Consider the following 72,089-nt stretch of genomic DNA (forward strand, 5'->3'; position numbering starts at 1 on the left):
GTAAGGGGAGAAAAATATTATTTTTTTAAAAAAAAAGAAAATTTAAAGGGAGTTACTTTATATATCTAATATAAGGTTTGGTTTTACTTTAATTAGTAATTATTCATTGTTAATAAAAACTAAATTTTCTTGGGTTATTATTAATATAGTGAAAAATCATATACAATACTTTTTACTTAACAGTATTCATATTACTTTATACTTTTATAGATACTATCTTTAAGAATGTTTAATAAAATTCTGTTATAATCTTATCTAAGAATTTTATTAAAAGTATAAAGTTAACCAATTTATGCAAGTTTTTTTTAAGGAGTTACTTATAATTTTATTCCTTTTGTATAAATAGAATTTTTTACTGAAACTTACTATTGTTATTAGTTAGAAAAGTTTGTCTTTAGAAATAGATATTATCTTTAAACTATAAGTTAGTTACAGATTTTTGCAATAATAAATCATTGTTCAAAGATCAAAGCTAAAGTTAACGAATTTTTTTAATAAAACATGTTAATTTAAATTTTAACTATATTTTTTTTTAATTTTTTTTATATAAAGGGAATTATTCGTAGAGAATAATAAACTAAAATTTCGAACTAAAAATCCATTACATTCATTTATATACTCTCAACTCTGTTGCACTGTATGCCTCCGCCCTCAACCCGCTCGTCTTTCACTGGTATACAAACTTCCGTATAATAATTTATTTTTAACAAATTTAATATCTAATATAGTGCGATACAAAAAGTTATTTTCATTAAACCTACTTAAAATTTTTTTAAATCATTTAATGTAAAAAATTTTACTATAACGGTTTTAAGCAAACCCGTTAAATGATAAAACCAGCGTAATTTTAATGTTTGTTATAAATCACTAAAATATGTTTAAAAAGGACTTAAAGTGAAGTAGCCCTTAAAATCACATTACGTCGCGGTATTTTTCATTGTTTATTTACAACACTGGATTCCTTCAGGTGTTATTTACAATTATTTGCTATTTAAGAGAAAGTGCGGAGATGTTACGTGACTTTCTCGACGTGTTTTATGTTATTAAGGGGGAAAGGAAGCGCACTGCCACGAGTAGTAGTGCACCAAAGAATGAAGCAGAAACAAAATAATAGTAACCATAATAATACATAATATTAGCACAGTTAAATTTTTTGGTCAATTATATAATTACTATTTTAGCTATATTTTGTTGGCAGGAGATATAGTGGTTGAATGTTTTTTTTATACAACTTTTCTTAACAAAGCTTTTGTACTATAACAAAATAAAATTTTAAACTATTCAACATTTTTTAAAGCAATTTTTTTTTATATCTTATACATAAACATATTTTATTTTTTGCTATAATACTATTTTGTCTTTGTATGATCTTCCGAATCGTCAGTAATACTCTTAACCGTTAAAATTACAATGATTACACTTATATGGTATTTTTACTCTCCTTACTTTTTTATAATATAAATACCTTAACGTTGTACAGAACAAATTAAATTCTATCTGCATATATTAATCCCAATCGCTTTGAGAATATAGTACAGTTTTTGACAATATATAATCTTTTACACAATTACCTACATAATTTTTAATGCAATATTATTTCGTTTTCATTATAAATTTATGTTTATTTATTAACAACAATATTACTGTTAATAAATATCTAAATAGCGTCAGCGTGATACTAAAATACTTAAATTTTTATGGGTTCATACTTTTTATCAATAAAATAATTAACCAATAAAATTAAACCAAACGAAAAAATAATTGGCAGATAAAAATTACTATAAAATAATTGCTATTAAAGAATATCCCTCTTTTTTTGTTTATTAATTTATTTACTTTATTTATAGTTTATTTAAAGTTGTTTATATATTTATACAGTATTCTTGCTTGAGCCTATCTATTAGCTCTCCCTTTCAATCTTCGTGTTCACTGGAAAACTGTTTGTCTGACTATTTTAATCCCGAACTTGTTCATGATGTTTTCTGCGAGAACTGTTCAGTAAATATATTTAACGTTTTTTTAAAAAAAATATTTATGTTATCTTATTATTTTATTTATTAAAACAAGGAAAAATTAAATTGTTTCAATTATTTTGCTTAATTTTTTTTTTTTATATTTCTTTTTATAGAAAAATTTTATTTATATTTGTTTATTAAAAAAATTGGCAGAAAAGAAAAATTTTTTTATTATCATATCTATTTTACATTTTTCATTATTAACTGAAAAAGTTTAGCAGAAAAGGAAGAACTTTACACGTCAAGCACAACAGCCTGTCAGTGCTTCCAAAAGTGATACCCTAAAGCATTTTCATATAACATTCTTTTTTAATATTAAATTTATAAATATATATAATATATTTATATATAATTTTAGTTAATTTCTTAATAAATAAATATTCATATAAATATGTGTAATAATTATTTATTATTATTATTATAGATTCTATGTTTACATATTGGAAGAACTATTTGGTCTAAACATTACAACAAAGTTTATAAATCTCACTGTGTAATAAAATTTGACGAGTTTCTTGATATGAAAAACTACACTGGAATATTCGGTTCTTTATTATTATTATTATTATTATTATTATTATTATTATTATTATTATTATTATTATTATTATTATTATTATTATTATTATTATTATTATTACTATTATTATTATTATTACTATTATTATTATTACTATTATTATTATTACTATTATTATTATTATTATTATTACAGTTATCATTTTTTCTTGTATTATTAGTTTACTAAATATATTTATGTACGCACAATCTAATATACTCTATAATATAAATAAACTATTATAATTGTTTTTATTATAATGTTAATATTTATAAAATTTAAATTTACCTTGTATTTTTATAATATACACTCAATGCATTTAAATACAAAATAAATTATTATTACCGTGAAACATTCATTTTATTAATTATGCATTAATATAGTTTTATAATTTTTATTTTAAATTTCTATTATTTATAATAACTACATTATTTATTATTAATAATTTAACTATTTATATCATAATTATATTAATCTTTAATTTATTTTAAATTTTTGTATAATTATTACACTAATACTATAAAAGTTGCTTTCTCTAAATTTTTTTATTTATTTAAATAAATTTTTACACCATTTACTTATTTATATATATATTCCAAATTATTATTTTCGTAAATTTTTTTTTAATATTTTAATAATTCAATCTTTTTCATACTATTGACTATATTTTATTATAACATTTTGTTATTTATAATACTTATAACGTCTATACATTCTTGCTTTTATTATTTATTATTATATTTTATTAACCTCTAAATATTTACTACAAAAAAAAATTTATATATTATTATTATAGAATCTAATAATAATAAAGTAGCTTTTTTACTAATTATTATAAAGTTATATGTATTCCATAACTTTTTTATATTAGAATTCACTATTATAAAACTTTATTTTCTTAAATATATATTTATTTATAGATCGGCAAAAGCTTTATAACAATAATAATAATAAACTTTTTCTGTACGAATTGAAATCACTTATTGTTCACCACGGCGATCTTACTGGCCACTTTACAACGTATTTTTTTTTAAAAAATTGATAATCATTTTTTATAATATTTATAAAATAATATAAATATCAAGCTTTAATAAAGTTATAGTGCAGTTTATAATTTTCTTAAAATTATTATTAAACATTAAGTAAAACAATATAGTTTATTAATTTCCATCAAAACTTCTTAAGTGCGAGTCCGTAATAATATTTAATTATAAAAAATAGAAAGTTAATCAAAATATTAATTAAAAAACTTTAATAGAATATTATCTAAATTTTAATATATTACAAAAATAATTCATTCTCGTGTACGAAATATATTATATATTAATAAATATTTTTAAGTTCAAGCTTTAAGAAGAGTTAGAAAGTTTTATAATTTTTGGTAAAAATAAAAATTATTTCTTATATAAAATGATTTAAAGAAAACATCGAAAATTATTAATATTTTTGATAATAAAAATTTTACTAATAACTTTTACAATTAGTTATTATAAAGTTTTTTTCGTTCTTTAAAACTATAAGTAATCTATAATAATAAAATAATGCAATACTCGAACTTCTATAGAAGTTATAAATTGCTCTAGAATTTTCCTTTTTTCAATAATTTTATATTTATAGAAATTTTTATTTTACAAAAAATATAAATTAAGAAAAAAACTTTTATAGTTATTCTAAAAAAATCATTAAAAAAAAATACTATTGATTCTTATTATGTTTTATAAACTAGCATTATGTTAAGTTAAAATCATTAATCTATAATAATAATGAAATTTTTAAAAACAAAATAACTTTGAAAATTTTTTTATCAATTTAATTATAAACTATAAAAAATATTAAAACTTTTAATTTTAAATTAAAAAAAATTATAATTTTAAAAAAAATAAACTATTTATTATTATTAATATATTAAAGTTTTATTTTCAATAACAGAAAAATTAAAAATGTTTTAATAAATTTTTTAATTTAAATTCAGTTATAGAAAACTACAACCGAAATTCTGGTGCTGCGCGGACGATTCGAAAGTTTTTAAAGTTTCAAGAGAAGAAGTGTTGTCTGCAAATCCGTATTTGCTGTTTTATGAGAAATTAAATTAATAGAAAATTTACATAAAATTTTTTATATACTATATAAAAAAAATTTAAAATGAAGTGTATTCAAAATTAAAAAAAATTAATAGGAAAATTGATATATAAAAATATTAATCCTAAAAAACTTTTTTAAAATTTATAAAAATTTAGTTTTAATTTTTATTTAAGTATTTTTTTATAAATTTTGTTTATTGTTCTTTACAAATTTTTTTTTAGCTCCAAAAATTTTGTTTACAAACTCAAATAAGCTAATAATTCAATAAATTAATAAAAAAAATCAAATCTTAATTATTATATATTTTTTAAAAAAGCTTCAACAATTTTGTAAGCAAACTCAAACAAAAATAATAAAACAATATTTTAATAATAAAAATTCGAACTAAAAAACTATACAATAATTTAATAAAAAGGTTAAGCTTAAGAAAAAATTATAATAGTATCAAACAAAATAATAAAACAGTAATTTAATAGAAAAATTAAATCTTAATTATTATTTGTTTAAAAAAAAGCTTTAATATTTTAAACAAACAATATTTTAATCATAAAAATCAGATCTAAATAATTTTGTAGAGATTTATTACTACCAAAACCAAAAAATTAATAATAACTTATTAGATAAGTTAAAATTAAATCAAACTTTCGAAACTTTGGAAGCAAACTCAAAGAAAAATAATCGAATAATAATTTAATAAGAATCAGAACTAAATTATTATCTAAAAGTTTATTAAAAGATTTAAGCTTAAGAAAAAATTATACTAAAATCGAACAAAAATATTAAAACAATAAAAATAAATTATAATTTATATATATTTTTAAAAAACCTATATGAAATTTGGTAAGTAAATTTATTAATAATAAAACAAGAAAATTAAAAAAAAAAATCTAAATTATTATATGATAATTTATTTAAAAAATTTAAAGACTTTGTGAGCAAACTCAAACAATAGTATCTAAACAATAAATTAATAAAAAAATTGGAATTTAAAATTATATAAAAATTTATTAAAGCTTAGCCTTAAAAAAAAATATTATAAAGTCAAACAAAAATAATAAAACAACGATATATTAAAAAAATATATATTAAAATAATTATATATTTTAAAAAGGTTTCTTAAAAATTCGTAAGCAAACTCGAACAAATATAATAAAAAAATAAAGTAATAAAAAGTTGTAGATCTAAATTATTATATCAAATTACTAAAAAGCTTTAAATAATGTTATACCATAGTCAAACAAAAATAATAAAACTATAATAATAAAAGATAACTTACTTTTTGTCTATAAAGTTATTAGAACATTTTATATTATAACTTGATTATAAAAATAAATAAATATACAACTTTAAATATAAAAATACTATTAAAAAAAATTAGTAAATACGAGTTGCTATTCGAAATGAAGGTCTATTAAAAAATTCTGAAATATCCTATAATTTTCATTTTTTGGTATAAATCTGATAATTAAAAAAAAAATTAGGACATTATTTATCAGTAAAATAAATATAAAGGATAAAGGTTTCTTAATTATTAAAAATTATACATTTCGTATAAATTTTTCAATTTAAAATTTAAAAATAAGAACCCTCTACAAGAACTCTCTACAAGATTTCTATATTAATAGTAATAGTTACAGTAATTGTATAAATTACTTTTTTTAAGAAAGTTAAAGAACGAAATTCTTTACTTTTTAGTGGAATGATATATAGAATAAAGATTTCTAAATTAATAAAATTTATAACGTTTGTAAAATTTTTTAAATTTTATAAGAACCAAAATTTTTTACTTAATTATGGGATTTATAATAAATTAAAAAAATTTTCTGGAAGTTATTTTTTACTCAGGAAGAAATGAATATAAAAAGTAAAGATTTAACTTGTTACATTTTAAAGCATTTTAAAGGGTCAAAAAAAAATTGAATTTTTACTTAGGGGCGGGATCTCTTTAGTTTAATGAGTGGATGTACAGAATAAAAATGTTTAATTATTAAAATCTCAGAGCTTTCGCGTAAGTATATTATCATGTAACAAATTATTAAAACGAAACTTTAGCTAGTAGGCGAAATGTATATATAGAATAGAGATAAAATTTATCAAAATATAAGCTTTTGCATAATTTATTCAAGAGAATACAAAATAAACTACTTATAGGTGGACATTCACAGACAGATTTAGTTTATATATTATAAAACATTGTAAAGAGCTCCTTTCTTCCCGATGTTTAAAAAGTATTAAACATCGATATTCACATTGAATTAAAAATAACTAATTATTAAGCTACAGAACACATTCTTTTTTTTTCCATAAGAAATGTCAAGAAGTGTTTAATATAATTCACAATTCTATTTATATTTAATAATTATAGCCCGCAAAAAAAACTTTACCAAATTCTATAAATTATTAAATATCGTAATTTATAGTTAGCGCGACATGAAAAAATTCAAGAGTCTCTTTAAACATTTCTCTCCCCTCCCCATTTTCCCTTGCAACTTATATAGGAAACTTTTCACAATTCTTTAAAGTTTTTTTATTATAATAATTGCAGTCTACTTTAAGATATGATCTAGATTTAAACTTCTATTGAGTAACTTCCAGCAGTTTTCCAGCAATATGGGCCGCTAATTATTTAAACTTCATAAAAAATCGTTAAGCAAAATTACAAGCACTGACTATACTTGAGAGAACTATTATTTAAAGAATATCATAAAAGTGTAAGGCTGTTTCCATAAAAACCTTACCTCTTCTAAACAGACAACAAGCACTGAAAAAAGTAATGTAACATATATTTAAACGTAAATGCGCATGACTGTTTCAAAGAGTCAGTGGTTCCTATGTTTTGGACAGTTAATAAGAAAATAAAAAATTTTCATTAATGGGAAAGCATTTATTTAATAATAAATCTACACAATAAGGTGTGTGGCTGTTCTTTAAAAAAAATATCCTTTTTGCACAGACAATAAGCAAATTTACTTACACAGAACAAATTTAAAAGCCTTTATTATAAAAATAACGAGGAAGTGCACAGTTGTTTTAAGATATAACTTAGCCCCCTTAACGATCGATAAGCAAATTCACGTACACTGAAAAAATTTAGGAAGTTTTATTAAAATTAAAAAGAAGTGCGCGACCGCTTAATTAAAAAGAGAGAGAGAGAGAAAAGAGTGCGACACTCCTGTTTACTTGCTGGTATAACAATAATTTATTCTTTTCTTTATATCAAAATGTCTATAAATATTTCTTTGTGCGTGAAGATTGGTTAATAATGTCTTCACTATAAAACTTTTGGTGGGTGTTTGCAATTTAAAGCATATTAAATCCTTCGTAGCCACTTCTATAATAATATAGTTTAGTATAATAGTTTTAAAGTAAAAATTAAAAAAAAGGTAGCTCTGCCTTCCTGGGGAGATTTAACTCGAACTTATTTTGTTATATTCCATATACTTTAGAAATTCAGGTTAGTCCTCAACCGTATTCTTTAGTACACTTTTATCACATTTCATTATTATGAATTCTTTGTGGTGTATAAATACAGTCTTAAAACAATAATGCGTACGTAAAGGAGAAGGAGCCATGCTCCGATATGATATGATCCTGTTATAGTACATAGAAGCTTAATTACAAACATGCAATTGAGTAAAATTTGTGCTAATATATATAATTTATTTTTGTTTAAGTATGACCATATGCATTAAACAATTGACTCGATAAAATAATAAACGTATATAGCTGTATTAGCCAAGAAGTCTGATTAAAACAGAATACAAAAACATAATATGCAAAGACAAAACCACAAACACACAAAACATAAGAAACAAATACAAATACAGAAAAAAAACTAAAACCTTGAACTTAAAAAAAAATTTTCAGTTAAAAATGATGAATGAAAGTTAACCAACAACACTTGAAAATTTCAACTAATAATAAATTTATAAAATTTAATGAAAAATAATAAAAAACCAATCATACAACAATTTTACACTAATAAATACATTTTATTTTGTAAAACGGTAGGGAATAAGGTACTTATACATATAACGAACTAACTTTATTCTTTTGTAAAAGGTATATAATTCATATTTTATAATTTACATATTATATATAATAACTTTTTACATAACGTTATTATTCCTCAATAGTATTCATACATTATATTATAATTACTCAATATTATATATATTTATACTCCTTTTGATTTAATATTATGCAATTTTGACAGTCACTTTATTTCTGAATTCCGCTAATAAATAAGCTTTTTTTTAAGAACTCGGCCAATTAACTATTTTCATCTTTTAATACATTTTTTAACTATTAATTCGTGCAAGCCAATCTGTCTCTAAAATTCAACTAATTTTTTTTCTATTGTGTTTTGTTTATAAATAAATATATATATTACTTGTTTAATTATGCGTGACAGTAAATCTACGCAGTGGAGAAGCTAATCTTTTCTGCTTAGTTTCTTGGGTGGATTCTAAATCGGTCTACTAAAAAAGGGTAATTTAAGTTTGTTTAATAAATTTATATTTAATGATTCCTTTGGAAATACACTTTTTTAAAGATTCTCATATAAGACAATACTAATTTGATAAAGATTTTTTATTCCCCCCCCCCCCTTTTTTTTTTGTGCGCGCCTCGGTTTTGTGGGCAGTTCGTTTTGTGGCCTAATTTTGAATTATTACTGTTCTACTCTAAAGGGATAAAACTTTAAAGACAAAGCTTAGAACGAAATAGAGGAATTATAACTCAAATTTAACACTTTTAATTAGGTTAAAGAGCAACAGTTTTCATATAAACAGTTAAAAAAGATATTCATAACACATCCCTCCTTTGTCTTCATTTCTTTACTTATTTTACACTAAACAGTTTTGGACGAAAATTGTACCCTTTTTTCAGTTAAATCATATTAAGTTATATTTATTAAGGGCAACGCTTTTGACGAAAAGAAATATAACTATTAAATAATAACTTTATCAAGCTACCTCTGCAAACAACCTCTAAAGCATGTTTTCGTAATAAACTAGAAACTTAATAACGATACATTTGCCATCTTGGCAAAGTCTTACATTAATTTAAAAATTCTATACTTGGTTTTTTTTACAAGTTTTTTGTTAAACATTCTTTTTTCACATTATAATCGGCTACTTTTTCTTACATACCAATACTAATAGACATATATATAATGTTTTAATAAATAATGCTTATACGTGTAGTTAGCAACTTAGCAATCATTTTCCTAATTCTTGTTTTGTTTTATTTTTCTGTTTTGGTTTAAGCTTCAACCGGTTATTATGCCCTGCAGACAAAAGTGGAAAGCTTTAAGTTATAAAGCTCGTAACAGGAGAAAAAGCTTTTCTTTATTTTTTTTTAGGCATCGGCATACAATGGCTGATCTTCGCCAGAGACTTAAGCTGCTTAAACTCTGTACGGGTTGGTGCACGTGTGCCTACCAGTGTACGCTCTCTGCAAAATTATGATTGTCATGAAAAACTGAAAAAGCGGTAAATATTGGGCCCGGACTCCCACCATTAAGTTTAATGTGATGGAAGAGCTAGGACCCCCCATCAGGAGGGGCGGTCCCAAGTTACAAGCTCCAAGGCCCCTCCTAGAGCCACCATCAAGCAACAATGCTAGCCAGGCCTCCCCGACTATGAGTTCCTCACCCCAGTAGGGAGGAGCCCCTTGACCCTTAAACGGGCAAAATTCTGGGCTTCAAAAAGATTTGTTTTACGTTCACTGGTAAATAAATTTGCCACTTTATTTTGTTGGTCGCTGCCTAATCCGTTAAAACATGGTACTCAAACTCATCAAAGATTGTTTCAGAGACCGGGCTCGTCGATAGGGCCAATTTCCCTAGACCTACTCTTGCAACTTGAACCTAGGCGACAAGTGGCAATCAGTTACTGGTAACCTATAAGGGGTTAAGATACGAGTTTCTGAAAGCTTCTGCCATAAATGTAAAATTTGATTACGGAAAGGTCACACAAAAATTGTCGAACGCGCAGCCCTCATTATGAACTTTATAATGACTGTAATTGTAAAGATAAACTTACTAACGCTTACTTTTATAATTAACCTAATAGTAGCTCTGCTTGTTTTAAAGAACTAGCTCTCCCATGCAGGAACAAGACTTATCGTTATTAATGTAGTGGATAGTGGTGCGAGTTTTCAGTGATTTAATAACAGCCGACGAAAGCGTTGTATACGCGATCTATAAAGGTGTTGTTAAATATTCTCGAAGTAGGCCTATTTTTGCAAAGACCTTAAAGCTAATTTTTTGTCAATTAATAAGCTTAAGGGAAATGGGTATCTTGTTCAAATCTAACAGCGATAAAATGGTTTAATGAGTGGAAATTAATTTAAATATTCCTTTCTCTCTTAATACATATGTGTGGACAGTTGCTGCTTTTGCTGTTGTTGCATTGTCTAAGGAAAGCTTGGGTATTAGGCATCGTAGACTAGGCCATATTTCTGAGAAAGTCGTTTTTATAATGGCCGGAAATAAATGGGTTGACAACCTTAACATAATTCAAAGTCAATCTAGTGGTTCTATCGGTGAAAATTGTTAACTGGGAGAGTATAAAAGGAAAAAATTTTTCAAAAAGACCAAGCATAAAGCTACTAGAGTGTTAAAATTAATAAGGTGATATCTCGGGTCCACCAAACCAGCTACGTTGAAAAGTTATACATATACTATATGTTTTATTGTATACAATGGTTATAGAGCTTGGTATTTGATGAAATATAGAAGTGTAGCTCCCCATATAATTATAAAATTTGTAAAAGTTCTCGTAAAACCAGTAAGAAATAGCCTTAAACCTTCACAGTGCCTAAATTTCTTAATAAATTGATGAGTAGAGGAGTCACAGTAACTTACACGTCACCATACTCTTCACAAGGAAATGGAGTCGCTAAAAGAGGCAACCAAACATCATTTTACATGGTAAAAGCCTAGCTGTTCGACTCTGGTACCCAAGCTATTGTGGGGTGAAGCTCTTCTACGCTCTCTTTATATTCTTAATAATATTAAGTCATCTATGCCGCCACAGTAAGCTGCACGCGAACTATTGACGGTGCGAAGACCAGACATAAAAAAGTTTTGCATTTTTGGGTTCAAAATCTTTTATTATAATAATTTTGTTAAGTCCAAGCTTGATGAATGAGTTAAAGTTGGTTACTTTGTGGGTTTCTACTCATCTCAATACTGTTACAGAATTTTTAATCCAACTTTATTTAAGATCGTAAACAGCAGAGATGTTCTTTTTGACGAAAGGACAGTTTTTAAAGATAATTCTGTTAATGGGTCGGACATATACGATCCTCTGTATTAAGCTGGCAGGCTCCTAGCACAGCCAACACAGGTAGAGAGGTTAAGTCGATGTAACTGCTTCAAAAACAAAAACTTGACCCCTGCAATAACCATTTATTATGTGCTCACCCTTCTCTCAGCACTATAGACACCCGAAATTACATTAAAGATGGATTCAATATTGGTAAACGCACCAGAGCTGGTGAGGATCGTGCACCAACTAAACCTTCTATATCTTTTGGCACCGCCCTGTTAACTCCAGCCCCAACACCTAGTGCGTGCGACCTTGCAATCGCCAAGGGCCCTTATAGAAGCAATAAATAGCGACTACAAGTTATAGTGGTTGCATGCTATTAATAAGGAATTTTTTTATGATTCCAAAAATTGCACCTGGATGCCAGCCGTATTACTAAAAGGTAAAAGAAGAGTGGGTTGCAAGCGGGTTTTTAAGTTGAAAGCAACTTTAACAGCAGTGTCAATAAATATTAAGCCTGAAAATGGTGCTAAAGGTTTTACTCTAGATATGGAAAAGATTATTTAGAAACCTTTAGCTCTGTTGCGGAGTTAAAAGCTGGGTGACTTTTCATCTGGTTTGTTGCTTCTATGGCGATTGAGATACTACAGTTTGACGCAGACGGTGCACTCCCTATTCCTACATTAAAGGAAGAAATTTATATGAAAGCCCCGCAAGGGGCAGAAGTTGACAAAAATTAAATTTTGTTAGATTGCTTAAATCTTTTCCCGGGTTAAAACAAGTCCACATGAAATGGATTGTAACCATATACAACGACTTGGTTCAGTTTGACTTTTGTCAATGTCACAACAATTCTTGTTTATACGTTATAAAAAGACACGGAAGGCGTATTTTGCTTATATTTTGTGTTGATGACTGTTGAGTTACCTGTAAGAACAAAGCCCGTAGCACAAAGTAATATCTTAAGGATGCTTCAAACACGACAACATCTTAGGTTTTAGGAATGAACGTAGTTCAAAATGACGATGTAATTATTTTTAATCAAAAAAAATATTTTAATGCCGTCATAACAATATTTAACAAGAAATGACGCAAAACCTTAAAAACAATACCTTAACCGAAGAAAACATGTCAAGTGAAGCACTAGCCTACCTGCCAAACAGAGAGCTAATTAACTCTTTACTCAGCTACTGTAACTAAAACCTATTATATCTCTAGCAGTTGGAAAATTAGCTAGAAAGCCCAGCAGCTCTTCTAAGTCTTATTGGTTGTCAGCCAGAAACATAGTGAGTCATTTAATTGAGACCAAGTATTATAGTTATATTATAAGAAGCTGGATACTTTAACCTAGAAGGATACAACGATAGTGATTATGGTATTTGAAAGCAAACTGTCGCAGCACCACGGGTTGCCTCTTTCCGCTTAATGATGCGCCGATGACCTGGAACCAGTTTTACAGAAAAATACAGCTCTGTCTACAGTGGAAGCAAAGCTCATGGTCACCTGTGAAACCACTAAAGAGACCATACTGGTGGAAGCCCTCTTTAAAAAGGTCTTAGACTTAAATGACGTTGTGCCAATCTTAGCGGACAGTAACCTGAGCAATTCGGGTTTGCAATAACCCAGAGCCTCATGAAAAAACGAAACACTGTCATCCGTGAAATTCATCCCAGGAAAGCTTAAAACTAAGACCATCTAGCTTACCTATGTTCTAACAAAATATAACCTCCCCTAAAGTAATTTTCTTCACGCAAGCTTTCACTTGTGTATCTAAATTGTACTATGAAAGTTAGGTGTGTATGTTAGATAATAATTAACATAGAAAAATAATTGCTACAAAAAAACTTTCATAATGATGATTAATCTTGTGTCCTGATACAGGCACAATACTAGTATATGAATTTCTCGTGAAGCTCAAATAAATTCATATATCATCTTTTGCTTCTTCCTTTTGCTAGCGTGTTTTTTCTTACTTTATCTTGAGGCCGTTTAGTTGATGTATTTTCAAATTATTTTACACTTTCCAAACATAATAAGTTAAGATAACTATGATTTTAGCGGATATGCCCCTACAACGGCTGTTTAGTAGAATCTTGCTCCCCTAGAGATTTCTTCCGGACAGGGACCACCCTTTTTTATTAAATACTCTTGACAGAATTTCTTTGATTTCTTTCCTTAATATGATCTTCTTTTAGTCTCCTATGCTTTTCTAGCTCTATAGTCTGCGTTACCCTCATGAATAACTCTTTTATATTTGTCCCTTTATAAGCTCTACCCTCCTAGAAACTATCAAAGATGACTACTTTATTTAATTACTAAGTTGGCGAACACTTACCAGATATTCTTGTGCAGTTGAAAAGTATTTAGCTATTCCGTTTTGAAACTTCCCGTGCACAAGGCTGACAATGAAGGTTTATGCGCATAGTAGAATGACTACTTTAACGCTGTCAAAGGTTCGGAAAAATGATTCATTTAAACATTAATTCCTCTACTAATTCTTAACAACTAAACCTTCCTCTTTAAAAATATAACACATTTTGGAGAAATCAAGAAGTTAATAGGGTAATTATCAGAGAAGACACCAAAGAGGAAAAACTGATTTGTTATGGTATTTTTCGTAAGTTGTGACTTATGTGCTCTGATAATCTGGAAAAGTACGTATATCTCTTGTTTGATAATTGAACTCGCCCTTGTTCTAGCTTTTTTTTTTTTCAACTTTTAATTCACGTGTTCTATAACTTTCTATTACTCTAAGTATAAGTTTGGCTAGTGGTCTTAGTGCTACTGCTACCAAAATTGGCTGGTTCAACCTTGCAGGAAAGTGGATTACTATTTATTGGGAAAACTTCAATGCTACCCAATGCTCATAGGTGGCTGTACTAAATTTTAGGGTGAATTAATAACAATTGCTGCTCTCAACCCCTCTTTCGTAGTATATACGCTATCGTTCAATATTGTTTCTTTTTTCCTTAAATTTTTTCGTCAAAATTCTATAACGCTTAAATTAATAAATGGTTATATTGATTCCCTAACATATGTATAATTTTCGGTCAAGATCTCTTCAATGTAGTTGTATCAGAGGAATTGCTCTCTTACTTCAAGCTTTATCGCTTATTAAAGTTTGGTTATTGATTAAACGATTTTGCACCCCCCCACCCCCAACCACCCCCCACCCCCTCCCCTCACCCAATATTTCGCACCACTCTAAGAATTGCATAATATAGAGAAATTAGAACTCTGGAGAAATACTAGAGGGCGCTACCTTAGTAATCCGACTCGTTCTATAAGAAGTAGCTAATCCCAATAACAGCCAATAGACGGTGCCTTTCAACCACATGTAAGGGAAAAGCTTCGTTTTCATGTAAAAAAATTAAGTGAAATGAAAGGTTTTAATAATACAGTAAAAGTTGAACTGCTAACACTTATGCCCCTCAAATTCAATTTACTAATTTTTGTCCCAACACGGGTAGAAATTCTAAGAAGGTTCCGCGTAAAGATAACGACCCGAGTGGCAGAGTGCAGCCAAGGAAAGCAACAGTCATAAGGCATACAAGCATAATAGAACCTGAAAGCATAATACTTGCCTAGAAGATGTAGTATAAACCTCTTCTTATGGGCAAGTAAGTTTAAGTTAAAAACAAGGAAGCGGTTAAGAGGTGTAAGTAACTAACTACGCTAAAAGCTAGTTCTATATCTCCTACATATCTTTCTGCTAAAAATATGTAAATAGTTAGCCGGACAAGCAAGCATGAAGCCAAGGCAGTAACAATACAAATCGTGAATAACTTAGATTAGCAGGAAAACTAAATCTAATAATACTCAACAAAGAACAATCCTAATTAGTTAGATTAGTTTTTACCTGGTTTGTTTTAACATTGGTTGAAGTTGAACCGATAAATCTGTTTGAAGCTTAAGGTTTAACTTTAATGGAAATTTATAAAGTAGAACCAAAAAAACTCGTAAAGTAGTTAGGTTTCTCCCTTTCACGGTCGACCTCTTTTGTAACTTACAATGAATGAATAGTAAAGGCCGAGGTCGTTGAAGAAATTTGATTGCAAGTTGCCCAAAGGGGCTGATAGGGACAAACATACTACTTTTTTTTTACCGTTATACTTCAGTAGAGCACATTAATTTGCCAGGCATTCTAAAATGTTAGTTAGTTATAATATTTAAAAACCTCAATGATACCTGGCCAATAAAGGTAAAAAACTCTATCTCTTTAAAGGTAAACAACAGAAGCCAAATAGTTTTGTTCTCTTACTTTTAAAATCATTAGAAATCTAGACTTTTTACCGCCTTGTAGTAATCAAGTGGTGGATTTAGGTTAGTAACAATTGGTTTAGATTAAAAGTTCACTAACATCGGTGAATTAGCCACCCTGTTCTCTCGACCTTAGTGGTTCAAGCAACTGGCTAACTGCTTTAAATAAAAACTAACAAATACATAATTGAGAAGGACTTAGGATTGGTGCAAGACATGTACATAACTAATGGCTTTCAAAGAATGATATATAATGATCTGAATTCAAGCTGATACCTGTCGACCTCTACCAAGGTTCAGCTAACTCAAGAGAGAATTAAAACATGGAAAAGTAGTGTGAAGTACATGTGAATGAAATAGATTATGTGACCGACTGTTGTTGTAGTACCATCGTGCATCTTCTCCTGCGACTCATAACATAATGATCTTGACTTTAGCTAACATATAAGGACTTTATAAAGAATCAGCTTTATGGGTAAGCATCCTTTAACTTTGGCTAGTTACCGGAGTACCGGGTTAGGGTATCAACTTTAAATAACTTCAAGTAACTTCAACTTTACCATTGGATCCTAATTAACCATCAGGATAGCCCACACTTCTAGATAAAATTTCAAACTCACTACAAGTAATCTCTAACGACTAAAATCGTTTATCTTCTTATTTAGTGGTTAAAATTATCTAGGTATACCATAAAAACTGTTCGATAGGCTTTTTATTTCCTACCTATTTTTTAAGCTACAACAACATTATTTTTTCAACCAAACTTATTTGTATTATTTGTATAAACAGTTTAGCTTTTTCACAAATTAAATTACTGTAAAATGATTTAAAATGCGAAACTTTGACTATTAAGGGAAGAGTTTATCAAACAAAAGGGTTAAACATTAAGAAATTAATCTGGAATTGCGGTTTCGAAACTTCACGATTATATATAACATATCGAGCAGAGTTAAGCAGTCTATGCAATGGGAATTATAAGCTGCAGTCAAAAGTTGTATGTGTTAACACCTGACTCGATTTCTACTAGCACATAACGAAGTTAAAGAAATAATAAAGAATCTTCTCTTAATAGCGAGTAAAAAAAAAAGCGGAAAAAAATGAAAGAAACACACCAGCTTTTTAAAAATATAAAATATTTGTTTTTACTTGTTATCTTAAAGAAGCTGACAAGCTGACTGCAGGGTTTCAGAGTTTGGTAATAATCTTTATCTTACTAAATTGGGCGTCTATGTTTTGAGGTTTTTTTTTTGTAACATCAAACACGACTATTTACTTTTGATTTTAAAGCACAATGTTAAATGCAAAGGTAAAAATTAGTGCTCTTATTAGCGTTTATTGAAAGATAAAAAACTATACTGTACTGTAATTTATATCTTGTATGGTTATAGTTAATAAAAGATTATAAAAAAATTTTCTAAATGAAGTTGTACAGATATAATCGCATGAAGCTTCTAAAGATGGTAGTAGCGTTACTTTATAAGGTGTACTGAGAATACATTTCATTTTATAGCCCGTTTAAAAACTAAAAATGCGGGAATGAGAGGAAGAGTAAGGTATGGGTTTAAAACTTTAACACGAAACTAGCTCCGCGGAGCGCCGTATTCGCTTTCGGGTATAGCTTTTTTTAAAATTACTAAAAGACAAAAGGATCTTTTTGAATAGGTATTATATTTTCGAATTTAGCTTCCTCATAGCTGCTATAAAATGAAGTTAGTGTCGTCTGCCTCAAACTAGATTAGTTATAATATATTAATAAGATTATGAAAAAATGTAACTTTTTTTAAAATGGACTTCTCATATTTATATAAAAGCTGTTAATTCGGTTATAGTTATTTAATATTGTTACTGTTTGCACTCGAACAAAAGAAGTACTGCACCTTCACAATGATTTGCAGGGAATCTAAATGAGTAACTTTTTAAATATATTATAATAAAAAAATTAATATAGGACGTAAAAATTATTAACCCATCTAAGAAAAAAATTTAAAACTTACATGAAATGTAAAATTAATTAATAAATAATACTTCACCTAAAAAATTAAGCGTAAAATAAAGGAAATAAAACTTAATTATAGTTTTATTAATGTAATTATAAGAAATAAACATTTTTAATTTAAAAGGGAAGGGTATATAACTAAGTTATATGATAAGTGTCGTTAATTACTAAAAAAAAAAGTACTAAAAAAATTTATATTTCGGTAAGAAACTTACAAAGTGACAAATATGTCTTCTTCTATTTTATGTTTCACAAATAATTGTAACGGCGTTATAAACTAATTAAAAATTATTAATAAAAGTAATTTTTAAAATCGTTAATATGTAGATAAATTATTACTTTTAAATCTACTCCAATACATTTTTGTAACAACTCGCAAGTAATTTGAGAACAATATATGAAGCCTTTACTCCAGTTCTTTGTAATTCCTGCATAATGATCCGAATGGAAGTGCGTAAGAAAATAAATATATTTTTTTTTGGATTTCCGCCGAAAGCCATCAACTAGTATGTTGGTAGAGAGAATTTGTACTCCGAACCCGGAGGCCATAGTGTCTTAAAGACTCACTATTTCTTGCTTTATATTAATAAAAACAAATACTTTTTTCTTCAGTAAAAACAAACAGTTAAAGTTTTTATATGGTGTTATAATAGCAAAGTGAAGGCATATATATTTGTTTATACTGATGGGATTAACTTACTCACATGGTACGTGAGTGGTAGGTTATAAGCGAATGACTATTGCTCAGACATTACACGAACTTAATGCGCAACGGCCTGCACTTCCTATAGTAAATCGCCTAAACGGCAGGTAATATGGCGGTTTACACGTTACCGAAGTCCTTATTACCTCTTAACTATACTATGCTAACCATCAACAACTATCTTGTCGGGCTCGCCGACAATAAGGCGAAGAGCATAACACCTTATCACCAGGGATCGCACGGCATCTCTACCGCCGCAAACTTTTAAAGACATTGAAATACCATGGCGCCCCTAAGTTAAAAAATTTATGGGCCATCACTGCCCCAAGAGTTGAGCGTGATAGTCGCACTTGAAAAAAGCTAGGGACGAAGTTTAAGGTGATTCATTTAAAAATAATTAAATTATAAAACTAATAAAATCAACTAAAGAAGAAAATAAAAAATAGTTATAATAAAAAATATGTTAACAATAATTATAAAAAAAAGAAGATTATATAAAAAAATAATTAAAATATAAAACTAGTAATAAAAATTATGTACCTACTTCGTAATAAGAGCATAATTAAATTATAAAACTAATAAAATTAATTAAAGAAGAAAATAAAAAAATAGTTATAATAAAAAATATGTTAACAATAATTATAAAAAAAAAAAGATTATATAAAAAATTAATTAAAATATAAAACTAGTAATAAAAATTATGTACCTACTTCGTAATAAGAGCATAACTCCTGTATGGTTTACTATATCCGGCTAACTATAACGTACGAATATGATGCCTAGTTCTACGATTTGCCAGTAATAACATTAACGCTTCAAGTGCGACTAAACTAGCTGATGCACGTCAATGGGAACACTTTAATTCGTGCAAAGCGATGCTTTACACTGAGACCTTCGCGTTGTGGGAGGATGGCAAAAATTAAAGCTAATAGGTATTTATTTAACACTATAACATATTCGAGTTGTACCTTCCTTAAACATGCAAGGGTGAGTATATAGCACGTTTAAAATAGAGAATACATAACAAATATAATTTTTCAAGGGTCTTTGTTAAAGGAAGTATATAATTTTGATTTCGTTAAGTGTAAAAAATTTTTACATACCTTTTTTATCATACGCATTTTACTAAGTTAAAATATTAAACCGCTTCGACAATATGCTCCTTTTAAGATAAATAATTAGTTTTTTAAAAATATTTTTGGTCTATAAATTTAACATCGTAATTCTAAACTTTTATATCAACTACAGTTATATACAGTTTTGATTTTATCAGATGAAGAAGACGTATGGTTTAGTTATACTCTAAAATAGTTGGCAGGTTTCATATTAGTTGTGACAATTGTATTCCCTAAATTCTACGCAACTAACTGCACGCTTCTAGAGCTTATTTTTTTTAGTTTGGTGCTGTACTCCTACTTAATAATAAACTTCTGTTTGTGTATTTAAGTTCTTATCTGCTCCTATTGTAGCTAGTATATTAGTTCTATTCTTAATGCTTTTTTGTTTCTAACTTTTTCTGGAAGTCGTGTCTTAACTTTCTTTTTGTTTTAAAGCTTTACTTGTTACTTATTGAAAAAATAAGTAGTATTTTCTCGGGCTAAAGGTAGTCCAAGGAAAGATCTTTACTTGAAGGTGCTTTCTATCTTTGAAAGCCTTGGCAGATTATACAAACATTGATCCCGGCACTTGTTAGAATACTGCATTTTACATTCACTCTGCTTGTCTTTTGCTTGAGAAACCCTCTAAATCCTGCTTGGTTTGGTATTAAAAGGTATTTGATTATTATTAAATACTGAATAAATTAACGAAATATTGCTTAATAGAGAGATATTTACATAACAAACGTTTTTTTATAAGTAAAAACGAATCTAACTTAAAAAATTTGAACTCTCGTCTAAAACGCTGTGTTATTACTTTATGAGATAAGCTTCTATAAAAACTTGTGTTAAATAAATAATAACCGTTGATAAAAAAAGCTTTATTATATTTAAAAATGATACGAAAAAGACAAGTAAGCAACTAAGGTCTAGAGGGCTGACTGACGATGGTAGTTTTTTGCAGACCGGAGGAGTTCTCTAGTTCTGTAGTCACACTCTGAGGCTTGCTGGATCATGGAGCAGCAACAGCAAAACATATCACGTAGGCAACTGTGTCCTCCCTCAATACCATGTTTTCCTTTCAAATTCTCTAGTTCTTGATATCAGATAACACGCTAAACAAGGAAAATACTAACAGTGGAGATAGAGAACAAACAACAGGGACCACACAAGTCAAAGGTCCCTAAGTGAAACCGAAGGTCAGCATATTGTACTTCAGGTGAGCCACAGAATAGCATAAGCTGGTAGGGGTTTTTGAAGCATTCAAACAAAGAGTTTTAAAACGAACTAGACATCGACCCGGTTTGTAAGACAAGAAGGCGCAACAAGCTTTATATACTATATATATACTTTTCTTCTCTCAACTTGCATTATTTATACAGCTTCTTGTAGTTAAAGATGCAATCAAATGAAAACCGAAAGCGCGAGAAATGGAGCCTTTTGCTTTCCTCCACAAATTAAAAACGTAATTTCCTCTTCGCTCAAAAGATTTCACAAATTTTTTTATAAAATTTTTCAGCATTTCTATTGATCGTTACAATATTTTTAACTAAAAAGGTATTTATATTTTTTTAACAAGCTCTTGAGAAAACAAAGTTTGTTTTTAGAAGTCCATTTGTTTTAAATTGTATAGTTTGTCTTATATACTATAGTTGTATTCAAGTAAAAAAATGAGGTCAGGTTTACCACCGATTTTAATTTTTTAAGGGTTAAAGCCATAAAAGTTCAATTACTACATTTTTATTTTTTAAAACAGCACCAGTAGGTTTTTTATGGAAGTGGCCGTGCAGTCTTAACCATTAAAAGTTTTCTTATCCCCATGCATGACAGTTACAACAATAACTTTGCGGTTATCTGCGAGGGCTTTACTATTTAACACATTAGGTAAAGGGTTTTAAACATAATTGTTTATACAGCGGTTAATAGTAAACTTTTTGATAATAACATAGCTTGCAACTGTGATTTTATGACAGGAAGCAATAACAATGTTCGGAAATAAAAAATTTTTTATAGCTAATTTAAATATTCTGATTATCAATGAAATAGTTTACTGTGGTGTTCCGAGGGCTTAAACTAGTTTTTAAAACCAAATACTGCGGTCGAAAGTTGTGAAATATATAAGATAGGTAATTTAAAGCTAAGCTACTCTACTATACGTTGTTTCTGTCTTTACTACCGTCAAATCCTGTTTATCTCCTATTATAAAGCACCGGACAGTAAAAAAGTTTGAGCTCGTCAAAGGGGAACAAAATCTCTAGTTAACATTAGGGACTTCTTAACAGATTACAAGCTCGATAATTAAAAAAAATAAGGTAATTTATAGGCCCCTACACTTAGGAAAATAGTCTAACCGGATGTCCTAAAAGAAATATATAGATATATCCTTTAAAGGTATTTCAAGCATTACCACTACGATAATTAGGAATATATAACATGTCGCCCTGAAATGTATCGGGGCTAACTAATTAAACAAAACTCTTTTTCGCGAAATTTAACCTTACACATCAGGCATAGCCTCCTTTAAGAGGGTGCTACCAATCCAAAGCTTTTTCAACATATCCACACCATTTTAATATAATGATTTCTCATTGCCTCCAAAATAGGCAATACCTTCCTCGTTTGTGATCGAACTCTCTTTCTCTGGAGCATTTTTTGAGGTCTGCAATTAAATAATAGTTACTGGGGGTCAGATCCGGAAAGTACGGTGGGTGCGGAGTTAAGTCATCGTAACCACTGATACGATGCATTGTCTTGATGAACGAGCTTATTTTTATCACCATTGAAGTTTTTTATTTGCCAATACCCCTTTAATCGAAGGCAAGAGTATAAAATAATATTCTTAATTCATAGTTTTCCTTTTGCAAGGTAGTCAAATAAAATTTCATACCGTGCACACCCTAAAATACAAAGACCATAGCCCTTTCTGAAGACTGTTGCATCTTAAGTTCCTTTAAGCGATTTTCACACTTTTTTCCCCAGCTGACTGTCGATGTGGAGTTTAGTGATGGATCCAGGTTTCATCCATTGTTACATATTGTAGAAAAAAACTTAATCAACTTTAAAAAGGTGTTCCGAATTATTAATACGTTGTTAATTTTACTCTACTAAGAGCAAAGTCGGTATTCATGCCCTTATGTTGGTGCAAATTATAGCTTACACGTTCCATAGATATTTTTGCGTTGTCAGCTAACTCATGAAATACCCTTTACGATTCATTATCGACATTTTTGTGAACTGTTTTAGTACTTATGGAGTAACTGCTTTATTAGTATCTCCAGCTCACATAGCATCGCTTTTGCCTGTGCTGCCCCGTAAACTCAGCAAACCACGGGCAAATCGTTGTTTCGACGAAGCAGAGACCTTACTATACTTTTCAAGAGATTGCTGAGCTTAACCGGTATTTTTGTCCATTTAAAAAAACAGTTCTTAATCAATACACGTAATTCGTTTTTTCACATTGCTTTGAAATAACAAAGTTTAAGTCACTTAAAATTTCATATTTTAATAATTTATGAAAGAAATGTTACCAAATATTGACTAACTAAGAAAGGTATGGATTTTGTTTAGAGGGCATCTGTGGATTAGCCCGGAACTTTTCAGGTAACGTGTCATATATCAAATCATTATGAACATATTTATAGTTTAAAAATAGTATCGCACTCACTGCTTCTATAATAAGGAGGGATGAATGTTTATCAAGTTGTCCATGTAAAAATTTAATATTCTTCCTCTAAATTTGTCAGTTAACTAAATATTTAGTCGTTAATACTTTTAGCTTATTTTGTAGTTTAAAGTAAACAACCTTAAATATTTATTAAACCTAAGAAGGACAAATATTTAATACTTTCAAGTATTAAGCATAAGCAGTACATTTTTTTTTGTAGATGGGAAACGAAAATGCTTTTCATAATCCTTAAAAATAAAAATTATTAGCGCTTCTTAGTACAAAGCAATAACTTTAAAGTAATTACATGGTAGGCAAAAGCGATGTGTAAAACGTAGTTCTAACGTTTAAACCATAATGAAAATATGGTGAATTAACTTTTTTCGAGTCTTGCATATTATTTAATCTATACAGAAATATCGTAAACAAAGATGGAGGCCTACAAATAATAAGTAATAAAAGTTATAAAAACTACAGTAAAAATGCATCGATACTCGCGCAGTACCGCGAGAGGGGAGGTTTCAGGATAACTTTTTTTTCCTATTAACATAAACTTCGAGACGGGTAACATTAAATTTTTCTTTTACTATTGTCTTATTTATAAGTACAATTTCCATATTAAATATTTTACAATTCATTAAACTCTTGTTATAACTTAGAAGAGAAGTAATTTAGTTTACAAACAATAATCTTTGACTTAAAATTAAGTATATAGTTTAAATCAGTTCTGACGGAAGACTCAACGTTAAGGATACTACATAAAGTTATTATATACTATCTTTTCTATTATAATAATTCATGTATATTTTATACTAAAAAAATTAAATAATATTGTTTAAAAGTTTAGACCATGGTGTTTGACTTCTTTCGAAATGTCAGAATCTGAGGAGGAGGATTATTTATCAGACTTCTTCTTGTTACAAGCAGAAAAAGAGTCAACTAATTTAAAATTAAAATCTCTAAAAAATAATAAAACTAAGTATACTTTATTATATATATTTAAATAGAGGTTAAAAAACGTTAACTTATTCAGAATCTATTTAGCTATACTTTTAACTGATTTACTTTTTATAATTTGCCTATAGGAAGTTTATTGTTAATTTCTAAAAGTTTATTTAACTTTTTAATTACTAGTATACTATAAAGTAAAAGTATTTTTCAAAATTAATAACTTCATAGTACCTACTTTATTGAATATTAGCAAATTACTGTCAAGTATATAGCAAATCTTGTAAATCTTTATTATATTGTTTTATTCTCTCCTGTTCGTAGTTAATTAACTTTTTACTTTAAAAACTTTTTTCGCTAAAGTAAAATAATATTATTAGCTTTTATAAGCTGTATATATATTTTTTAAATTTAAGTTTAACATGAAGTTTTTAACTTATGTAGTAAAGTTTTTGAGCGGAAGTCGATTTTCTGAACGGTTTTTTTTAATAAAGTTACACATTTTTTAAAATTTTTTAAAAAGTCAATATCTTTCTTAAAGATTTTTTCTAATTTAGAGAAGTTACTCGTATAAAGAACTCTAAGATAGATAAAAAAAAGAAAAATATAAAAAATGTTTCTGCAATTATCTCTGCATCTCCAATAGCAGCTGATAATAAAGGCTTCGAACTTATGGAGAAAATGGGCTATAAGTATTCACTCTTATTACTGTTACTATTATTATTATTTTAGAAATCAAAACTTATTTTACAAGCTTAATATATTTATTTAAATGTTACTGGCGCCCATAAATTTTCGTCTAAATATATTTTTTTAGGTTTGAATTATTCTTTGGTGCTATCATTATAATAACATTTTATATAGTTAATTCTTCAATACTATTGAAAATTTTAAAGTTATTATTTGTAATTAACGCTCATAGAGAATTAATTCCTTAGTAATGGTTTACCTCCTGCAAGTTTATTTAACCACTTTGCATTTCATCGGTGTATTTTTAACATAATATTAAAAATTTTAAATACAGTGCATTTATACTAATATTTCGGTTGAGAAACTCCTTGCTTTTATATATAAATTTCAAATAAATTGTAAACAACTGAAATACTAAATTAGCAGAAGATTTTTCTAATAGAAAGTAATTACTAAAAGGTCGAAAAACCGTACTTTTAATTTAGTATATTTTTTAAAATATTTGTAAATTTTAAGCTTTTTTAATTTTTCAAAGTTGAAGTGAAAACTTATTTCTATTATAAATTTTAATTTCATTTTTTTTCATTATCGTAAAAACTTTTTATACTTGCTTTGAAGCTAAGCGCACTTGCTAAGATTTTATCCATTTTCTCTAATTCGTCTATCAGTTATGTTAAATATTTTATAGGATTTGGTAAGTATAAAAATAATAATAAAGAAAAACAAACTTTTAAATTTACTTCACACTCTCACTAATAACGATTAATTTTAATTTTCAATAATTTTATTTTTAAATTTGTTAAGCTTTTAACCTTTTGACTGCTTTATTTCTTTTTTTTTATAATAATATTTTTTTGTGCTTATGATTATATTTTATAAGTCTCGTTTAGTAAATAGTGTATTTCTTGGAAACTTAAATAATAGTAATATTTTTTATGCCTATACTTATAATAATTAACTTTTCAGAATTGGTGAAGGGATAGGAAAACGGCGTGAAGGCATTAAAGAGCCGATTGCTCCTTTTCTTCTGTTTGGTAAGAAATTATCGAAACAACTAAATTTTAAAACTAAAATTTTATTCTATAAGGAATCGCCTTACTTTTTTATTATGTAGTTAATGATAATTATTAGGTAGAGAAGGTTTGGGATTAAAAGAATATGAACAAAAAAAACAAGAGGAAAAGATATTTTTGGAAAGACAAATACTTGAAAAGAAAGAACAAAAGAATGAAGAGATAAAAGTTTTATTTAAAAATAAAAACTTAACGTTAATAAAAAGGTATATGGTTACTTAATTATAATAATAGTAAGTTACTAAATTTCTTATTATTACGAGCTATGAAGTTATTATAAATAGTTTTATGTACTAATTATTGTTAACTATTTTTTTACAAGTAGAAGATCTGTTCAGCGTTATTTGAAAATGAGTGAATTTGCTTGTGAAACTTTAGATAAAGAAAATGTTTATATATTTATATTAATATTTGCCATAATGGTTAACTATTTACTTATAGTAACTATTTTGTTGAACCTATATATTAGTTTGTTATAACTTTTTTATATATGAATAATATGTAATCAACTAATTACTTTTTTAATTTATCAGTTGCTATAATTTATTCAAAACCGATTTAATGAAATTAAAAAGGTCAGTAACTTTTAATTTCAGCGCATCCCCCCCTCTTTTTAAATAAACCTAGTTACAACCCTTCATCGAGGCATTTCTTGCTATTCATGCGAATTTATTGTTAAAAAATTCTCTTAGTTAAGTGAAAACTCTTTGGCTGTTAAGAGTGTAAATAAATTTCTTAAAGCTTTTTAGTTATAGCTATTTACGAGTAGATTTTGCGGTGGGGCAACACAGCTTTTATAACGATTTTTTTAAAGGGCTCACTTGTTTTAGGTTTCGTGGAACAATTTAGCTAAAAAAATTGTAGAAATATGAATTTTTTGAAACTTATTATAAGTTTAGGTAGTTGGCTAACAAAGTTTTGTTAATAATGTAGGATTTCCCTATCGTTATAAGAAAGAATGTCCTATAAAACAAGTAGTTAGTAAATTCAGGAGGCCGGAGACCAACAATAATTATAATATTCTTGCTACTACCCGATAAGAGGAGTCAGCAGAACTACCTATTTAATAAGCGACTAGTAAAAAATCTTTTTTAAACTCTACTTGGAAAAAAAATAAATTCAGTGAGCTCTAAAAATTCGAAGTTAATAGTATTTAGCAAAAATGACCGTACCCACCGTGCAATAAATTTCTCGCCTTAAGAGGCGAGTAATGATACTTAATCCATTTACCTGGTTATATATAAAACTTGCAAACGCACAAATATTATTTTTACTTTGTATCTTTAATAAAAGTTTTTTTTTAAAAAAAAGAGGTGACTATAATCTAAGTAATAAGTGCATATCTACGTTTTTGATATTATGAATTTACTTTATCCCTAAAAAGAACGTATTAATAAAGAAATTTTTTTTATTAATAAATTAATTTTATTAAGGGATTGGAGTAGAAGTAATATATTCGTGGTTGCAGTGTATATTGTGTGGTACTAAAGCACTTAGTAAATTTTATAAAGACAACCTGGAATAGCATTCGCATTTATATTTTTAAATTTTGAGGTGATTCCTTTATCGTAAGAGTCGTATTCAGCTTGTTCTTTTTTATTTCTATATAGTGAATTCTTTGGGGGCTTAGCAGACTTTCATTTTTCCTAATACTTGCGCTCTGCCTAGAATTACCCATCTAAACTGTTTAAATACTTAATGGGGGATTATCCTTCTAAAAAAAATTTTTTTAGTTGAGTTTAAATGTAATATTAAAGCGCGAGGTTTCCAATTTATATAAAATTACGAATTATTTTTGAAGGCACTGTTAAAGTTGTCTTTTTTTTAAGGTGACCCTTATCTTAACAGCAGTTTTAGTTCACTGGTAGTGTAGCGAGACTACTAATAAAGCTTGTAACAACCTTTTTGTAGACTTACTGGTTTATTCGAAACTTAATAGGGCATTTTTATAATATAAGATAATATTAATTTTATTGCACGACTTCAGGCTTAACAAAAAAAGGTAAAACGTACAAATAATAAGTTATAATGCAGAAAAGTTAAATAGCTAGACTTCTTATTTTTCTATCTTCTGAGGATATTACCTTCCCAAACCAAGAAGGATGTAGGTCGGGTCCCTTAGAGAAACCATTTGTTAAAAAAAAACCAATGAAGGATTGGTTATGTTACTTTTTTAAAGAATTTTACTCTTAGAATGTTTGATTTTAAGTCAGCTATTTTGTATTATTTAAAATTATCAAACCATATTTTTGGATGTTTTTAATTGATAACTTTGTATTATTAGAAAACGCTAACTATTAAAATCCTTAGGGAATTGTCGACAACCCTTTATGGAATAAACCTGAACTTGAAGGTCTATAGTTTTTTTTTATTTCCTTTCTCTTGACACAACAAAAAAAAACTATTTAGAGGATATTATTAGTGAAGAGGAAAAAGAGGTGAAGGTATTACTTAACATTATTATTATCAATCTAATCTTTTAACCAGATAATATGTAATTTGAATTAAAATAAAATCTATATTTTTATATAGAATATTAATTTATTAAAGGAAATAACGAAGTACTTAAGAGGTATTATAAAGAAGACTTCCCTTTTTTTTAAAATTTCAGTTACTAACAATTAATAATACGTGTTTTAATCTAAAGATATACTTTTTTATAAAAAAGGCCAGATTTTTTTTTAATTTCACATAACTTTTTATAATAACTACCTAGGAAAATATTTTTACTGTTGCTGGTGTGGTCATCGTTTTACCAATGCAGAAGATTTAGGTCTCTTTTGTAGTTATTTAATTTAATTATATATGTAAACTGTTAACCTGTATGAAGCTAATTTTTTTTAATAACGTCATTTATTAAAAGGCACATTTTATAATTTCGAAAATAGTTAGTGGCCTTTTATTACAGTGATATATAAATGAAAAAATGTTACTATGTAAAAGTTCTGTTGAAATTATAGCAGTTAAGGGACAAAAATTTGTTCTAAACTTAAAAACTTAATATTGAGTAACATTATATTTTAAAAAATTCAATTCAATTTTTGTATTCCAAAAAAATAGCTTTAGACATATTGCCTTTTTCAAACCTCTATAAAAACCTTGGGCTCTTTTAAATTTTTTACAACCTTTGAATTTGTAGGCTTAAAGTTTTTAAAAATAATTATATAAAATAAAGTATATAATATAAGTAAATTTAAAAATTTAAAGACACCAACACTTTAATAAATTATTAATCTGCTGGGAGTACATCGCACTCTGCATGCTACTTCACTTTAATAATTTTGCAGTATAAACCGTTACAGAAGACATTTTGATTATTTATTTTATTAAAAAATTAGTTTGGGGTAATTTAAATCATTCAACTTAAGACCTTTTTGAGCAATATTTTTTAGCGTAACCGACTTCACTAACTTTAAAAGATTTTATCAAGAAAAAACTTATGTATAAATACTGAGAACTTTTTTTTAAAGTCGATGTACCAAAATTTTCAATTTTACAGGTTTTATAAGCCTAAAAGTTTTATATTTTTACATATAAATAACAGCCAGCAATTGTCCTGGGGACGATGCAGAGTCGCACGGAGAACTATAAACAATCTCTATTAATAAAATTCTTGACCCGTTGGAATATTCATTAATAAAGTTTATAATATATATATTAATAATTGTATATATAGTTCTTTAAAAATTTTAAAATAATCCATTTGTAATAATATACTTTAGCTTTTATTAATTCCTATTTATGGCTTTCTGTTAACAAAATCATCCGCAATGCTGATATTACTGCAATTTTATAATCTTTGCAACTTTTAAGACGTTTAACATTACTGTAGTACATCTATAAGCTATAGTATTTTAAGTATAGAAAAATCGTCCGGAAGTGTTGGTGACTTTGAAAAATGGGCAGTCAACTTACTTAAAGGCAATAGATTTAGTTCATTGTATAAAGGAAAAATTATGGAACATAAAATTATACATTGCTTTTAAAAAGAATTAGGATTATTTGTAAAAATAACGCAAGTACTGAGCATTCATAAAATATTGAAATTAGTAACAATTTGTGCAGTGTAGGATTTGTTTGCTAATAGGATTCGTTATAAGAGCATATATATATAAGTACCTAAGTACTTTCTTTATGAGTGTGTTGTGTACTATTAATTAATCTGTGCACTAGAATTAAAAAAACGATTGTGAAAATAGTGTTATTTAATGCCTAAATAACAATTAAGTTTAAGTTTAACTAAAACACAGTAAGATTCTTGACTTAATATTTTTATATAGGGACTTTTATTTAAAATTTCTTGTTTAAAGTATAAAATTGAGTTTAGTTCTATAATCGCTTAGCGCCTTTCAAAAACAATGTTGCTTTCTATAAGTTGGTAATAGAAAAAGGTTAATAGAATGCTCATTTCAAGTTGCCGTAAACGATTACATATGTTTATATATAATATCAATTTAAAAATCTGAAGTCAGATAATGAAGTTATTTTTGAAGCTAAAAACTTACGCCGTATGTTAATTTGCTACATAAATAAGTCAGATCTAAAAACTATCTTTTAGTTATATTTCCTTAAGTAAAGTTACATATATAATAGGGAATTATTATTTATTAAAAGGAAAAAGCTAAAGTCTTAGCTATATGTAAACATAAAATAAATGTGATTTTCTTTATTTATTTTCTCATCTTAAAGCTGTGTTTACGCTTCTTTATTTGCTAGTTTTGTATCGTTGAATTACATAATATAGTAGCGATCTAGCGGGTAATAAAGACTACTTCTTCAGATATCATTCAGGACCTATATTATATAGTTATCTAAGTGAAGTATGATAAAATCTTCAAAAGTTAGTCGTTTAAATTAATTTCTTGTAAAACTATTGCAACTTAAGCCTGATTATTAAGAAAACATCGGATGAAAAACTTTAAACCTCAATTACTAACAATTTTCTTAAACTTTATAGCTAAGACATCAGTTCAAAAGTAGGTCTTAAAATTAATCGTTCATTAACAGCAGTTGTAAGATATGATTACCAACCAAGCTGAAATATAGCATCTTGATTTAAACTGACCCTATGACACTAACTCTGCTTAACTTCTATATTTTACATTTTAGTGATAAAGCTGAAAATGGTATTTAGTTTTTAAGCTGCCTATTATAACTATCTTTCATTAACTTCTACAGTTTATTTTAACATTTTATATAAAATAAATTGGTAAACTAAACAATTAAGTGGCAAAGTATTTCTTTTTTTTAAACTTGACTTGATGAAAAGTATATGTTTAATATAAATTATAAATTTCCATAAAGATATAGTTATTTATACCTTTAAAAAAACTTGTTATTATAGCTAATAGCTTTATATATTTATTAATATTAACAGTATTATAAAATACATAATATTTCCAACCTGTTACGCTCAACGTCGCACTAGTATAAACTTTAACTTTAGTGACCTATACTAACTACAAAGATGGATGACTAAAAGGACTATCTTGGCTATTAAAAATGGTTGCATATACTTATTAAATTTATTTATCTTAAATATAAAAAAAATTTAAGCAGGTAATTTTCTTATATATCTGTTCTGCCTACTTACTTTTCAAAAAGTAGACAAATTAAAATGTGTAGGTTTTAAAATAAGGGTCACTTCAAAGTAAAACAATATTAACACAAGAAAGCCCATAGCAAAACACAATTATGAAAATAAAAAAATTATACTGTACAAATGTATTTTATTAAAATAATTATATATACTATTAGTTTCAATGCTTTTTACAAGCTCAGTATAGCGTACACGGAATATTAAGAAAGATTCAAGTAGACATTAGCGAGATAAAGCTCAATGAAGTACTATATAACCGATAAGAAGGTTATACCTCAGTTATAACGTTAACTGTATTAAAAAATAAAAATAACCAAGTAATTTCTCCGCCCTTACATGAACAACTTACTATGCTTGACATTCTTCTTTACCCTTTCTTTGTTAAATTTATGGACATTTTAAGTACTATATCATAAAAATTTTACCAATTCTATGTTAAAATAATCAATTAAAATCGAAAGGTATAAAAAATTTTCCTATGTTAAACTATGACTTTGTTTAACGGTGTCATACTAAGGAATAAGCGCTTTAAAGTACTTAATCTGTATTTCCAGTTCTACACCGAAAGAAGTTGGGGTGCTATTGCCACACCAGCACGTGTTCTCCAAAAGAAGTTCAAGGGGCCTTCAGAGAATCTGATAGCCAGCGGAGGAATATCGGGCGAAGACTTCCAATATGGGGCCAAAGTTGGGTGAAAACCTATTAATTTCGACAACGGGGGCAAAGAAAGTACATGTAATTAAGGAATAAACAATCTCGTTTATAAGCGATTTCTAAACGTTTGTTGACAGTATCCGGTCTCTTATTTTCTTTATTTAGTTATTCTTTATGTGGGGTCTCAACATACACGTAACTTTCCGAATGTTATATAGCCTAACCAGCAAAAAATTAATATTAATAATTTGTTCCTCCTAAGGCTCTTTTATCTTATACAGTTACACATTCACTTCAATATTGAAGATCTTGATTTACCTAATACAGTCAAGCACTTTAACAGAAACCTCACGACGCCCCCATCCTTTTACTCTCTACTTAAAACGTGTTAGATTTTTCACACTACGCCAAAAAGTTAACGATAGCCTTAAGGGGACTGGTAATTATTTCTTAAGGTATCAACCCCAACAGAATGGCACTCGTATTAGCCTTGTGTTTCAGAAGATCACTGTTATTTTTATATAGCCTCGAAGACTAGCCTCCTTCTGCAAAAACAATAAACTCTGCACATATATTCTGTTTTAAACTTTTTTGTGAATCGTCTTAAGCTTAAGTAAATTTATCTAGTAAAAAATTTCTTTAAAATTTAACTGACTGCTTCCAACATAATTGCAAAAAAAAAAAACAAAAAACTGCAGTTTTTTTTTTGCAAACGACTAAGGTGATCTTCGCTCCATTTCATTTTATTTATCAGTCAAAATTTGTACTCCTATAAACAACTAACCCCTTCAGAACAGTTGTGGTAATACTCATTTTTTTTGTTGAGCAAATTGGATATTGACAAGGCCACAGGTAGCATAGTCTACGATGGCTTACACTCTGACTAAAGCCCTTAATATAGATTTTCATTTTACGCATTGCTTAACATATTTTTCTGGTCCCTTAAGAACCACAGGCCTTTGCTTAGATGTTAGTTTATTTATCACCTTTTTCAGTGGGAACTTTTTATGTAACTGACCTCAGCAAAGATGCCTAATATTTACTTGTCTTATACGTTATCGTCAAAAATATTTTCTGTTTTAAATTTTTACGTAAAGATTCTATAACGCTTTAATTAATAATTGATTATATGTATCCCTTATATTTATATATATATATAACTTAGATTAAGATCTATTTAATGTAGTTTGTATTAGAGGAATTAATTTCTTAAGTCTTTATCGCTTTTTAATTTTAAGTATCCACTGAAACAATTTTGCATAGAGGGACACGTACAAATTTGTTTCAATTATGAGAAATTTTACTATCATTCCAACATAAGGGTTTTTTTTTAAAGCGTTTGAGTGATTATAAAGGATAGCTTATTTAGAGGCCTTAACTTAATAGTGCGTAAACTTTCAATCGATAAAGAAAATGGTTAAAATGTCTTTAGAAGACAGGTTTTACACTGAGATCGTCCGTGAATGGGGTGTCGTAAGGCCACAATATCCTGGATCCAAGCTCATTATGGTCCAAATCGTCCTTGCATTGAATCTGAGCGTCCAAAGACCTGGAAAAACCGGGATGTGACTTGACCTATACGAGGGGAAGTGACATTGGGGGCGATTGAAACTGCACAGAAAGCTTCAAAAACCATAGAAACAGCATTAGATAGACTAGTTTCAAGAGCATTGCATTCTGCTGACCTCCATGCGAAAAACAAAGTTAATTATACCCACTTCGACAGACCGTCTCAAGGGACTAAGTTTTGAGTTTGCGAAGAAGTACGAGAATTGGTCCATTTCTGTCAGGGAAAAGGTAATTTTTTCGGGCGAGATCATTCGGTGTGACTCAGATGATATTAGGTGGTGTTGGAAGCGATTCCTGTAATAATCGAGACTTGATCGCCAGATGGTGCAACGTATAAAGATGGGGGAGGGGGATCGATTATAATTTGGTCCTGTAAAACATCTAAGGGGGTAGGCTATTTGAAAAATGTGACAGGGATCATCACCTCAAGCACGTATTTAGACATTATAAAGAATAACCTACCCAGAACTTGCGATTAGTATGGCCTTGGTCTTGGTGAAATGGTTTTTCACAGGATAATGCCCCATGTCACACAACACTATCGGTAGGATCTTGGCTTTAATTACGGTCGTTCCATGTGCTAGGCTGACCTCCGCAATCTTCTGATCTCAATTCCATTAAGCAGTCATGGGCGAAGAGAAAACGGGGATCATACGAATCAGCTCCTGCTAATTTGGACGAACTTTGGGCATGTGTGCAATCACACTGGAGAAATGTAACACCGGTTCAATGCTACAGTCTGATTGCCAGTATGCCAAAGAGAGTACAAGCAGTGAGTTTGGCAAAAGGGAGCTATAATAATTATTAATACCTCGTTTATTACATTAAATTTTTCCTACATGCAAAATTGTTTCTATAATCTTTAAACTTTACAGTCTCATATCTTTTCGAATATTAAACCAATTTAAGATCAAGTATTAACAAAATGTAACTGGAACATAGAAGTTTACTGTGTATAAATTTTAGAGTAATCCATTAAGTAATGGAAAAGTTACTCTATTTAAAAAAAAAAATGAAAAAATGCAAAACATTGAAACAATTTTGCGGAATAGTGTAGTAGATGGGCCTCATTTTAAGTCCGTGAGAGTGAAGGCTTGCGAAGAAATTTTTTAAAAAGAGCAATATGAAGTTTTTTAAGCACCCAATATTTAGCAGTGGTTCCACTTCTTTGAAAACCTTTTGCAAACACTGGCTTGGGAATAGGAAAGCCAGTTAAATAAGGAGACATACTGTGTGGAGTTCAAATGCAGAGTTTACGCTAAGAAATATCAAAGTGAGCTTTCTTGAAAGTTAAGTAGGTAAAAATACTCATATGATAGCTCGGTCTAAATTTTAGCTCAAAAAGTTATCACAAATTATTCTGTTTTTTTTTATCAATAGCTACTGCTTTCGTAATGTTAACCAATTTTTTTTTTTTTTGCAATTTATTATTAATGCCAATAACGGTGTGTACTTCAATTTTTTTAACTTTTTCGATTTGAGGGATACTACAACTGTAAGAATAAGAGAGTTAGTTTTCTGACTTAATTATAAAAAACAAAAGTTATAAACGTAATATACCGGAGCTTTTTAAGGAATTACTTCACGGTTTACACTAAGAGTTAAAGACCCAATAGATATACAGGATTTTTAGAGTCTTAAATAGTTCATTAGAGAATTTCTTTTATGCAAGGCGTTTTACTCAGTTTTTCGTACTTTTCCTTTGTTAATTAAATTTTGATTTAACTATGACTTTCACGTACGCTACGTATTTGCTTTGTTTCTTGATAATTATTTCATGTCTTTTTATTTTATATGACCTATCCTTTCAGCCTTTGGTAAAGAGAGTTTAAAATTGGATTGTTTTAAAATTCGTTACAACTGTAACGGTCTAATAAAGCTAGGCTTTTTTTTTTGTTCTTTTTATCGCTCCCAAAAGTGTTTTTTTTACTTAGACTCGTATTGTTTTATTTAATATGCTTTTAAGTATTCGTTACCTTTTTTACTTCTTTAATAAAATTTTTTCTCTCTCTTCTATAACTTATAATTAATCCAATTAATTTTGTTTTCTATTCCTAACATTTTTTCCTAAATTATCCATTATTATAGTTTTTTTCCCTTTACTTGCGGTCTTTAAATTTTACCATCAAAGTATTTTATAATTACCCTTATTTTCTCTATTTAGTATTTAAAGGTGTTGTCATTGTTAATTTCTTGTTTCTATTTATGTTTTTTTTCTTTCCTCCCTTTACTTTACAAGTAACTACTTATTTCAAAAGAAAAAAGGTTCAAATTCATTCTTAAAAATAAAAGTTCAAGGTTAGTAGCTTTGTTTCGGTTTTACAATTTCGTCCCACGCCTCAAGTCATATTAAAAAGACTATGTATACTTACACTGAAGAACTTTATTTGTTGTAATCGATTCCTCCTTTTTATTATCGATCCCTTATACTACTGACTATTTTCATATTTATATGGTGACCATAACTAAGGATTTAGAAACTCGTATTTTGAAATTTTATGGAGTTGGATTTTTAAAAACTTTTCTAACTTTTTTAATTTGCAAAATATATAATCTTTAGATTTGATTTTTATATTTAAAAAATACCTGCGGTGTCCCTATGCGCGATTGGAATTTGTTTCTACAAACTTGGCGTAACTCCAATATAATAGCAGTAAAGCGTACTTATATAACCCTATGAAACTAAAGGAAAATATAGGAATCCCTTAGAGCTTTAAAACATCAAGTTTTTATTATAAATGCGTTTTCAGGAGAGATTCTAAAAAATGCACATTATTATGTTCCGGTGCTTTCAAATTTAGCAGAGTTTATACCAAGTTAACTTACAATATTTATTAAGTAATATGTCCATTATTTGTATTACGATAAAATCGTGGGAACCAGGGAATTTGATTTTTTGCTTACCAAACGAGAGGGCAATGGCGCAGCTATATCACTTATAATTCCAGCGCTAGATTTTACGGGACCAAAGGAGTGAGCCCTGTAGGCGCATGGATATTGCTTTTGAGCGACTTCTTGTATTTGAAAAGAAGGAAGAGAATTGAGTAAGTTTAGACGCTGCGGAAGGGACCCAAATGAGGACAATTGTATTGAATCATTAACTAAAGAATTATTAGACGAATGAAGACTTTGAACGGCTTGGAGTTCCGATAATTGACCTGGACACACTCGCTTTGGAATGGAAATACAAGGGTTTAACATAAAGTTTTCCCCGTAAGTTTGTGCCGGTGCTAGTAGTAAATTTGTCCCCCTTTGAGGTTCGGCTTTTACTTTTTTAACTTGAGAATTACGTCTCTTCCATTGATTCAACTGTTGTAGGGTCTCCAGACGTTTGGCTTCTTGTCTCTGTTGATTCACCGATTCAGTACTGACGACAATGCAACCGCCGTTGGAGTCGTTGCTTCTACCTATATTTATACCATCTGTAGAAGTATTGTATTCCTCTGCCGATGTAGTATTTATAAGAATAGGAATTGCGTTTTTTTTATTTTCGTTTGGCTGCAAATCGTAGTTGAAGTAGACCGGACTAATCGATAAATCGCAAAGGTTCTCCAGCGATATATCATATTCCAATGCTCGTTCCCAAGAGCTCATATCGGCTACATTACCTCCAATTTCTCCTATGAGGTCGACATTCACGTTGTTAAAAGATTTTAAATTATCAAACTGTTGAATATTACCGTTATTATAATAACTATTTCTCATGTTACGATTACTGTCAGAAGTATTATTAGTACATGTAGTATCACTGTGGCCGGTATTATCGTTTAAGTAGTGGTTTCCACTTTTTTTAATTATTATACCATTATAATCATTACAATTAGTCTTAGTGGGGTTGTGAATTTTGTTTTCTAATTGAAGAGGTAAGGAAACATTTTGAAAAAGTCTGAAGTTCTTACTATTTATAATAGCATTGTTATTATTATTATAATTACTGTTATTATTACTACCACTGTAGTTATTTAACGCGTTACCCTTGACCACTTTATTTTTATCGCTTATTCTACTATTTCCATATAATTCGGAACTACTGCACCTAAACATGCTAGTTTCCCCCGTAACATTACTGCCGTGGAAAGGTTTTATCTGCCCTTGAGTGGGGCTATTAATATTTATTGGGCGTTCCCGGAGCACTATTGTGTAAAAATCACAAAAATTGGCTTTAGTAACTACGAATCTACTTTTCATATTAAAATTAAAGAATGCGTGAGTACGAAACTAAAATAATAACTATAAGCTCCATATTACTTTAAAGGTTTCTAAAAACCATGTGCACTTCGCTACTCCACTAATATACTTTGCTGCATAACTGCTACGTCATTAGGTAATCTTACCTTGTTGACGGGGTTTCTCTGGTAAATTTTGGTGAGAATTTTGAGGGTTTTTTATCCCAACTTTAATTTTCCTTTTACCTATAAAGTCTGCCTGTTCATTTATGCGAGAGTAGGAAAAGGTTCTAATTGTTACAACTGTTAAAGAGAAACAATGAAGACAGTTAAAAAAACTGCTGACCCCAGAGAGTTGAATGGTTGGTAAGACGACGAAGTTTCGATGCTCGGGGAACCTAAAATTGGAACCCCTTCATATTTTCCTTCGAGTAAGCGAAGGTTATTATTAACAATGCCTTTGTTAGTACTTGTTATTATAATTATTATTAACTGAAGCAATTAAAAAGTTTATTACCTTCTCTAAAAGTCTGGGCCTGTAAGGTATTGTGACTTCTTCTGTTCTATGAAATAAGTAAAAAAAATTGAGGAACTATTGGAAGTAAGAAGAAAGGTCGACGTACAGCGGCATGGTCAGTCGCATCTCCTGAAAGTGTTAAAGATGTGTTTATAGCTGATGGCATTTTAGCTTCTATAAAGCTCTTGTTTCTGAGCAGAAGAAATGACGATAATGTTATTTAAACAATTGACTTTAAGCAATAAAGGTCGACAAATATTTACCGTTCATTGCTAAACAATAAAAATAAACTTGTAGCTTGCATACCTAACGAGCTCACATTTAAGACTCATATACTTCACCGTGTTTTGGTTACTTGATACCGAAGAAAAGTCCACTAAATCGACCTTGGCACAAAATGGTTTGTTTCCCGTACACTTGCGGTTTTTTTGCCGGCATACTGAGCAACGTTTAGCTAATCTCCCCATATTCTCTTAGGGAGGACGCCCGTTTTGCTATCTGAGTACTGAAAATATAAGTGAGTATTATAAAATTACATTGCAAACACTAAATTGTTAATAAATAAAAACAAACTCCACTAACTAAACCTTTCTTATAGGCTGTTGGTGCCTTAACTCCTAATTAAACTAACATTGCACCAAAAAGGTATCATTTCCCTTTCGTTATACCCGAAGCTCATTAAAATTAAGCATTGATTCTTAAAGATAAGGTTTTCGAAAAAAAGCGAAAAGAACAAATGGCTTTGCTTAGAAGACGAGAAGAAACTCTTAAAATAGTGAAAATATATTATCTAGATTTACATAATTCATCTGTTTACACTGAACAGGCGACTCTTTGCTTAAAATTGATTGTAAATACACAAAATATTTGCGGTGCGTTAATTAAGGTAAGGAGGATTTACCAGAAAAATTAAAAATTGCAGCTTAGAAATGAATAAGGCTTAGTGGTGACAACACAACAGATTTAAAACGCAAAAGTTCAAGAAAGACGCATAACCCTATTATCCGACTCGGTCAAATATGTAGTTTCACTCGAATATAAACTACTAATTACGATAAAATTTTAACCAGAGAAGCCGAAACTAATCAGAAAGGTGGAGAAGTAAACAAAATATCTCAAAAAATAGGTATCGCTAAAACCATAATCACAATATAAGCCTTTTTTTATAATAAGTAAAATACTTCGAATGCCTTTTAAAATTTTTAATTGGAAATAGGATAACTATGCCACGCAGCATTGGTTATAAATAACTGGCCAAATATTGTTGCTTTTATTCAAATACTGTGTGATTGAAGGGATTTTAAAAGCTACATCTTTGGTTAAAAATTATCTTTAAAATAAAAAATGTTTTATGTTTATTTTTTAGGGAATTTTTTTTTTCGCCATTTTCACTTACTAGTGATCAAGTAGTCTTATGTACTCTTATGTTTATAAAATTATATTTGACAAGCATAGCATAGAAAGTGAATTGTATTATACTCTCGAAGATTTAGCCGTGAGAGAACTTATTGGATGATGAAAGTCTTTTTCTAAAATTATAGATGCATAATATAGAAAACATAAACTGTTTATTTAATGTTAATTATATAGCTAAAGAACAGAAAATATTATATAAAATCATAATATAAATATTTTTTCTTACGAACAAAATAACTTATTCATACGGACATAAAAATGTTATTTGAGTTTAACTTTCAACTGACAAAAATTATCTTAAAACTAAATAGAGCTGTTCCCCACACCTTAATAACCATTTCAACAACAAATTCACATCTCTAACTAGTAGAATTTCCAATACTGCTTTATCCTTGCAACTAAAATCGTTGAATAATTTGGCTAGCTTTAATAGTCACCAAAGCTAAATATAGACAGATGAAATACCTTTGTAAATGCTTTAACAGTTCTACTAAATCAATTTAACTTATAACTTTCTTATAACAACTATTGCGTTCGACAACACGAAGCAATCATTTAATCTCTGTTAGCTAAACACAGGTTTGTAATAAATGCAAAATATATCTTTTTTTTTAATTGCCCAATCCTGTCATTTAATTTACGCAAAACGATCTTTCTATTATATTTAACGGCTTAACAACTGCTTCTAACGGCTCTCAATGCCCAACTATTTGTTTTAGTAGTACTAAACCCTAACATCTTCGTATAATATGGATTTATATAAAAAAATGCCTATACAATCTAGCTTTCAAAATCTGCTATCCATAAGATAAGAGTTAGCACGGTAATTGTTTATATGGAGCCTTAGAATATTAACTCCGTTTTTACATATTGGTAAAAAATTAGCAGGATTATTGTTTGTATTGACATTTTATCAAATATTAACATTAAACGTTTAATGCAGTGAATGTTTCAATTTTATTAATTATAACCTTTATAGAAACGAGATCTTGTTTAGCGCTCCGCCTTAATTTTGTAGTTAAAAACCAAAAGTGCCTAGATGCAGTAATTAAACGGGGTTTCTAACAGCGCAAATATAATGATTATAGAAAGGTAGTAGCATGTCATTGTTAAAGTTAAATTTAATAGATTTAATTTTAAGTAGTAAATTTTGTTACGTTTTAATAATTAACAGCTTCAGTCGAGGCGCAAAGTGAGTGTGGACCAGAACCTTACTATTATCTAAAACTAGATTAATTATAAGGTTTAAGTTTAATAAAATCTCATAATGAGCATAATGTAAATTTAATTTTAACAGTGTACTTCCATGGCGCAAAGATTTAACTTCATCAAGTTTATATTGTTAAAAAACGAATAACAATTAAATTAAACGCGACTAAAAATATTGTTGTAATACGATTAATTTCATATAAACATTACTTTTAACGGTTTAACTGCTGCTCAAAGCCCAGTGTTAGTTTCGGGATTGAAGAACTGCTAATATAGCTTTATAGCAATTTCTCTCCGTGTCTTTTGCTGCAAAATCATAAATTATAAATTGTTTAGTTTACTATCATTAACTAAACAAGTTGTAAGTAAATTGGTGCTGTATGTTCCCCGCTATAATTTTTTTAATTAATTCCATTTGACTTTTTAAAAGTCTGCTATCCAAAGGACCTCTCTTTAATAACTAATAAGCTTCATATTTGGTGTTTCCGCATTAGGTTGCTTGTGTTATAAAATAGTAAGCGTCTACTGGTTGGAAGTTTCAAAGATAACTTAGATTCATTTGTAGTTTCGTAAAAAGAACGATTACCTTATAATTTACTATCATTTCGACATTTTATAAACGGTAACTTTATACCTTTTATGCTAATAAATACATAAAAGTTGTATCTTTAAAATTAATTTAAAACCTAAATAAAACGTTGTCTTATCGACAAACGTGATTCTGGTTCGACGCAGTATATAAAAAATCTTGAAAAGTTAGAGTTGCGGATCCATGAAATTAGCAGATAAAGTTGGTGTTTTATTATCTCTCCTGAATTAAATATCCTTTAGTTTTAGAAGTATAACCTCTTTAGTGTTCCTTGCTATAACAAATGTATATTACCGATTGTTTATAACTTTAATTTTCTTAATAAGTTGGATCTAGTAGGTGGATTTAATAAACACTTTGCTGATTTTTTATATTAAATACAATATTCAAGTTGTATATTATTAAACCCTTATACCCTAATTATGGGTTACACTTACTTAATTGCCCCTTATATGGGATATATAATACTTAATAGGTAGTACTTGATACACTAAAAAAAGGACTAGTTTCATTGCGACAAAGACCTTTTTTTTATTAACATTCATTAAGTAGGTATCGAGTGTTGTATATTATATTTATATATAGAGTTTTATTGGGTTGAAAAGAGGCTTTAAATAATAAAATCAGCTCACCTAACCATGTCCTAAGTTACTACCTGCTTTGAAACTTCGGCAAAATAAATCCAATAACTGAAAGCTTTTGTTTTTCATAAAGGGGGAAAAAATTTTAAGTATAGCAATAAAATATGTTTGCATCTAATCTTTGAAATTTAGTTAATCGTAATTAATTTATTAAATGAATACTCTATTATCGCAGTAAAAACCTTACACCACTCCGCAATTCGTTTGAGGTATTATTCACCAAAATATAATTGTAAGAGTATTGAAAAAATTAATAATATAACTAAAAAGAGGAGGGGGCTATTTTTAAGTATACGGGAAAGTTAATTATTTAAAGTCATATATCAAGAAAATTATGGGGCGGAATAATTATATAAACCTTAATGAAAAGAGTTTTATACTAAATTAGTAATCTTACGTGTTTTTAATTCGGTACGGACAATTTGCTTAGCTGTAGTTATTTTTTAACTAACTCTAGTATTTTAAGTGTCCTGCCAACATACATGCAATAATGGGTTAAGTCATAAAATTTCTAATGGGTTTTATAATCTATACCGAGTTTACATCACAATTTATTTAAAGTAAGTTTACAAAGACCAGTATGACACCTTGCTAAGTCATTCATCTTACGTTTATATTTAGTGGAAAAACCTACTATTCGTAGCTACATTGTTGTTTCTCCTATTTTAAACTGTGTAATACTAATTTTTTTTAATCTCGCATACACTTTTAAATAGTTGTAAAATTGCTGTATAAGTTATTTGTTATAAATTTTGATTATTAAAAGGTGGTATGCAAAATATGAAGCCTTTGTAATCTTGCTTAATTTACGTTTTGTTTGTCCAATAAATATCCTTTTGCTTTAAGAATTTTTATTTTTGCGTAAACTAATGAAAATGTTTTTTAATAGCGAACTCCAATCAATAGCACGCTTATATTATTTTATCCCCCGTTACAAGAGCCGAACTTGTACGCCCTTATAACGGATTAGTCGCGCACAACTGGGGGCGTTTTCTCTTAAATTTGCGGTTAATTTCTGTTGGTTCCTTGAGTTAGCAGGCTCTGTAAATTTTGTAAAAACTGCAAGCTATAAGATAATAAAAGGGTCTACTGTTTTTAAATACGGAGATTTTAAAAATTAAATAATTATGAAGTTAGCGTGCTACAGTAAAAAATACTAATTTATTCGCGGGTAGTATATACATATTTTCCTATAGTTATTGCATTACATTCGCTATTCAAGTTTTAATTTCGATTCTATTAGTTTAAACTTTTGTTTCAAACGTTAAAATTTCTTTATTAATGGTTTCTGCACACATGTTCGTAGGCTAATTATTTTCTTAATGTATAAATTTTATTTTACGTGGCAAGAGAAGAAGTTCCTAGTCTCATTTCACCATTCTTTTTAATTATCTATAGGGTTAAGCTAAACAAAAGTTTGCAAAGACCTTCGCTTAGTTTAAACTTGTAGGCATCTTTACTTGGTTACTATATAAGAGTTGTGTTATACTTCCAACGCTAAAGGAATACGCTTTAGAAGAACAAGTTTATTACTTTACCTAAGGAGTAGAATTTTTTTCAGAGGTTGGATGACGTAGTTATAAGATTTAAGTACTGAGGAGTCCTCAATTTAGTGGCTTGAAGTAAATTTTAAAATTAGGTTAGGCTTATTTCTCTATCAATTAACTCATTTAAAAGGCCTCTATCATTATCTGTATTGCGCATAACGTAAAATTTTACCCAAAAGAAATTTAAAATTATAGAATTGTTCAGGAGAAGTTTTTAAGTTTATTTAATTAAGAGAGGAAATAAAGGGGCCTCCCATATAATAATAACTTTAGTGTAACATCTCGCTATAAAATATTTTTGATTAGATAACTTTCAAAATTTTTAAGTTTCTAGCAGGTTTAATTTATGTTTATTATTTTTTAAAAAAAAAACTCGATAATTTGTGTTTTTCAATCAAGGCGAGTTGCCTTTCGAGAGTGTGTGTAGGCATTTTGTTAAGTATATCTGAATCAGGATAAGCATTATTAATAAGCTAAGGGCTCCTCCGTAAAGGACCACCTTTTGCTCGATTCCTACTGCCTTATACTCGTAAATACAAAACTTCGTATGATTTGTACTCATTTTCAAAAAGTAAATTAACGTTGTGTACGAAATATTTGACCTCTTTAACATCTTAATTTAGGTCCTTTCTACCTTCAAGGTAATTGTTGGGGGAAGCCGTTAATTAGTATTATGTATTATACTGTAGTTCGGTAATTAAGGAACCAGTTCTATAAAAGTTACAGTAGCCTTTTAATAGTAAAATGCTGTCATATTAAAAGAACTTTAGTAAAAATAGCTAAGCATTTTTAGCACTAGTTTCACGCAAGGAGTTAGAAAGCATTTCTTAGTCTACATTCATGCTGTTGTTAGTAAGAGATTTTAAAATAAGTTGTTCATTATGTAAGTTTAGTCTATTGTGTGAAAGTGGTTTTTTGTTCTGTACGTTAACATTCAAATTCCTTTCTCTTTTGTTTCATTATTTTAAGTATATTCCCTTTTTTTTTTAAAAAAAAAGAAAGATTTGGTTATTATAAACGATAATACAGTCAATAACGTTTTGCTTACTGTTTTAAGTTACCTGAGATTAATTAATATTCATCGGTTTATTTTTGTTAGTAAAAGAAAGCTTTATACTCAGGTTATATTTATTGGAAACTTCTTACACTGACCTTTCTTTAGAGGTAGCTGGTTGTATTCAATATTTAGTTTCCCTAGTATCTTTATATATCAAATAAAAACTTTGCGCCAGAAACCCCTAAAGTGCTTTGAATTCTTTTTGTTGGGCTGGCCATTTCTTGGTTTTTTTAGTTCTTTCTTTAAATTCTTGGAAGGCTATGACTGTAAGAGCAAGCTAAAAAGTTTTTTTCTCTTATGCGAAGTATATATCTAGTACCGGTACTTAAATGTATCTTTATTTTAAACAGGCTTTAAGAAAAGTTAATATTTATATTATCTCTTGTTGAGTAATTAATGGGTTACTATTTTCTACAAAATTTTTTCTAGGTATTCGAAAAGATTTTAAATGATTCTATCTTTACTTCCTTTACTAAGAAGTTTCAGGTATGGTTTATCATGGGAAGAAAGGTGTATTTAACCTTATTTCCTGCAGTTTTAAAAAGTGAGATGAGAGATCTATATTTTAATTTCCCTGATGACTTCAGGAGATTTTTTATTATCTTTGGTGGAATTTTTTTAATTTAAAAAAAAGATTGCTTCAAGTGCTCAGTCTCTATGTTTTCTCTCACATATAGGTTCACATAATAGAAATTTATAAATCAGGAGAATTATATTTTGATCAAAAAAACGTTCTAGTTGCGTTGTCTATTGTGTCGACTGCCACAAAATTTAGGAAAGTTTCAATTCAGCATTTTGGAGCTCCCTTTATTCGGCAAATATACTGGAAAACTCGGTGGGCTTTATTCAGGAATTCTTAACTTTCATGATTGAGATGAGTGAGATATTTCGTAGTATTAACAACACTAGGTTTAAATTATAAGTTATTTGGTATGAAATTAGTACTGTTTTTTGTCCTTGCACGTTTCTATTAAGTGTTCAGTCTTCTTAAAATAATTGCAAGTTTCTCATATATGCACATTGAGATTTAAAAAAGTTGTTCTTTATGTCTTGCACAGTATAGTCTATTCTAAAAAGCTGGAAAGTTCTTTTTTGTTTCGTAAAAATTGGCGGTTGTTAAGATTTTAAAAAATTAAACTCTAAAGTTATTAATATATGCTCCAAGTGCTCCTCGTTAGTCGAGGATTCCAAGGTCCATGACTATAACTACATTATGCTAATGATATAACATATACTAAACGTTTTTGAAGCTCTATAGGGGAGTATATTATAAATTTAAGTAGATTAGTAATTTTGGAAACGTAATGATGACCTTTTACTTAGGTAGAAAAGTTAATTGGCACACTGTTGGAGACTTTTCAACTTAAGAACTACCACTTCATTATTAATGTACGAATAACAGAAGATTCTCCTTCACTGTCATGAGGAAAAATAATAACTGAAGCAAATTCTAGAGCCATTATCCCTAATACTAAATTCTAAATATCATAACAGCCGTTTTTTCAATTTTTGGCTAAATTAGTTTAAAGAGCTCGTTTATTCATATACGAGTCCTAACAACTAATTGTTGAAACAGGTCATTTAATATTACGTGCATTATTATTTAAGGTTTTTATAAAATTTGTTTAATAAGAAAATGAAAGTTTTATTACCGTACAATGCATAGTATGTAACAGAGGTCGGTAATTAGACCTACAAAGAAACATGAAAAATCGTTGACAACTATATTTTGGTAAAAATCGGAAATGTGCAGTTCAATATGGTGTTACATCTCCTTTTGCCCTAACAACCGTTGCCATTCTGGCAGGCATGGTTCGTTTATAGATATACAAAACTCTAGCAGAAACTGTTCTCTGTGGATTATTTGGTAATTGGTGCTTCATCTTATGCTAGTTTTTGAAAAATATTAAAGGCTGGGAAACACAGACCCATTATTTGTGTTGACTTAGCTGTATAACAAGAGGCTCCGACTTTTTTTTCACAGACAGCTTGTTGATGCTCGGAAGAAGACTAGTTAATATCTGCTGATAGTTCTCTGCGATTACCATACCACTGACAAACCCAAGGTTGTTTTTTGTTGACATACGGCTTTAAATCCTCACTCCTGGAAATTTGCCGTCTGTAGTCTTCATTTTTTGACCTGATAACTCATTTCCGAAAATCCCCCACACAAACATCCCCGAATTTTATTTGTCATTGCAAATAAGTTTTACCCCGTCGTCTACAAACCATATAGTTCAGATTTGGTTCGTTCATATCTATTTTACCTAATTTTTTTTGTGGAAAGTGGTGCCTTGGGAGCTTGGTCTCTCTAATAGAACATAATTAAGGAAAGTCCAAGGTTATGGAAATTGTCCAATTTCTGCAACTGCTATGGCGTTCAGCTATGAGTGATGCTCCCCTTTTTTCCAAGGGTTATTTAGATTAAAATTCGCTGATGATTTAGAAATAATAATTTCGTAAGCAGACGGGCAGTACTTGAAGATCTGCTCTTTTCCAGATACTTAACGATGTTATTCTAGGGAAACGAACCACTCCTCGCTCTACTAAAATTAGTACATTATGGTAGGTAGCAAAGACAAAACTTGATAACTAACAGCCGTACTGCCATTAAGGAAAAACCGGAGTTCCCCAATGGGACCGCGGGGGCGTGACTAAAAGTGGTGGTAGCACCAATGATGCGCAGTCAAGAGCTTAAGCTAGAACACCGATTGAACGGTTAAGCACATTTACAAACTCGTTAAATATTCTTTAAATCCGTTTTAGAGCGGTAAATAGCTCCCTCAGAAGCGTTGACTATGAAGGCTATCATGTTCCGCGCACCCCCTTAAAAAAGTGGGTATAAGAAGAACTTCCATTCCACAAAAATGTATGTACGATATTACTAATAAAGAGCTCAAGGTGTTGTTTGAAATTTGTTGACTCAATCGAGCACGAGTAAACAATTTTCAAATTATGAAACAGAGGTTTATTCCCTTTACGTTCTACTATTTTGTCATTGGTCGCTAATTAGGCAGTTCGTTTGTGCTCTTCTCTTGTATACAAGCTAGCAGTTTAAAGAGGGATAGCCCTGTTTAAAGTTAAAAGAAAAACTCCTAAAAAGTATTATTACTAGTGTTCTGTTTGTCAGCGTGATTTTGTGGCCAGTTCAGGACATTTACTGTCGGTGTATAACACAGAGGATCCTCTATTTTATACGTAATGAGTTATTTATTAGATTGACTGCAGAGCCCGATCATTAGCATATTTTTTTGTTTCTAATTAAATTTGTAATGAGTTCAAACTAATAGCCTCGGTGCTATTGAAAGTTTTCTTATACATCTCAGGTCATTAAAAAATAGTTGTTAAAAGTTTATAGCCTATTATAATATCTAAGAAGACTGGAACCACTAGGAGAAAAAATTTTGAGACAAAGCACATAAAAGAGCAGCTTGTTGCAAAGACCTAACCTCTAAATAGTAAAGAATATTAAATATAATTAGTTTTAATTTTTTTTGTCATAATTTGTGTGCGTTCCACTTAAATTTAAGATCTGTAAAAGTCGTAAATTGTCTGGTTAAGTTACGTTGCCATTAACCAATTTTAAAAAACTTTAAGTGTAACTATATATTTTATATTCGCCAAGGAGCTTAATCTTAAACATGCACAAGTTTAATTTGTTCACGGCGTAGAGCGTAAGGGGCCTGGAGTTAACTTTGGGAATGCTAGACTGTAAGGCTGAAAGTATGCGGAGAACCAAGGTGTATATCTAAAAAAAACTGAAACAACGTCTGGTACAGAAAAAAATTATAGTTTTGTTTTTTATAATTATTTTTCTTTTTTATTATATATTCATTGATTTGTGCTCAAAAAGCTTCAAGGTCTGTTAAGTGGTAGATTGGACCTTTCGAAGGTCGAACTATACACAAGGGTCTGTGGATTCCTTTTCCACCAGGTTCTACAACCATGAGATTAGTTACACCATCTGGAAGGCTTGCTGACTTGGAAAATATTCTTTTATGATGTTAACTAATTTTTAGCAAATAATCGATTATCCGTTTTTTATTAGTGTAGAAAATAGTAAGTCAATGTGAAGATTAAGGCGATATTTTTTTAAGAGGAATTGGGTGAGCATTCCAGTATTTTGCGAGCAAATCATTTTACTACATGGTCTCCATAGCGATTTATATAAAGTTCAGACTTATTTTTTAACAGTTTTGCGAAATTTTATGCAAAAAAGGGCAAATCTTCAAGAGTAATATAAGTTCCTAAGAAGTCCTATGCCTTTAAAACCTCTAAGATCTTAAAAATAATCGGGAACGATAGAAAACTATAAATATAAAGTTTTACCTCAAATATAACATCCTTTTCTTGGTTTTTTTCTCTTTCTATTTTTTGTCTCCTACTGACCTTTTAGACCCTTAGTAGTTATATTTTGATATAAAAATAATAGTCTTGAAACTTTGCTATACAAACAGAAGCAGAGATGTTTTTTTCATCTAGCCGGTATCGAGCACTGGCTGCGTACTTTGTGCCTAAGATCTTTTAAAGGAGTTTTTTCTACTTCTGCAGGTTTTATTTAAAATTACCTTGTTTGCAATCAGTGTCTACCCTTACAAGCCCCTATAATTATCGATGTGGGGAGAAGAAATGTAATAATACGGCCTCAGGTCCGGAAGGTTTATAGTATGTGTGAGAAAAGTGTACGTGTTTTCGGATAAGTAACACCACTTCCCCAAGTTCTTTTTGACTACATTAATACTTCTATTTACAAGATTAAAGTTCTGTAATATTCTTAATTAAATTTAAATATCAGGTTTTCTGATAGACTTATTTTGCGTGCGTATACCGCTATAAAAAATGAAATGGTTGCACAGCAATAATATCTACGATTAGTATTTTAAACTTATTTAACAATATCTTGAGTTTTTACAACGCGCTTTTATAGGTATTTATAGTTTCTACGACATAAATTAGTTTTAACATTCATTATGTACTAACTATGCTAGGCCTAAAGTTTTTTTTAACCCTCTATTATAATTATTCATAGTTTGTAAGGTACGACTATCATTAGATTATATTAATAATTTTATGATGTATTAGCTTATTTCTGTGTCTTAAGTTTAAGTTAATCCCGTTAGAATTATTTATAGTTAGTAATACACATTTATCCAAATAATATATTGCTTATTGTTATAATGCATTCTTATTTTTGTCTTATGTTTTCGTTAAATTTATTATTTAACTAAATCTACAATATACTATTACACTTATAGTATATTGTCTATAATTTATAATATATTTATTTATTGTTGTCTTAAGTTTCGTTAACTTGTTCAATGTTTAAAGCCTGTAATATACGACTATACTAAAGTTATATTGCTTGTATAACGAGACTCCCCAACAGCGCGCACACGTTATCCATTGTAGAAACCTAGTAATCTAGATATTATCCTGCACAAGAATACTGCTTTCCGGAACGGATTGTTTATTTTATAAATTCGGGAAAACTCTTAACTTTTGCATATGCTTGTATATATATATATAAATATATATAAATAATTTTCATGAAGAAATTATATAATAAACCTTTAGAAAGCTTGAGTATTCCAAGTTGATAAACTCACTTGAGCGCTTATTGATAAGTAAATAATAAAAAGTTTCTTTGCGTTTTATAATAGTTTTAAGCTAACGTCATGGTTGTAACAATAACTTCTAGAAATAGAATAAAGTAATGATAAGTTTTAAAAAATTGGGGTATTATAAAAATAAAAATAAAATAAAAAAGTCACTTGTAGTTGGGCTGTTACGTTCTTGCAGCGGTTTTGTATTAAAAATTTTTTAGTGCATTTTATTAATTTTTTATATAAAGGAACTAAACTACTTTGAACATTATAATAAAACGGCTTGAACAACTTCTCAGCTCAGCTGCCGTAATAAATATTAAGCTCTACAAAGCGAGGCTGAACTTATATAAGAAAACCAACGAAAAATACGAATGATCGGGGAAAGCTTCGCTATATTATTATTGAAATCTACAGTATGAATATATAAAAATATTTTAATTTTTTAAGAATTTTTCTTCTCAAAAAACGTTTCAGTTATATAAGGCTTTTTATCATGTAATTACTTTGCGCACTACGATTAGACGGTTAGATAAACTAGACTCAACGAGAAGCGATAACTGGTTACTAAATGAGGATGCATAGGCTAGAAAATATTTTAATAATAATAATAATAACTTTTATTAGAAAATTATTTAAAAAAAAAACAAATAAAAATTTTAATAAATCCGCAAGACATGTGCACGTGAAGCGAGCGGTTTATAAATATTTTTTACTGGCGAGCAACACAAATAGTTAATAAGAATGTACTTTTTAAACAGTATTGTCACCGCGTATAACGCGAAATGGCAATAAAAAAAATAACTATAGAAATATATACAAAGTTAAAAATATATATTTTATTAATAAAAATACGAAAATATAAAATAATAAATAACTTTTATTAAGTCTATAATAAACAGTTTTAATAATAAACTTTCTATAAGTTTTTTTATGTTTTTTCTTGAAATTATTCGCCGATACAGTATGTTAAGCCGTCTCCTCTGCGATAATAATAAATATATAGAAAGAGTTTTCTTAAAATAATAATATAATAATAGTAAATAGTGTTTTTAATAAAATAATAATATTGACAAACAGTAATAATAAATAGTAATAGTTTTAAAAATAATGAAAAAAATAATGATAGAAAGTAAATAATAATCCAAAGTATCCTCAAAGTGAATAATGATAATAATAATAACAGTTCAAAGTAATAATTTTATTAGAAATAATAATAAATAATAATAAAAAGTATTTTCAAAGTAAATAATAATAATACATTATAGTAATAACTTTATTAGAAATAATAATATATAATAATCAAAAGTATTCTCAAAGTAAATTATAGTTATAACTTTATTTACAAAATAAATAAGAATAAAAAATATTTTTAAAGTAAATAATAATAATATATAGTAATAGCTCCATCAAATATTATAATAATAAATAACAATAAAAAGTATTATAAAGTAAATAGTAATAATAAATAACAAAAAATATATAGAATTAGTTTTATAGCCATAATAGATGAGAATAGACAAAGAACATTTGTAAAAAGTATTTTTGATGAAAATAATAAATATAATAATAAATAGCAAATAAAAAATAATAATAATAATATATAAAAAAACAGTTTTCTTGAATATGGAAAGTAATAATAAGTATTAATAATGTAAAATATTTTATAGAAAGTAGTTATAATAATATTTAATATTAAAAAGAAAACTAATAATACTCGCAAATAAATAATATTTTGATAAAATAATAATAAATGAAATTTTAATAAAAACTTTACCCTTAATATTAATAAAATAATAATTTTTAAATTATAATAAAAAAAAATTTTTATAAAGAGTAAAAAAAATATGTCAAAAAAAAACGTATAAATGTAAATATAAAAAATTATAAAGTATTTATACATAAACATTTATAATAATAATAAAATAAAATAATAAATAGTAAAATACAAAAAAAAATTTATTTATTATTATTATATAATAAAAGTTTATAATTAAAAATAATATTAAGTTTTTATATAATAATATTTTTTTCGTAATAAATAAATAAAATAAATATAAATTTTTGATATTTTATTACTTTTTATTATTTAACTTTATTTTTTATATTTTATTTAATTATTACTATTAATAAATTTTTATGTAATAATAATTAATAGAAATAAAACCAAATAATGAATAGAAAATTACCAAAAATAAAAAATTATATATATAAACTTTTATAATAAAAGAAATAAACATTTTTAAAATAATATAAAATAATAAAAAGTTTAATAAAAAAATATTTCTAAAAAATATTATATGTAAAGTTTACTAATAAAATTTATAAATAAAAAAATATTTATAATTAAATAATATGAATGAATATTTAATATAATAATCATTACGATGATGATTAGGAAAAAAAACCTTATAGCAATAATAATCATAATACTCATAATAATCATAATAATAATAATAGTAATAAAAAGCTGCCTTATCCTCCGAGCAAGTTGAATATCCTTAGCCATAATAGTAACTCGTCTTCCGTGAATGGCACATAAATTTCTATAAAAAAAGTTGACCAATTAAATGAAGAATAAATTATGACAATTGTAGTGAACTTAATGCAATCCTTTTGTTACCAATAAAAATATTTTAAGCTAATTAAAATAAAAAGACATCTTAAAAATTTTAAAAAAATAAAAAACTGAATTTTTTTTTTAAAAAAATGCAACTACCAATCAGAAAATTATTAGATTGATAAAATTTCCATAAATGAAAAACCAATTAAGTAAAAATAAATTATTTGTTAGAAATAAAAAGTCACCATTCACCACAAAATGGACCAATTTAAAAAAAAAATATGAACGAATCAAATGAAATAAAGAATTAATGTAAAATTGAGCCAATTAAAACTCGATATTGAAAAATACAGCGAATCACTAAAATTTAAGGGATAAAAGATACTAAAAAATGCTTTATATATATAAAAATTATATTGTGTTTTATTTTATAAGTTTATATATTATTATTTGTATAAAATAAATAATTATAAAATATAAATAATAGAAAAATTACTGAAAAAATAAAATAAAAATAATACAGTTTAAAATTTATAATATGAAAGATAAAATTATAATATAATAAATAATTATAGATAATAATAGTAAATAAATGTATAAAGCAATAATCATAGTATTAAATATACAGTTTAATTATATTTTATAAAAATAATAATTTGTTGTAAATAAAAGTACATAAGCCATAATAGTAAGAGGTAAAAAATAATAATATAGTAATAATAAATAATAATTATAATCAGAATGAATAAAAAAATAAAAATAATAGTAATAATAATAAATAAAAAATAGTAAATAATAATTATTATTATAATAAAGATAAATAAATTTATATAATTTATCTGACAGTTCTTTCTTTATATATTTTAAATATTATAAAGTTTTTATATTTTTAGAATTTCATTAAATTTTCCTTTTTGTACTATTACACTTTTTAACTTAAAGCACAACTTTATACTAGTTTATTATAACTTTACTTATAATAATAATAATAATTATAATAATAATAATATATTTCCCCCCTTTCTTTTTAAATTTATACTTCGTTCTTATTTGATACAAAGCTTTTTTGTATTTTTAAAAACTTTATTATATTTGTAATGAGTCATAAACTCAACTCTTTAATAGTTTATAATAAAAATAATAAGTATAAAGGTAAATTATTATAAATGTTTAAAAGATCATTCAATAGAGAAAGTAAACAACACTATTAGAAAATAAAATTTTGAAAAAAAATAATTAACAAAAAATATAATAATAAAAAGGAAAAGCCATAAAAAAATTTGAATATGAATTTTTTTTACATAGTAATAACATCTGTATATAAATTCTACTAGAATATTAAATATATATATTATAAAGTAAACTAACAAAGGATAATAATAGTAATAAATAGTTACGCGTCTTCGAAGAGAGCAACCAAGTAAGCTTCAGTAGCTTCTTGTAGGGCGTGAAGAGCATCTGCAGTCCATCGTAAATTAGTCCCAAAAAAGTCAGTAACTTCTCTTGCCTTTATAATAATAATAATAATACAAATAAAATAAATTAAAATATAAATAAAAAAATAATAAAAAATTAAAATATCGTCTTTACATAATAATAATAAATAAACATAAAATAAAATATAAGATATATATATAAATAAATATACAAAAAAATGTCTGCTTTAATAATAATAATAAAATATAGAAATATTTGCTTTAATAATAATATTAAATAAAAAAATTAAAAGTAAAAATATTTGCTTAAATAATGATAAATAAAATATAAAATAAGATAAAATTGTAAGTGAATGTATTAATAAATAATAATGAAAATATTTGCCTTAATAAACGTAAATAAAATATAATACAAATAAATATATAAAAAATATTAAAAAAAATATTATAATAAAATTTAAAGCAAAAATAACAATTTTTTTTAAAGAATAAAATAAATTTTTATATAAAAAGTTATAATTATGAAAAATCAAAATTTACCATAAAATATATAATAATCTTCAACTTCTCTTTTATTAATAATAAATAAATTGAGAATAAAATAAAATATTAATAAATTTAAAAAAAATAAAGCAATAATAAATAAAAAATTAAAATAAATATATAAATTTTTTACTAGATTATAAAAAAGTTATGATTATTGAGAAAACCAAAATTTACTATTAAATTTATAATCTTATTTTTATATTTTTATAAAAATAAAAAAAATTTTAAATTTAATATTATTAAATTTGAGAAATAAATAATTTTTTTATTTTGTTTATATAAAAAAATAACCAAAATACTTAAATTCCCATAATAAAATATTTTGTAGATTCTAAATAAAAGAAAATAATAAACGTAAATTTAAAAAAAAAATTGCGCGAGAATAATAATCATTAAAGAAATTGTAAAATTTTTTAAAGTAAAATAAAATATTTTCTTCATTTACTTAATAGTAATGAACCCAGTTTATATCACAAAAAGATAAAACTTAAAACCTGCACAAATATAATAATTATAATAAAAAATTGCTAAAGTTTAATAAAAATTGATTTTCACTAAAAATTATAAGCTCAGTTTATAAATAATTAAATGTAAACTCAAAAAATAGCACCAAAATAATCATTAGAAAAGCTGTAAAAGTTATAAAATTAATTTCACTAAAATTATAAATTCAGTTTATATAAAATGTTATTAAAATAAATATAAAAAGCCCTAAAAAAATTAGTTAAGTTTTCAAAGTAGTTTAAAATATTTATTTTCACTAATAATTATGTATTGTGTTTATACTAAAAATCACATGGAAATAAGAAACATTAAAAAATTGTAAAAGTTTATAAAATTTATTTAAAAAGTAAAAAGAGAGAATTCATCTTACATAAAAATATATTGACCATTCAATAAAATAATTAACAAAATATTAAAAATATAAATTATAAAAATCGCAAGAAATAGTAAACATTAAAAAGGTAGCAATAATTTTAAAAATTACTTAAAAATATTTATATCCACAAAGAAAAAGCGAATTGTTTATATAAAAAATATTAAAAAATCATTTCAATAAAAATAATTAAAAAATTAAAAATACATATAAAAAATATCGCAGGAAAATACTAAACATTAAAAAAGTTGTAAAAGTTTCAAAATTAATTTAAAAAATATTCATCCACAAAAAAAGTGAATTCAGTTATTAATAAGAACGGGGTCCAACAAAATAACTAAAAAATAAAAATTAAAATTAAAATTCGCACGGAAATAATAATAAAAAATTGTTAAATTTTTTGAGTTTGAAAAAACATTTAGTTCACTAAAATTATAAATTCAGTTTAAATAAAGAATTTTTATTCAAACAAAAGTTTTCGTTGCCATTAATATGAAGATTAAAAATTCAAGAAAAGTTTTAAATTTTAATTCAAAATTAATTTATTGGATGAATTTTGAGATAGTAAGGAAATATATTGATTCAATAAAAGTTTTGAATTAAAAGTCCTTGACGCAATTTAGATAGAGAATTTAAGAAACAATAAAAAGTAAAAATTTTATAAAAGTTTAAAATTTTTAGCGTTATTTATATAGAGTATTAAAAAATAATAAAAAAATATATAAACGAAATAAAAGTTTTAAATTCAATTTATATAAAGAATTTTAAAATTAATAATAACCAAAAACTCATTAAAAGTTTTTAAATTCAGTTTATAACAAATTTTAAATATAGAAAAAATAAAAAAAAATTCATAATAAGCTTTCACTGCAGAATTAAAAAAAACAATAAAAAATAAAAACTCAATAAAAGTTTTTTTTTATAATTATAAATCTTCAGTTGTTCTATAGAATAAAAATAACAATTTTATTACTTTGAGTTATAAAAAAAATTAAAAAAATATTTTTTGAATTATTTTATTGAAAACAAAAATTATTATTTTTGACAAAAAAAATTAAAAGTTTATATTTTTTTATACTACACTATCGAATATTTTTTTATTTATTATATCAATAACAATTATTACTAAATATCATTTATAAAAACTTTTAAAAAGTTTATAATTTCTATACTATTAATATTTCTTTATTAATTATATTAATAACATTATTATTTAATGTTACTTATAAAAATTTTCAAAAAGTTTATACTTTTTATACTATTAAAATATTTGTTATTATTAAATTCATAACAATTAATATTACATATTATTTACTATAACTTAAAGTTTTTATAATACTGCGGAATAATTTTTTATTTACTATATTCATAACAGTTATTATTCAATGTTATTTATTATAAAAATTTTAAAAAGTTTGTATTTTTTTATTTATTATTTTATATTATCTTTCATAAAAAAATATAAAATGTGTTATTTATACTACCAAACGAGCAAAAGGGAGTTTCCGTATTAATAATTCTGTGCTCCTTTGATAAAGTCTAATTTCTTTTAAGGCGAGAGCGCCCGGCCTGTACCTTCGAACTCGCTTAACTTTTTCAGACTCTAAAAAAATCATTTTCATTAAATATATATATATATATAATAATTCATTAAAATAAATGATGTACATAATGCTAAATTTTTATATATAAAAACTTCAGTTTGTATAACTTTTTATTATTAATATTTAATTCTAAAGTAAAAATGTTTATATCATAATTTTTTTATTAAAATTAAAGTATAAACATTAAATTTTGTACTAACATTTCAGTTTATATAAATTTTTTAATACTAAATATAAATTCTTGTGTATATAAATACCTATAAATCATTATATTAATGAATAATAAAGCTAAATTTTTTATGAACACTTCAAATTTTTAAAGCATTCTTTTGTTATTTTTAAAAAATAATTCAATAAAAATTAAAAAGATGTTAACACTAAAATTTCTTATAAACAATTCAATTTTTTTATTTACTATAAATAATAATACATAAATTCTAAACTATAATACAAACACTTCAGTAATATAAAAATTATTATTTTTATTACATTATTATATAAAGTCTGAAAGTATAAACGGCCTTAAAATAAAAATAATAATAATTTTTTAATGTTATAATGAGACAATAGTAATAATAAAATAATAGAAAATCTGAAAGTAATAAAAGTATATAGCAATAAATATGAAAAAATAATAGAAGTCTAAAAATAAAACTGCCTGTAAATACGGAAGTAATCAAAATTTTAAATAAAAAGTTTGCGAATAAATATAATAATAAAAATAATAGAAAGTCTGAAAGTATAAGCAGCTTAAATATATCAATCTATTAAAAGTTTTAATAATAATTATAAAGATTTATATGAAATCTAATTTATAAGTAAAACTGATTATAAAGTATATAATATTTTAAACTAAAAAAAATATAATTATAAAAAAATATAATGTAAAGTTTAATAAAAATAAAATTACTAAATAAATTTAGTAACATTCCGATTTATATAACTTTTCTTATTATAATAAATTATTTTTATTAAAAAAGTATAAATAAAAATTGAAATATTAAAGTAAAAAAAATGTTATTTAAATTCAAAACTTTAAAATGTATAACTTTTTAGTGCCATAATTAATTCTTAAAGTATAAAAGTAAAATCATATAATTTTTATATTTAACTAATTATATTTAATGTAGAAGTATATATAAATAAGAATTTGGTAGTGTAAATAATATAAAGCTGCTAAATTGTACAAAAAATTCTGTAATAAAATTATTCAATTCTATTTTAAACATATAAAGAAAAACTAATTTCTTAAAAAAAAGTTGCTAAATTAATTTCGTCACAATAACATTTTTTTTATCGAATTTAATTAATTAAGCTGCTGCTCATCTATACATAAAAGAATACTTGAATGAAAATCATCAATATACAACTACTGAATTACTATACAGAATACTTTAATTTATGTAACTTTTTAATAAAATTAACTTTAATTACACAAATTTACAAGTAAAAAAAAAAGTAAAACACCAGGAGTTTTTGGAGGATTGGACGATCTTCTGGAAGGTGTTTTTAAAGAAGCTTTTCCTGTAGAGGGCCCCCCAAAACTATTAGTTCTGGCCATCGTTGAACTTAAATTTCTCCGAGAAAAAGAAGTAAAAAGTTATCATTTTAATATATAAAATTAAAAGTGCTAAAACTGCTAAAATTAATTAAAAGTAGTCCTATAATTTTTTTAACATATATAAATTTAATAACTTTAAATTACTTATAGAAAACAATAAAAATATTTGAGTATTAACTAAATAGTAAGGTTATTTATAGGTTTAAACATACATAAAAATTAATTCTACTTGGAAGTAAAACATAATTCCTTAAAAAAAAGATTAAGAGATTAAAATATTGTCAACAAGTATTATTGTTCCTCAAAAAAAAATAAATTTTTGTACCTAAAAAGAAAGTAAAAAATGAAACGTGTAAAGCAAACTAAAGCAAAATATTTTACTTAAGTTAAATGTTATGTAAATCTTTTACTTCCAAAGCTAATGGCTTTAAAATCTCTCACTTTTTTAGTTTTTACCACAAAAAATTGAAACTAATAAAAACTGTATAATTAAGCAACGGCAAATAATTTTTTTTTAAAAAGTATGTATATTAAAAAGAAAGAGTAAGTTTTTGAAGAGTATAGGGAAAAGGATCTTTTTGGTCTCCGCAAGCCCCCGCAAATGTTGGATTTTTACTAAACGGAAGCAAAAGGATGTGAAAATAATAATAGAGCTCTCTTCACTATAGGCTCGAAAACTTTTTTATGATCTTTCGTTGCAGCTATGTATTTTTTTTCTAGCCTTTCGCTTTACTCGTGTTTGAGAAATTATATATTTTAAACTTGAAAGTATTAAATATAAAAGGTAAATAGTTAATAAAAGTTTTTAAAGTTACAAGTAGCAAAAAATAATGCTATATTCGTGTAAAAAGTGTTTTTAACTTAAAATATAATTATTGTAGTAATGCAAATTATTTTATTTAGCAAACTTACGTGATCGAGGAAATGTATAAAATAACAGCATGAGAGATATAACTAAAATAAATATATTTAAATTATATAAAGCGGGTATTTCATAAGTATTATAATGAAAATAACTTAAACTGAGAACATTATTTTTTCGAAACGGAGTTAAGAAGCGAGTTGAGTGACTTAATTTTATTTTTACAACTGTAATTGAAAAGGAGCTTTAGTTCATTCTTAATTTTCGCTATTAATTTTGTCTCCTTACAATAGTGAGTAGAGTTATAACTTCCTTAGAGACTTAATATTTGTTCATGGCGTTAGGCTTTAAAACAGGGCAGCGTTTTTAATAGAAGCTTAAAAAAATTGATTTTTTTTAAGCATCTTTAATTGAAATTTACTGAAATTTTTTTTTATCAGTAATGAGAAACAGGCACATAATAAAACGGGTCTCCAAGCTATTTAGTTTGTTAACTTTTTAGATGAATCATTGTGTAGAAAGCTACAAAAGTAAGGTTTGAGCGCTTTATTTAGTGCAAAGTTTAGGTTTAGGATATAAAATTGATATTTGATGCACTAATCTATTCTAAATTATATTCTGTAAAGGTTCATTAACATTTATCTTTGGGCAACACTATTTCCGACTTCAGTTTGAGTAGTTTTACAGAATAGTGTGTAACTTGACTAAACTAAAAATCTTCATTAATAAGTTTAATATTTTATTTCGAGTTCAAGGTTGATTTAGTTTACAATTACTTTTAGACTATAAAATTCTTTTGTTCGTATATTCTATTTTTACTTTTTTACTAAAAGAACCCTAAAAATTTTATTATAAAATTAGAACATCTGAATACTGATATTAGAAAGCTAAATGAGTATTTAAGTTATCTACTTAAGGTGCATTTTTCTTTGGATAACTAATAAATGCTTTGCTAAAACATAAGGTTTATTAAAACCATTAATAACCAAGCTAATAATAGTTACTCCCATACTAGCATTGCTAAGCAAAAAATTTATTCTAAATGACTTAAGTTAGAGAAGAGATAGGGGAGACTATAAATAAAGCTGAGATCAATTTTATAGTTGCTAAACCATATTAAAAAAATTATCTTTGAAATTGCAGCAAAAAAATAATGGCTCTACGTATTTGATCTTTTTTTACCCCCTATGCCAGGATCTTTAGCAAAGCTTAGGCTATTTTACACACCCTCTAAACTTGTTAAATGATTTTAATTTTCATACATTATAAATTTTAGATAACTCAAAGCTGAAATAATAGTTTAATTAAGTTTTGAACGAGTTTGGATTTTTCCTATAATTTTTTTTTAATTTTATTTAAAAATCGTAAATATTTTTGTTCATAGTAGTTTCTCATTTCTAATATTTGTTATTCTTACAATAGTTCAACCAAGTAATAATTAGTTTTTCAAGGGGTTAGGGAACTTAATCGGTAGTGCATTGAATTTCGAATCTGTAAGGTTTCCCAGCACTCCAAAAAGTGGCCGTCCATCTTAAGGGGGAGGAAATATTTATTAAGGTATATCTAATTTTAACACACCCCCTTATCTTATAAAATGACATTCATTCATATATCATTTATTTTTCATTTCTTATTAAGTTTGACCAATTTAGTAATAAACAGTTTATAAGGAAGCGGTAGACTCAATAGGTTGTGCGTTGAATTCTTAATCTGGAAAATTATACAATCGCGTTAAACATTTCATTTTATTTAGTCTAATAAATTCATCAAGATTGACATGCCCCCGGTTTATTCTAAGTTTCGTAACTTGTAGCCGATTTATTCAGCTTGAAACACAGGGCAATGTCTTTCCGATACAGGGAAGTTCACTTGCTCCAAGAACCTATCCCTTGCGGTGTTTTTACCATTTTTAAGGTCTTTCAGCTCGCGTACGCGCGGGCGGAAAGATCTACTTTTAAACTTGGCAAAAAATCTATTGTAGATACAGTCCTCTGGCAGGTTAAATCTTACCTGTAATCTTTAGCCAGACATTATGGATAACACGTAGGTGGAATGCAATGTGAATGCAAAAATATCTGTATCGGGTTATTTCACCCTCTTCTTTCCATAGAGGCCAACTTGAATGTTACTGAAAACCAAACCAATAAAACTTTAACACCATTTCGGCGCTCACGAGTAAATAACTGTGAACCTTTGGGACGTGATTATGGTAACTACCTGACATAAGCTCTGTTTTGTGAGTCACGTTGTACTGCCAATTAGGCTGTTCAAGTATAGGACACAACAAGTTTGCACCTAGTTTAAATGAGGCCTAGTGAAAGTTGAAGAGAGAGTGTGTGGATATTTAAAATAATAGCACTAAAAATGTTACTTAATTGAACACTTTAGCCAAATTTCATTAAAGGTTCAACTTTGGTAGAACAAAACTAACTACAGGATGCCAAAAGTAAATCATTTATTAAGGCAGCAAGTCCTAACCGCTTCCCTTAATGTTTTTGTAGTAATTCTCAGCTCAGTGCTCAACCAATCTTAAGTGTTATGGTTTCTTGAGTTTTCAGTTTCTCCACAGAAGTATTTAGGTGTTGACTAAAATCCGTTTTCTTTCTATCGTATGTAAAAATACTTGTCACCTTTTAAGCTTTATTTTTTCTAGGTCAATTTTGTCTTTCATAATTAAGTTTTGTTTAAGTTATCTAGTCAACCTTATTTTACATAAGCTTTGTATGGTAGTTACTTAACGTTGTTTCATAGGAGTACATATTTTGTTGGTACAGAGGCTTCTTTTTCAATTTTTTTAATTTATGCACCATCACTTTTGTGGTCGATTTTATCGTGGGCTATATGCATGTCACCGGGGATTTTCAGGATAAGTATTGAGTCAGGGTTTTTATTAGCTTATTACAATTTAATACTTGCAACGTTATACGTTACTTAAAGTTTTTGGATAGGGAAATTTTAATATTTCGGTCTTCAGGTTAAGAATCCTGTATTCCTCTGTGATTGAATCCGTGGGCAGGCATTATATCCGCTAAAGTGGGGTCGTGCGATTTAATTATATAGTTTGTATCATTAATAAGGGTTTCTACAACCTGTTGGTTTATAATGCATTAGTTACAATAGTTTACGCCATGTATTTCAATAAAAATTTTTAATGGGCTTTTATTCGATAGGTAATTAATTAAAGTAATCTCAAATTGCATCACGCCTATAAATGGATTGTTTGATTGTTTTGGCATCCTACGGGTCATATTCCCATTCTTTCGCTCATCATGTGCTGATAAGCATCTGTGGGTGTCATCGTTAGAGCTAGACTTTCATTTTTTTTTAATGCTATGCTGAAAGCCTGATTAACATACTCATACCCTATAATAGAGCGAATTTCTTGTAATATGGCGTTTTGTGTAATGGTGTTAAGGTTATCATTCTTCTTGAAAGTTTATTATGTGTTCTGGCTCAGTTAACAATTTCTTCTCTGATGCTACTTTTATATATAAAAAATATGGTAGGTAACATACTTTGATTCAGCATCAGTGTCTACAATGGCGTATAGATACACACCCTAGGAAGTTATAATCCCATTGTAAGATATCACTGTAAAATTTTTTACCTGGTCTCGATTTTGGTGAAAGCTCACCTTTCTTTTTTTAAATACACAAGCCAGCAAATTTCGCAATGATGAAAGGTAAGGGTTTTAAATGGGAAAAAGGAGGCGAATATATTTGTAACTAACATGTCTATATTTATTGTATTCCATTAGTAGCCCATCTACTTCATTATCTACTTTTCTTACAATTAATGCAGCATTTTCATCATGGTTATCTAATTTGTAAACATTTTTGACCATTCTTCCTCGAACTATTAGTTGGCCCCTTCTTTTCTATTACATCCCCTTTCGCTTACCCAATGAGTAGTATAATCATTATTATCGCTTTATTTTAATCTCAAAATATAATATAACCGGTTTTATAAGATTTTAAAATTTTATATTCGTTTTAATTGTAGATTCTCAACCTTTACATTTTCAATTAGAAAATGCCAGGCCTAATGTGTGAGGGTAGGCTTTTGTTTCAACTATCATATCCTTGAATTAGTTCTTAAGTAGAATTAAAAGAAGGTCACTCATTAAAAAATTCGCCATATGATGGTTCTTCGCTATCAATCTGTAGCAAGTCATTGCACTATGTCCATGTTTACTATAATATTAACATTTTCATGCTTATCTTGGCAGTCATATGAACGGTAACTTTTATTGCAACTGAGATAAATTATTTTCTTTTAATTGCTTAATCTATGTAGTCGATAATATTTCTGTTGATTATAAAGTTCAGTGTTATATAAATTTATGAAAATTTTATGTGAATAGTTACTTTGCCTATTTTGAGCTTCAATTTTTATATTTTTGGCGTATGGATAGTCTACTTAATCCAAATTTTTTATTGTAGAGATATAAAATAAATTGACTATAAAAGTAAAGTATGAATATTTATAAAGTGCTGGAATATGTAAAATAAATAGTGTATATGTACGATATGCCTAAACAATAAAATATGGGTATACGCGTGTTTAAAGGAGAGATATTTATTTATTGGCCAGTTTACGATCTGAATATTTCCATATATATGGGAGTAGTTTACCAAATTGTAAATTTTTTTTTGTTCAATCAATGTATTATTCTTAACTATAATTGGTCAACATTAGGACTATTTTAATTAAAAATATTTGTTTTTTGTGTTTTATGTTCTATGGTTTATATTTTGCATTTTTTGTCATATGTTATAAATTTTGTTTTATCTTTAAAAGCCGTGTTTCTTTTTGTTCTCTATTTTTTGCGTATGATATTTTTTTTATGTTTTTGTCGCTTATAAAATGTTGTTTGACTATCATGCCATTAAACCTCTTCCCTAGACCTGTATGTCATTTCTTGCTCTTTAAGTGTGCGAAGTAAATCAATCAATGATTATCTAGTGTTTAGTTTAGTGCACAGTTGGTTATTGTAGACCAATATGTTAGTGTACTTTAAATATTTTCGTACGAATTTTATTTAGCAAATACATAGCTCTTCAAGCTTTTTGGCAAAGATCGTAGGGGACTTAGTTTAAAATATCAGTCACAATTTTTGTCTTGATATTTGAGCGTAAGCTTCTCTAAATACTCCCCTTAAGCCTTTTGCTTAACTTTTCCTAGAGGCAACTTCCTCTTTAACTTCAGCTTTGTACTTTGGAAAAAATCGGTTATGGATACCATTTTTTTCATAATGAACTTAATTTGTATAAAGTTGGAGTTATTTTTTTTTTGCAAATGGATCGCCACTCCAAATTGCCTGATAATTCACTGACCCATCCATTTATAAATTTGATAAATATAACTAAGATAAAATATAATAAAATAATAAAAAAGCTGTTGATAACGATAAGGTACTAGTATTTATGAAACGGAATTAAAAACACAACCCTCAAAGACGGAAAAAAGATTCGCATGGGTCGGAATCGAACCCACGACAATGTACAAAAATTTGTTAAAGTTTTTTAATATTTTTAAGGCGTGCCAGTTCCTAACTCAGTAACTTTTAAGCGTCCAATGATATGACCTCTTGACGTGTTTAAAAAGTCAAATAATGAAAAGCTTAACGTCAAAAGGACACTTATTTGGGAGTAACTAGTAGTCCGTGCTCTTTAAGTATATTTAAAAATCGTACTATATATGTGTGTTAGTATGTCTTCCCAATAAATTCTCGAAAAATTACCGAGGTAATTTTACAAAATATCACTTACGAATATAAAAAAGCATTGGAAAGACCGAAAGGGGTTACTAAATACTCATAAAGAACATAATGGCCATGAAAAGCTGCTTTTAATTCATCACCCTCCTTAGTACGCACCTAACCGATACGCCTCGGTAAATCGAGACGAGTTAATATCTTTGTACCTGCAAGAGAAGAAATGAGTTGGTTTATCCTGGAAAATTTAAAATATTCATAATAATAAAATGAAGTTCTTTGAACTCGATACATAAATAAGCTTTGTAACTTCTGTCAGGTGTTGTGCAGTGACTTGCTTTCTGCGTTTAGTAGCGTCGCTGAATGGTAAAATTAATCGCAGTGGATAGATTTTGTACTAAAAAATTTTTATTATACTTCCTCTGCCATAATAGTTAGTATCAGTGTACAAAATTAAATTTTCACATCATTAAGATGCCTAGCTTTTTAATATGTATATTTATACTGAGTAACAGCCAATTCGAGTTGGGGAAAGTTTTGTGTTTATTAAAGTTAAAATTGGAAAGAACGGAAGAGATACATACGAAAGAGAAGATAAGAAAGCTTAACAATAATACTTTTACAAATCTGTAAGCCCTTCAGTGAAAATTTATTAATGCTGTAGGAAAAGGCTAGCAGGGATCCAGCGGAGCATTCTACTTTTTGGACTTGAAAATAAATAAGACGTTATTTCGGAGACGAGCTTCATCCTAAACACTTAAAAGGGTAAAGAGCTTGAAGGAGATATTTTTACACGAGAGGATACCACCGAATAGGAAGAAACCAGTAACCTTTTAGTAAAGTATCTCAAGTATCTCTTTTATTCGTTTTACCTAGCCAAAATGCTAGAACTTTCTAGATGATTTAACATTCTAGGTGATCTTGGTTATCTCTTTTTAGGAGCCTTCTCTGAGAAACTACTATCTTTGACAATAGCTCAAATAATAAAGTATGCTCTTGAAGAGGATTCATTTTACCTTAAAGAGGATGTACATTGACCGGGCAAATTTATGGGTGAAAATACTCCGTCCTAATCGTTATAAGCTTACAAGGGCCATAAGAATCATTATACAAATAAATAAATAAATAAATAAGGTAATTTGCCATAGATCTGTGAAAGACCTTCACCTAAACATAGTTAAAAATTTGGCTAAGTTATTGATTAAAGCTCATTAAGTCAAACAAAATTTCAAGTGTACGTTAATTTCCTGAAGCACTATTCAGTTCATGGAATAAACCAAGGTAGTACCTCTTTAAATTACCTAGTAAAATGACCTCCGGAGTCTAATATATCCCCAACACTTCCTGTATTACATTAATAAACCCAAGGTCTGGTTGAACATCAAAAAACTATATTTCAAATGCACGGTCAAGACTCCTGAGCATCTCCAACACGATAGGTTTAAGAAAGGTACCATTGTCACGAGTCATTCGCAGGCTATTATTATAATCTTGTCTAAATTGGCGGGAAAGTAGCACAATCACTTAATTTAAACTGCTAACCTATTAAGGGGGTCTAAATTGTTTTTATTCGTTATAACTTAATGAAAACCCTTGCTGGTTAATGAACCTTCTGCTAAAATTTTTTAAGCTTTTTGAAACTATTTATTAGGTTTTGAAATTTGAATGCTCATACCTCTTGGATATAGTTCAACTATAGCCAACGCCTGAGTACTTATTTTAGTACTTGTACCTTTAAAAATAAGACGACTTTATTTGACTTTATTAATTTAATTCAAAACAGTGCTTTTACAATAATTAAGCTCTGCAAAACATCGTATAAGAGATACGCAATAAGCATCTCTCTTTGCATTGCGATTGTTCCTGCAAGCTACTTTAACTATCTTTTACATCTTTGTCTTAACCTTTATGCGGGGACTTGCTAGCAACCATTCTACTACTTTGACCACCGTGAGGTACGCGACGGCCATCCTTTAAAGATCCTTTATTGACAGTGGGCGCAGGTCGGCTACTTAGTGGGTAAAACAAGTGCTTGAATGTTCTGTTCCCTTGGGCCGTTAGCTAGATCTCAAAACTTTCGTCATAATTTGTACTCCTCTTTGACGGAGCGAAGATTGCTTTTTGTCCCTAAACTGTCATGGCAAAGCCGCCAAAAAAAGTCGGTCCTATATAAAATTAGCGTCAGACGAAGCATTAGTCCTTACGGTTTCCAGATGGTTTCCATCTATCGAAGGTTATTGGTTTCTATCCGAAAATAAAACGCTGTATGCAAGTAGACTTATTTTGATAGGGGCATGTCTCCCTCTATTCTGCTAAGGCGTCAACTTTGGTTTCGGTGAACTAACTTTAACATTTTCTACCTGAAATCAATTATGACACTAACAGCAAATTAGCTCCAGTGCAGCGTGATTATGGTACCTTCCTGATTTAGGCTACGCGTCGAGAGGTCTACGGTACTTCGGAGAGCCGCAGGTGGTGTGACGCCACGTATCAAAAGATACACCTTCAAACTTGGTAAAACCTCGACGGTTATATTAGTTCTGAGGCAGGAGCTATCTTTTTGTACCTTCGAATGAAACATTATGGTTAATAATCTGCCTTGAGCCTGATGCCTTCGGATTCATTAACCAGACTTGGTTCATCACGAATTCATTCAGGGTAACTTTTGTTGCTTCGAAACCAAGAGGCTCATTAACCTTGCGGAATTAGAAGCTTGCACTGTGTATACTGATATTGCATTTCGAAGCAGTTCATTGTAATACGCCTAGAAATATTATGGAAAGTCTGTGGTGAAACGTGGTGCATACATGCTAAGTTATACAAAAAACCACCGTCGTAGGAGTGATTAGTTGCGGACGAAAGCCATGCGGAAAGGACTGTATAATGAGTGATTACAATAACACTATGCTTTGTCCCGAAGCCGCTAAAACGATCACATAAAGTAACATAAAGTTTGACTAAAAAAAAGAACGAGCTTTGTGCTAGGGTTGAACTAGTGCTTGTAGGGGTATATATATAGTACTATTAGCTAGCAACACTAATCATAACAGAACTCATAGTACATATTAATTAAGATACAAAGCAACAAGCACCATAACGCGCCGGCCAGACCACAGAAAGTACGTTAATTAGCCAACTTTCTATGGCTGTTCCTGCTACTTCGGAGCAAGCTTAGCACGCTAGCTTTCATCTCTCATTAGTTAGTTCTTTCCTTCGTGGCTTTCGGTCGAACCTAATCACTCGGACGACAGGTAGTGTATTAATCAACTTTGCTCAAGTCACCAAGTTTTCACAAAAGAATCCTCGAGATTTCCCATAGTGTTTGGTGCGATAGCTCTAGAGAAAGTAGTAGCCTGGTTTGTGGTCAACTTAAAGAATTTAGTAGTTAGATTAAGATAGATACAGGCTCTGATAAAAACTATGTTAGTTCAAATTGGGTGAGAGAGCGAAAGATATATATGCTAGCTGTGAAGCGTCTTATTCAGTTTTTGGAGGTTAAAAACACGAAAACCGCTTACGTTAACTAGCGTGGATTTACTGCTTGCCAACAATTTCTGGGATCTGGGCTTTCTGTTAGCGAACTTAAAGGAATCTCTGCGACCCCATATTTAAGAAGAGATTGAGAATCTTATTGAGAAGGAATCGGTCTTTTAATTATAAAAAGGTTAAAGGCAGCGTCCTTGAGGATGAGAGTGAGCTGGGTTGCGAACAAGACATTGTTACCGTGAAGGATTATAACAGGACTTGTAAAAAGAACATTAGCCTGTGAACTGGGTTTATCTTCCTCCAGTGAGGCGTCTATCTTATATCTATTTTCTGCTTGAAGGAGGGCGATTATGGAGTGTTTGTAATCTATTTCCTCTTGATTACTGCTTTAGTGTTTTCCAGTTATACCCTATCTTATTTAAATTTATCGCTAGAGTTATATCAGAGTACGATAGTTTTACTGACTTCTTTAAAAAGTCCCATCTAGCCTTTAGTTTTTTGATGGTAAATTGTTCTACAATTTAATAACTAAGATGATCTAGTTTGTTTGAAAAGGTTTTTATGCTTTCTTCTTAGTTAGTTAAAAATATTTTGTTATATTGCTCATGAATGTGGACATAGATTTTTTATCCAATGAATGACTTCTTCAGGTTCCAGCCCCACGAGTTTAGGAATACGGTATATTAATATCGTATACTCTTCGTGAAATTTTGTATACCAGTGCTGGTTTGTAAATATTGTTCAAAGAATCGAAAATTGACTCCTCTACCTCTTTTATTAATTAATTAATCCCTGTATATACCATTGATTCTCATTTCATTTATGAGCCACTGTCTTAGTTGAGATTCTTCTCTTTGAAGATTTCAATCCCATGTGGTAGTGTTTTAATTTATAAAAGAATATAAATTTGTAAATAAAAACATGCAAAAATGATATGATAATAAATAATATAATTAGGCTTGTCAGTTAACGTCTAGTTTGCAAGAAAGTAACAAAGTCAGTGGTGAGCAGCTTAGTATAGGGATTTATAACCTAAGATGGAAGTTAGAGTAGAAAAGGGTTACGCGGTTAAAATTACTTAAAGTAACATAAAAAAAAAGAGCTTTTTTTTAATATGGGGTAAATATGAGATCAAGCATCCGTAGAAAAAAAAAAGTGATTATTGGAGGGTTAGAAGTTGCTGGAGTTGGGTTTGTTGGAATTTTTTATTGATAACAAGTGGAATCACGGCCATGTGGTAGTTGAAAAAAAAAACCGAATACAACTATGCTAACCGGGAAGAGTAAGAACATGAACCGGTAAAGTATGAGTAGGTGTGATGCCCTTAAGGTTTGAATAAGCAATATGTGGTAAAAAGAAATCTGTGGCGTGCCCAAGAGCGTTTATTTAACCTGAAGGCGAGAGGCGATAAAATATTTACTACTTTGGACAGTGCCAAGGATTTTTACCTAAGATTTATACTTCGCGACTTAAGAAATACATTGCATCCACTAGGGCAAACTGCCAAAGGGTTCACTGGGCCTTTGAGTATTAAAGGTCTGTGAATTGATCACAGTGGGCTTACGTAAGATGTTTTTGTGGTTGATTGCTTGGTGAGTAACAGAGACGGTTTAAACCATTATTGCAATCTAGTTAGGTGGATAGAAAGGTACGAGGAGTATTATGTAAAGGTAAGATTAAGAGTTAATGCAATTTTCTGAAAGGATCGGTTAAGTGACTAAAAAGAAAATTAACTGACTAGGGTGGGAAACTGTCCACGTTCGCGTGCAGAATTTTCTCAGAATGAAAAAACCAAAGACTAAAAAGGGAGTTATCAAGTTTCTGCAGATCCTAAGTATTGGAACACATAGTTTCTCAAAAACAATTATTTTATAGTCATTAAATAGTTTGCTTAAGAAGGACGTAAAATTTAAGTGGACTAAAAGTCAGGGGAAAGCAAGGAGCATGATTATGGATGTGATTAGAAATAATTCCTGTAGAGCTTATTAACACCAACTTTTTTTTTTTAAGTCGCACGCTAGCGTTAATGGAATGGGAAACACCCATTATCTGCGCAATGAAGGCCGAGAATTTTACATGACCTTGGTGGAGTTACTCAAAGGAAGCATAGTATCACGGATAGGAGGCACTAACTGTGGCTTGGTGTGCAAATAAGCTTGTGAAGCATATAAAATTACAATTTAGAAGCTGAATGTAATTACTGCTCCCAAGAGCCTTCTAGGTTTACTTAAAACTGATTTGTAAAAGCATTGTGCGAAAGAAGAGTGTGCATATAGAATACAGCGAATAATGATAAACATTATTGGTCGCCTCACTATAAACCTAGAATTCGATTCTAGTGGCTGATCATCTCTAGCTTAATAACATCTTTGCCGAGCGAAGTGGTTTCTACGCGCTCACCTTACTAATTTAATACATTAACCTTTCCTTTTACTTTAAATCCATATTTAAATTAATTAGCCCACTCTTTAAAGGTATTATCAAAACCAAATTGTTTTGAATATACC

The 72,089-nt window shown here is 27.9% G+C and overlaps 1 protein-coding gene and 4 long non-coding RNA genes across 7 annotated transcripts; 4 read left to right on the plus strand and 1 right to left on the minus strand.

Annotated features, from left to right (window-relative positions):
- Positions 1-2,227: 2,227 nt before the first annotated feature.
- Positions 2,228-4,621, plus strand: LOC135142489 (uncharacterized). Its single transcript, XR_010282546.1, has 4 exons — positions 2,228-2,288; positions 2,440-2,560; positions 3,495-3,594; positions 4,547-4,621. It is a non-coding gene; the product is annotated as an uncharacterized LOC135142489 (long non-coding RNA).
- A 19,551-nt stretch (positions 4,622-24,172) lies between these two features.
- Positions 24,173-29,991, plus strand: LOC135142517 (G patch domain-containing protein 11-like). 3 transcript variants are annotated; one of them, XM_064074234.1, is made up of 12 exons: positions 24,173-24,217; positions 24,362-24,416; positions 24,496-24,632; positions 25,159-25,293; positions 26,258-26,325; positions 26,423-26,570; positions 26,690-26,753; positions 28,675-28,717; positions 28,774-28,808; positions 28,897-28,936; positions 29,081-29,137; positions 29,909-29,991. In XM_064074234.1, exons 3-12 carry the CDS (start codon positions 24,526-24,528, stop codon positions 29,953-29,955), a joined length of 744 nt encoding a protein of 247 aa, XP_063930304.1. In that variant the 5' UTR covers positions 24,173-24,217; positions 24,362-24,416; positions 24,496-24,525; the 3' UTR covers positions 29,956-29,991. The 3 variants fall into 3 exon arrangements, with proteins under 3 accessions (XP_063930304.1, XP_063930306.1, XP_063930307.1); XM_064074236.1 differs by lacking the exon at positions 28,897-28,936; XM_064074237.1 differs by lacking the exon at positions 25,159-25,293.
- An 8,608-nt stretch (positions 29,992-38,599) lies between these two features.
- On the plus strand, positions 38,600-39,116 carry LOC135142515 (uncharacterized). The gene is made up of 3 exons (XR_010282558.1): positions 38,600-38,793; positions 38,851-38,984; positions 39,041-39,116. It is a non-coding gene; the product is annotated as an uncharacterized LOC135142515 (long non-coding RNA).
- Positions 39,117-39,797: 681 nt separating this feature from the next.
- LOC135142516 (uncharacterized) lies at positions 39,798-40,153 on the plus strand. The gene is made up of 3 exons (XR_010282559.1): positions 39,798-39,881; positions 39,940-39,995; positions 40,086-40,153. It is a non-coding gene; the product is annotated as an uncharacterized LOC135142516 (long non-coding RNA).
- Positions 40,154-53,400: 13,247 nt separating this feature from the next.
- Positions 53,401-59,506, minus strand: LOC135142495 (uncharacterized). The gene is made up of 4 exons (XR_010282551.1): positions 59,425-59,506; positions 57,838-57,956; positions 54,892-55,001; positions 53,401-53,477 (listed from the first exon to the last, which is right to left on the minus strand). It is a non-coding gene; the product is annotated as an uncharacterized LOC135142495 (long non-coding RNA).
- Positions 59,507-72,089: the final 12,583 nt, after the last annotated feature.

The sequence above is a fragment of the Zophobas morio genome, unplaced genomic scaffold, assembly GCF_036711695.1.
Source record: "Zophobas morio isolate AGI-343-1 ecotype UQ-CSIRO unplaced genomic scaffold, CSIRO_AGI_Zmor_V1 ptg000048l, whole genome shotgun sequence".
Taxonomy (NCBI): domain Eukaryota; kingdom Metazoa; phylum Arthropoda; class Insecta; order Coleoptera; family Tenebrionidae; genus Zophobas; species Zophobas morio.

Bases quoted from the DNA above. Each gene is read 5' to 3' on its own strand.
- LOC135142517 (XM_064074234.1), top strand. From the start codon at position 24,526: ATGTCAGAATCTGAGGAGGAGGATTATTTATCAGACTTCTTCTTGTTA. The intron at 24,633-25,158 runs GTATACTTTATT...TTTCTAATTTAG, and splicing joins CTAAAAAATAATAAAACTAA to AGAAGTTACTCGTATAAAGA. The intron at 26,326-26,422 runs GTAAGAAATTAT...GATAATTATTAG, and splicing joins TGCTCCTTTTCTTCTGTTTG to GTAGAGAAGGTTTGGGATTA.